General features: G+C 38.1%; 1 long non-coding RNA gene across 2 annotated transcripts; it reads right to left on the bottom strand.

Annotated features, from left to right (window-relative positions):
• Positions 1-24,717: 24,717 nt before the first annotated feature.
• On the bottom strand, positions 24,718-51,191 carry LOC149749282 (uncharacterized). 2 transcript variants are annotated; one of them, XR_016392968.1, is made up of 3 exons: positions 50,631-51,191; positions 32,869-33,058; positions 24,718-30,027 (listed from the first exon to the last, which is right to left on the bottom strand). It is a non-coding gene; the product is annotated as an uncharacterized LOC149749282 (long non-coding RNA). The 2 variants fall into 2 exon arrangements; XR_016392967.1 differs by having other exon boundaries at positions 24,718-24,956.
• Positions 51,192-72,089: the final 20,898 nt, after the last annotated feature.

Below are 72,089 nucleotides of genomic sequence, written 5' to 3'. Positions count from 1 at the left end.
AGAAAAGGGAACCCTCTTGCACTGTTGGTGGGAATGTAAATTGACACAGCCACTATGGAGAACAGTTTGGAAGTTCCTCAAAAAATTAAAAATATAATTACCATATGACCCATCAATCCCACTACTGGACATATACCCTGAGAAAACCATAATTCAAAAAGAGTCATGTACCACAATGTTCATTGCAGCTCTATTTACAATTGCCAGGACCTGCAAGCAACCTAAGTGTCCATCGACAGATGAATGGATAAAGAAGATGTGGCACATATATACAGTGGAATATTACTCAGCCATAAAAAGAAACAAAATTGAGTTATTTGTAGTGAGGTAGAGGGACCTAACGGAACATATTTTTAAGTATACTTGATATTTTATTACTTATACACATTTTTCCAAATATATGAACAAAATGATGGGAACCAAGATTTTTTCCAAATGGTTCCTAAGACAATTTTGACTCTCAGAGTATTTTTTCTAACAGTTTTCAAATTCCAATTTGTAGATTTATTTCAGGCCCCACCTGTAAGTCTGAATTGGCTTATCTTATTAAGTACAGAACACAAGGAAAACCCTATTTGTAATGAGGTTATGTAAAATAAATATGTTTTTATGCTTTATCTCTCCAGGACTATTTAAATGTGACCTTTTGGGAAGGGGGATGTGTGAAGATGGCTCAAAGTTTACAAACTGCCAATTAAAAGATTATTAAGCTCTGGGGATGTAATTACAATATGATATTCATAGTTAACAATATTGTATTGCACGTTAGAAAGTTGCTGAAAAGGAAGTCTTCAAAGTTCTCGTCATAAAAAAATTTTTTGAGGTGATAAATGTGTTAACTAACCTTATTTTGATAATCATTTCAAACTATATGTTTATACATAGTAAATCATTACATTGTACACCTTAAACTAATACAGTGTTACATTTCAATTTCATCTCAATAAAGCTGGAAAAAAATAAGTGAGAAGAAAAGTTATTACATAAACTGTAAAAATATTGATTTGGCCTCAAAACCTGTTCTTTTATGTACAGAAATCTGCCTTATATGAATTAAAACAACTACTGTAGTAAAATCCATCTCTATAGCTTGAGAAAATGTTTAGGGAAAAAATGTTTAATGATATCATGTATAAAAAAAATCTTAATGTGGCCATTTTTTAAACTTAGACCACTGTAATCTGACAAATTTAGGTTTCTTGGTGTGCTTCTGCTTACCACCTGTGTGACCTTGCATTAGTTATTTAACCTTTCTGAGCCTCATTGTTTTCATTTGCAAAATGAGAGTCTTTGGGGGACTGTGAAAATATAGATTTACCAAAATCTGTAGGCCTTATAGGACTGCCTTCTAAGTTACAGTCAAAATTTCTATTAAATTTCCTCTGGTCACCCAAGTTGGAATTAATCACTCCCTGTCCATAAACTTAAGGAAGTTAATGGTTAGTTTGTTTGCACTTATTTTACTCTGCCTCATAGCACTTGTTATATTCCTTTTTCTCCCAGTAAGGTAGGTGTCTGTGTGTGTATCACTCTTTTTACCAATAAGATACAGCTGGTATTTACTGATCACATACTTAAAGCCAGCGTCTGAGCGCCTTGCTTGCATATCAAGACTTCACATCAACCCTGTGAAGTAGATTATCCTCAGTATTATTCTAATTCTACAGATGAGCAAACCGGAATTCACAGAGGTTAAATCATTTGTCCAAGGTCAACAATGGCTAAAGCATGAGCTAAGATTCAAACCCAGGCTCTCTGACTCCACAGCTCTTGCTCTGAACTATTCAAGCCATCTATTACCAAGCTTGATGCTTTTCATGTTAGAGACATTCAACAAATTTGGGTTGTGTGCTAAATTGATTTATTATTATCTTATTCTAATCCTTATAATAGCTATGATTTATTATATGGTGTATTAATAGATATGAAATTAATTGACTGATTTCTTTAAATCTATTCCTTAGTGGTACAGAAATAATGTGAAATTACTATTGCAAATTGCTAGGACACTCACTGGTAGCATGTGACCTACAAAACTGATTTACTACATGCATAACGCTTCTTTCCTTCTGGCATGGATTATTCACCCTTCCTCTCCACAAGCTCCCAATTACGGTTACTAATGGGTGTGTGCAGACCCATCCATTTCTTTATAATTTACTGTAATCCCCAGTAAATGACATTTCCAACTATCCATGAATGCCAGTGGATTTGGATTTTTCTCATTAAAAAAAAAACCTTTATTTGCAGCCTAGCATCTCTTCACCTGCTATATAACAGGTATTCCAGAAATCCAAAATAGAACTTGCTTGGAAACTCTTCTGAGCCCAAATAGATAAACAAATTGTCCAAGTTTTGTTGACTATCACAAGTTTCCTAGAGGTGATTCATCTGCTTGTGGCAATTAGATACTATCTACTTTGGTGTCCTCTGCATGCAGGATATGCACAGGGAGCATTTCAGTCAAAGGATAAGGAAACTGTGATGTTGCGAGACAACTTCCATGCCAGCCCCAGACATAGATGGCAAGAAGGTCAGGACTATTAAATGCAGCGTGTACTCTCTCCCATCCCAATGGACATCTGAGAGTAATACAAGCTTTTCAATAGCTGAAAGTTCACAGATCTCAAAACATCTCTTAGATCGTTGAAAGATGGACTCACGAATTACATGGCAAATAAAATTCTCGCATTGTAAACAGAGACTCTACTTTCTTGAAGTCATACGTAGACAAGGTGAACCAAATGTAAGAAGAACTCTGACTTTGTGTACCATAAAAGCCTATCAAGCTTCTTGTCCACCCATTGCTTAACTCTGTGGAAAACTGCTACCCTCACACCACAGGCTCTGCCTAGGAAGCAACGCTAAGGGGTTCCTTACACATAGATGGCTTTGTTATGTAACATCCATTAACACATGGGTTTTCTGTGAGCCAACACACCTGGTTAAGTCAAAGCATCAGGACTGAGAATCTCAAGGCTTGCCATCACATCCAGTAGGTGACCTGAGATAAACAAAATTACATCCAACCAGAGATGACAATAATCAACTTAGCTGATTGATTTTTTTCTTTTGGGGACAATTCAAACCAGAAATACAAAAGGTAAGTCAGTCAATTGGTAGAAGATGAAGAAGTTGAAAAATATACAAAGAATGAGCAGCATAGACGCCATGATACAAAAAAAAAGCCATGGGTGAGAAAGAAGAAAAAGAGCTAAATGGGGGATGGGGGGAGTCACAGAATTTGGGAGAGAGATGTAATGTGGTAGTAACAAGAGTGGTAGAGAGAGTCTAGCATCTTAGAAGAGCACCAAGCTCCTGTTGCTGAAGACGCCAGAGCCTCTGTCTATTAAAGTCACCACACTAGACACTTCAGCTTCCTAAACTAGGGCTATCACCACAAGGGCTGGTCCTACAGCTCTTCCTCAGATCCCTTAAACCGGGCTGTAAAGCTGATTCCTGCTTTCTCTATCTCCATGTGACTCTTTATTTTAAAAACTTAAAAGCATTAAAAATTCATTGAGATAATCTGAAAGAGTTATCTTTGCCACTAAAAGACACTGTCTGCCTTACTGGTAAATAGAGCTAATTTCTTCTATGATGACACAAATGAGCGTAATTATCTATGTCTACCTTAACTAATTCATGAAGGAAAATTTTTCAATAATTACAATTTTAAATCTTGAAAAAATAAAATGATTATTTTTGGTTTGTTTCTTACTCAAATTTTTATTTTGAGAAACATGAAAACTTTGGAAAAGATAAAAGGCTTATACAATGACCAGTGTATACTCCTTACCTAGATTCACCAAGTGTTAAAATTCTTCCACATTGGAAAGTAAGTTTGAGACAATGTGACATTTCACTGTAAATACTTAAGCAAATATTCATACTCATACATGAGATCATATAGATAAGAGCATCCACTGTACCATTCTTGCACCTAAGAACACAAGTAATATTTTACATATATATGTAATATTATACATATAACACAGAAAATATGCTAAAATATATAATGACTTTCTTTTTCTTTTGTTTTTTTTTTTAATCCAGGTTACAATTGAGTCATGTACTGAATACAGTTGATGTGTATCTTTTTATGTGGGACAGTCACCCAGAGAGTCTTGGCCAGTCATACAATATCCCACATACTGGATGTTTCCTCTTGTTTGAGTTTGGAGTTATTTATTTGCTCCTCTATTTTTTGTGACCAGGAAATTAGGTCTAGACACTTGACTAAATGCAGGTGAACATTTTTTGAAACAATATTTCACAGGTAGGATTGTACATTCCATGTTGCATCACTTCAGAAGACACATAATATCAAGTTATCTCACTAATAATGATATTGAATTTTATCCCTTGATTAAATATCAACTTCATCTACCGTTACAGAGACACATATTTTTCTTTGCAATTGTGGGGTGATAGTTTAACACTGTGCCTCATGAACTTTTTTATATAACCCAATGATTATAATATCCACATTGATACTTACCAAATTAACTATTTCACTATCTAATTTCTCCCTACATTTGTTCTTTAGAATGTTGCCTTGATTTAAAAGTAAGTGTTTTTATTGCCCCCTCCTCCTTTTCTCTTTTATTGTGCCTAATTAGTCATGGATCTTTTAAAACTTTAGTGTATTATAATCAATACACTGTCAGTATTCTTTTCGGTGCTTTTTATTTTCCCAAAATTGGACAATGATATCCTCTCTAAGATGCCCACTTTTGAAGTGATCCCATTAGTCTTCAAGATTTTTCTTGTTTTCTGGCACATGAAGATGACCCAGGATCACCTTGAACTTGGCCCCAGACAAAAAAAAAATCAATACTTCTCCATAGTTATTTTTGTTTAACTTTAAAAACAATATCACTAATTCTATAATATCACTTTGGATTTTTTACTAATCAGTTTGAAGCAGCAATTATAATAACTACCATTTCTGGAGCAATCCATAAATGCTGAGACATTTTCTCATAGTATCTCATGTAATCCTTGCAGATGAGTAACTAATATTTTATTCATTTTACAACTAAAAAGAAAACAGGGGAATAGGGAAATTAAGGAATTTGCTTAAAGTCACAGAATTATGTCCAAATCTTACGCCCATACTCTCTTGTTGACTTTGCCAAGGTGTTTCTCTGAGATTTATAAAGAGGAACTACCCTAGGCGTTGACCTGGTCTGTAAAGCCTATATGTGTGAACATTCAATGTCCAGTTATTGAGTAGGTGAGATGCTGAAACAATTAGACTTAAATTTTAATATCAAATTTCTAAAGTTCCTAAGTCATTGCTCAAAGGGCTAAAGTCTCAACATATTATCCCCTTGTAACGTACACTCCTACTTGAGAATTGTAGTGCTTCATGAGTACAAAAATAAGTTCCTTTCAAAGGTATCTAACTGGCATTCGATATATATTATAGTAAAATTATACTGGTGAGAAAAATGTCTCATGCCTCATCTGAATTGAATAAGTGATACTTTTGAACATAATTAAATAGAAGAGTTTAAAAATTATAGAATAAATTACACTAGGTAGTTTTCTAAAAATGATTTCAAAAGACATAATTAATGACCACACTATTTTGATTGAGGTGTCATTTCTCAGGCATGAAAAACCACCTAATTCATATTCCTATACTTAGAAATATTGGCTTTAACCATCAAAGCCTAATCTTTTGAAAGTCATGACCACAGCAACCACCTCTGGTCAATTTCTGCATGTAGAGACCAATATGACCATTCCAGAAATGCAGAAACAAAAAACTCTCCCATGACCCTCATCACATGACTTGTCACCATATAGTTACTGATATTCTTCCACAAGCCTGTGTCTTTTATGCTATATTTCTACATAAAGCAAGTGCATTGCACTTAATAGGTGCTTTAAGAACATGTATCAAATTATGAAAAAGCAGCAGTTCAAATGCTCATCATTGTAAATAGAACATTCATATTGTATTATTTGATAAAGCCATTAATTAAACAAATATTTATCAAAGCACTTAGGGAGATACAAAACAAATAAGAACCAGTCCATAGCTTTGAAAACATTATGGTCTGCAAATTAAAACAACAACGAGATATCACTACACACCTATCAGAATGGCCATAAACCAGACACTGACAACACCAAATTCTGGCAACAATTCATGGCTGGTGAGAATGCAAAATGGTACAACCACTTTGGAAGACAGCTTAGCCATTTCTTATAAAACTAAACATACTCTTACTATACTATCCAGCAATTACAATCTTTGATCTTTATCTGAATGAGGTGAACAAATGAGATGAACATTTTTGTCCAAAAAATCTGCATACTTATGTTTATAGCAGCTTTATTCATAATTTCCAAAACTTAGAAGCAACCAAGCTGTCCTTCAGTAAGTGAATGGATAAATAAACTGTGGTACATCCAGACAATAGGATATTATTCAGCACTAAAAGGAAATAAGCTCCCAAGCCATAAGAAGACATGGAGGAAGCTTAAAGGCACATTACTAAGTGATAGACACCAAAATGAAAAGACTATATAACATAGGATTCTAACTTTAAAAAATTCTGGAAAAGGCAAAAAATATGGAATAAAAAGATCAGGGGTTGCCGGGGAGCTGGGAGGCAGGTACAGATAAATAGAGCACAGAGGATTTTTAGGGCAGTGAAAATATTCTGTATGATATTATAATGATGGGTATACATCATTTATACATTTGTCCAAACCCCTAGAATATAAGGCCATGTATTTATAGCGGCAGAAAGCACAGTAAAAATAACAAATTAGTGCTATACCTAATGACTTGTAGTGATTTCCAACAAGGAATTTTTGAGTGAGAAGAGCTATTGTAAGATCCCCTGTTGTAAAATAACCAGCAATATTCATATATAGACATATTTCCATGTATATTTCTGTATAGGGTTACACAGTCAGGGGTTATTGAATAGACTAATGTGAGAAGTAAAGAGAAAGAGGATAGGCAGCTAAAGAGAATTTACAAAGGATGAATGCTAGCCACAATTGAGGATATTCAAACATTACAGGATACTGGCTGTGAATAAAACTGCCAATGAGGAATTTAAATAAGTGAAGCCTGTCAAATCAACCACCTTGAAGTATATATACTTTCTAATATGTATGTATATACATTATGTATATATGTATATAATTTTTGTCATGTTTATTTATAGTCTCACATTTTTGGAAGTAGGTATTATATAAACCATAAATATGCAATAGATTTTTAAAACTTTCTATTTCAAACAAGGAAGAGTCCTCTTCTAGCCATAGCATTAAGGAAGGGTTCTTTGGGTAAAATGACATATTATTTGGGTTTAGTGGAATCTGGTTTGAATTTTGAAAGAAAAGATGTCAAAAAGGTGGCGTGAAGAGAGGTAACAGCAATTGGAAAGTAAAAGTCAGTTTTATATATGAAGACATCATAATCCTACTGGAGGACAATGAGGAATACCATATGTAGCAAAATTTCAGGGAACTATTCTAAAAATATAAAGAGCAGACTTTTGTATGTATTAAATAATGGGGTGAATTTGGAGAGGTTTAAAATAAACAGTTAATATCAGTTAACTTCTGACCATTGTGTACTTTCATTCAGGGAAATTATTTCTTAGTCTGATGGGAGACAATGTTTATTGAGCACTTAGTACACACCAAGTTCTATTCATATGGCATTAATCACCACCTTCCAACACCATCTAGAAGATCAATGCTGTCATTATCTCTATTTAAAGATGAAGCTTAGACAAGCTATGTAATTTGGCCAAGGGCACACAGCTAGTAACTATCCAGGGATGCAAAGCCAGACAATCTTGGGGAGTGGCCAAGATGGCCAAGTAGGGAGACCCTGAACTCACCTCCTCCCATGGGCACACCAAAATTACAACTATTTACAGAGCAACTATCAAAGAGAATGACCTGAAGACTAGCAGAAAACATCTTCTACAACTAAAGATATAAAGAACGAACCACAGTGAGTCATGTAGGAGGGGTGGAGATGTGGTAGAATCAAGACCCATACCCTTGGGTGGACGTCCCACAAATGGAAGGATAATCACAATTGCAGAGGTCTTCCGCAGAGAGCAAAGGTTCCAAGCCCCACTGGGCTCCCCAGCATAAGGGTCTTGCACTGGGAGAAGAGCCCCCAGAACATTTGACTTTGCAGGCCACCAGGGCTTGGTTTCAGGAGGGTAGAAGGCTGTAGGAGAAACAGACTCCACCCTTAAACGGTGCATGCTAAGTCACACACTCCAAAACCCAGGGCAAAAGCAGTCATTTGAAAAGAGCCTGGGTCAGACCCACTCATCTTGGAAAGCCTCCCAGAGAGGCAGGAGTCAACTGGAACTCACCATGGGGACAGAGACACTGGAAGCAGCCACTTGGGGAGCTCTTTTTACTACAAGGACACTGGTGCTGGCAAAGGCCATTTTGGAGTCCTCTCTCTAGTTTATTAGTGCTGGGACTGGTCCCACCTACCAGCCGGTTGGCACCAGGCCTGTACTCCCCATGCCAAGCAGCTAGATGGGTGGGAACACAGCCCTACCCAACAGCAGGCCAGCTGCTATAGACCTCTCTGAGTCCCCAGCTGCCCCAGGACCCAGCCCTACCCACCAATGGGCTGACATCAGCTTCCGGGAAACCTGGCCCCCAAAGCCAGAGGCTCCAGGGACCACTTCCTCCCACCAGTGAGCCAGCACTAACCCCAGGACCTGGCCTCACTCACCAGCAGGCTGGCACCAGTTCCAAGAGCCCCAGGCCCCAACCCAGAGACATGATTAATATAATTACCACTGTTGTATGTTATATAAGAAAGTTGTTAAGAGTAGATCCTGAGCTGTCATTACAAGGAAAAAAAAATTCTCTATTTCTTTTATTTTGTATCTGTATGAGATGATGGTTGTTCACTAACCTTACTGTGGTCATCATTTCACGATGTATGTAAATCATTATGCTGTACACCTTGGACTTATACAGTGCTGTATGTCAACCATATCTCAATAAAACTGAAAGGAAAAAAATAAGCAAACAAATAAATAAATAAACAAACCAGTCTTAAAATAACAATGAGATACCACTACAGACCTATTAGAAGGGCTAAAATCCAAAAACTAACAATACCAATTGCTGACAAAGATAAGGAGCAACAGGAACGTGTGTTCATTCCTGGGCGGAATAAAAATGGTACAACCACTCTGGAAGACAGTTTGGAAGTTTCTTACAAAGCTAAACATAGCATTACCATATGACCCAGCCATCATGCTTCTAGATATTTACCTAACAGATGTGAAAAGTACTTCCACACAAAAACCTGCACGCAAATATTTATAACAGTTTTACTTATAATTGCCAAACATTAGAAGCAACCAAGGTGTCTTTAAATAAGTGAACGGATAAGCAAACTGCAGTGTATCCATACAATGGAATAAGTTATCAAGTCATGCAAAAATATCTTAAATAAATATTGCTAAGTGAAAGACACCAGTTTTAAAAGGCTATATACTATATGATTTCATTTATGTGAGCTTCTGGAAAAGGCAAAACTTTAGAGTTGGTAGAGAGATTTTTACCAGTAGCTTCACTGTCATTTTTTAAGACAGTGAAACTACTCTGTATGAGTCTGTAGTGGTGGATATATGACACTCTATATCTGTGAAAACTCAGAATTGTACTAGCAAAAGAGTGGATTTTAATGTACGTAGATTTTTGTAAACAATCTAAGAGGTCAAGGGATACCATGATGTGACAATACAATCTAACTGTATTACAAGTATATAAAACAACAACACTGAAAGGGATGAAGAAGTAAGGTACTGATCTAAATAATTTTGGAAATGAATAAAGACTATAAGACTTTTAGGCAAAGTACTATGCATGGCTTTAGTTAGTAAAGTTGTTTCTCATGGGTATATGGGCTAACAATTCTGAAACCACTATTCATGTTTCAATTTCATGTGAAACTGAACAATTAAGTATTTGATGGTGGATAGTGGGGGCCAGATTTCTCAATGTTGTCATAAAAGTCACAGACAAGCAAGGGGGAAATGCTGGAATGATCCCCGTGTATACTGGTAGAATTGGAGACATCCATATGAACTCATGCTTAGCTTAATATAAAGATGGATACATATAGAAATATTTATAGATATGCATAGATATATGGATTGGTATACAAGTATATTTCCTTCTCTGACAGTTGAGAGAATCTAGAGGCAACAATACCCTAATAGCAGTAGGCATAGTGCTGACCTTAGTTTCTAATACCATTCTCCAATAAAAGGAACCAGGTCTTTTCCGATAGTAGTCCCTGTGATTATTGATAAGGTCAGAAAGAGCCCCAGTGGCAATAAAGATTGAAGGTAGTGGGAGATGGAATGTCAGAGTTTAGCACTTCAGAAATGATGGGTAAAGTTGCAGAGGATAACCAATCTGGTTTGTGTTCCTGGGGGTGGTGCAAGTGAAGGTGAAAGCAAATATAGATGACAGGATTAAGACACCATGAGGGTCACATGGCCCAGGGAATGCAAGTACAGGCAATACAGAGGCCGGCTTCGAAACAAAGAAGTATCAATGGCCTTGATGATGGAGTAGTGTCCTCTGTGTCATTTCTTCTGCTGAGCTTGCCAAATAGGTTATTATTGCCAGAGAACAAGAACAAATCACAAATTGAAGTATCATTTGGGGAAGGGATACCATATTCGTTTTCATGATCCTTATATTCTAGGCTTAGAAAGTGATTTGGTCTTATAACAACGCAATTTCTTCTCCTTAAAAAAAAATGCAAATGGCTAATGTCAAAAAAAGAAATTCAAAATTTCTTGTGTGGTAGAATATGTGGTCTAGGCATCACAACACATCGGATATGATATTCTACCAGCAATATGTGGGAAAGGCTTACAGAGTTACTCAGAAATTTGATATGCTACCCCTACATTTGGGGTTCAGGAGGGTGGATGGAGTCCGACCTCAGTGAGAAATTGTAGAGAGCTAAACTCTCCGCATGTACATCCCCTCTCATGAAATCAAGGACATTGCTCTAACAATTCTTCCTTCTGTCCTGCACCAATAATATATTTCCTTCTCCTGACACATTTCTATTTGCATACAAATATGCTATTATTTCTCCCACATTTAAAAAATAAGTTTTGTTCTATCTTAATCCTACTCTTTTTTCCAGCTACTGTGTGGTTTTCCCGTTCCCCTTTATAGAAAACCTCCCAAGCTTACTCTCCACCAGCTTCTCTTCTCCCATTTGTTGAACCCATTCCAATCAGTTTTTCCTCTTACCACTTCATCATACTCTTGTCAAGGTAATAGACCTCCATGTTGCTAAAACCAAAAGTCAATGTTCTCATCTTAACTTCTTTGCAGTACTTGACATGGTTGAACACTCCCTCCTTAAAATAGTTTTTAATTGGCTTCCAGAAAACTACACTTGATTCTGCCAGTTTCTTTTCCTACCTCATAGGATGTACTCAACTTCCTTTGTAACTTTCTCTTCTTCTTCCCCTTCTAAGTGTTGAAGTGTTCCAGAACTTTGCCCTCTACTCTCTGTACTCTCTCTCTCTCTTGATTCAGTCTCATGGTTTTTAAAGTATCATCTATATGCTTATAACTCCCCAAAGTAAGTTTTTAATATGGCACTTTCACCTGAACACTAGGCTCCAACTGCCTACTTGATTCCTCTACCTGGACACCTAACATGTCTAAAACCAAACTCCTGATCACCACAGACCTCCACTCCCCATAATAATCCAGGTCTGGTGATGGCTACTCCATTCCTCTGGATGCTTAAGCCAAAAGTCTTGGAGTTATTCTTGACAGGTTTTTCTCAAACCACATACCTAATCTTCCAGAATATTCTGTCAGCTCTACTTCAAAATATATTCAAATGCACTGTTTCCCACCACTTTTGTGCTACCAAAGTGATCCAAGACACCAGTGCCACTTGCCTGGTCCCCTTTCTCCACCCCTATGCTGCACCATGGCCTATTCTACCAGATTCTATTCTCAACCCCGTAGCCAGAATGGTCCTGTTAAAACACGAGTCAGGTTGTGTCATCCAAGCACTCAGAGTAAACGCCCAAATCTTCCAGTGGCTTTCAAAGCCCTACACTTCCTGACTCAGTCCTCAAACATGCTCAGGCTTTCTCTACCTGTTGTTCCCTCTTCCTGGACTTGTTCTTTCCCTGGATAGCACATTTCTCAACCTCAGGTTTTTGAGGGTTTTGTTCAGATATCATCTTGCAATTGAGACCTTCTCTATCAACACATTTTTACTGTTTAAAATTGCACCACCCACCTCAGCCCCTGGCAATTTCCAACCCCTTCCCACTTTTTGTTTTCCCCCTTAGCACTTGTCACCTTCTGATATCTCTCTCTTCTTTGAAATCTGTTGATGAATACTCTTCTTTTTTTAGTGTGTAAGCCCAGAGGAGCAGAGAGATTTTCTTTCCACTGCTACTTGCCTAGTCCCAAGAACTGAAGCTGGCTCCGACTAAGTACTCAACAGATACTGAATTCATTGAATTAGTGATTGTTTGAAAATCAAAGAAGAGGGCAGCATGGCTGCTCATTTCATAACTGGCAGGCACACCATTAAACCCAGTCTTCAGACACGTCCTTCCATTACCTTGTCAGGAAGCAAGAAGTGTGAGGATCAAGGGACAAATACTCAACAGAGCACTATGCTCCTAGTGAAGCATGCAATGTTCCAATCTTGCATTGCCATCAAATAATGGCTTGTGCAAGCCCAATATTTTCTCTTTGTGGAGAGAATGTTGGCTTCCCAAAAAAGAAAACATTTTTTTTCTTGATGCTCTTTTAACTACAAAGGGAAAAGAGTATATTTGGACTTTTTTCTTCCTAGAAAACTGGACTTTATTGGTAACTTAAATTTGTGGGCTGTATCTTGTTAAAATTACTTTATTGTTCCATTGTACATATATTTATTGAAATCTTACAATGTATTTATTTATTTAATCATCAAATAGGTATTAGGTGCCTAATAGGTGACAAGGAATGTGCAAAACAACTCAATAAAATTGACAGATTTATTTTATTGGACTTAAAAATTTTCATTACAATAAAAATTATATAAAATAGCAGAAACTTTTTACCCTTTGACCAGCATCTCCCTATTTCTCCCTCCCCTGAGTCCCTCAAAACCAGCATTTTATTCTTTGCTTCTATGAGTTTGACTATTTTAGATTACATGTTGCTATGGACTGAATGTTTCCATCCCCCAAAATTCATATATTGAAACTCTACCCCACAATGTGATGGTGTTAGGAAGAGGGACTCTTGGGTTGTAGTTAGGATTAGATGAGGTCATGGGGCAGCACCCTCATGAATGGGATTATTGCCCTTCCAAAAAAGAGTTCCAAAAAAGCCTGCTTCTCTCTGCTCCCTGACATTTGAAGGTGGAATAAGAAGTAGGCCATGTACAAACTGGAAGAGTTTCCTCACCAGAACCCAACCATGCTGGTTCTCCAATCTTGGACTTTCAGCCTCCAAAACTGTGAGAAACAGATTTCTGTTGTTTACGAGCCACTCAGTCTGTGGTAGTTATTATGGCAGCCTGAACGGACTAGGACACACATTTAAGTGAGATCATGCAGCAAAATTTCAGTTATGTGAGATAAGTTCTGGAGGTCTAATTAATGTACAGCAATGTGACTATGGTTAACAATACTGTATTGTATACAGGAAATTTGCTAAGAGGATACGATCTTAAGTGTTCCTACCACAAAAAAAAAAGAAAAGGAAAGGAAAAGAGAAGAAAGGAGAGAAGAGAAGAGAAGAAAAAAGAAAATGGTGTCTATGTGTGGTGACAGATATGTTTGGCTGTGGTGATTATTTCACAATGTACACGTATATCAAAACATCAAGTTGTACACCTTAAATATAAATAATGTTACGTGTCAATTAAACCACAACAAAGCTGAAAAATTATATAAAATAAAATAACATTTTAGAATTTAAAATCATTGTATTCTACATTTTGTTCATAGGTATTAATCCTGAAAGTGAATAATGGTGCACTGCATGCTATTCTAAGACTGTGCCTCTCGGTATCCGCTAGGCATCTCTTCATGTCCCCATGCTAAACTTTTACTGTGAATGGACAATTTACAACAACTACAGCCTGAAAATGGAATAGAAATCAGGAGCTAGATAGCTCAGGAAGGAAAATCTGGGTCACATCAGAAGGCAAGCTCCCTAAGTCTGAAGAGAATGAGAGGAATCTTGGATGGGTAGTGAAGGAGATAATAGATATCAGTTATAGCCTTGGAACTAATCAGAGGAGAGGAATGACTAGAGTTCATCCCGTTAATCCTCCAGCCACCATACTGAAGTCGTGGCTGGATGCAGTGGGCTTCATGCAGTACATCTGAACCACAGAGGCGTGCCCCTCAGTGACACTTAGGGCTCCTCCCAGATCTCCTTGAGTTCCTTTCTGTTTCTGTTAGCCCCACCCCAACTTTGGTGCCTGTTTTCTCCCAGTGGCCAGCATTTGACACTGTTCTTTGAAGAACTGCCTTCAGGGGTTCCAGGTTTGCCTATAGGCTTCCTAAGTACTGGGAAGCTTTCATCCCTTAGGTGCAGCATTAGCCAATGACTGCCAGGCAAGCGACTAAGAAAGTCCAGCTCCCTGGCCTCCAGCAGAGACAAACTGAGGCTAAGCCACACACCAGACTTCCCCTGCAGAATCAGGGGAATCCTCTGCTCTCCTCCATGATCTACTAGTTTCATCTCTACCTCTGTCTTTCTTCTCCTGCCTTCTAACAGATTTCTCCTAGGAACACTTCCTTAATAAATCATTTACCACTAATACTTGTCTAAAAGTCCACTTTGGGGAAACCCAAACTAAATCACCCTTCTTGGTCTCACTTTCAAGCATACCCCAATAGATCACCTTTTCTTATTCTATAGTAATAGGAAACCCCTTAGTGACACTTAGCCAATGACAATATCGCTTTCCAGAATATAATCCACAGAGCTTCCTCTCTTCCAAAATACTTTTATACTGAGGAAATATACACATGTGTTTGTGCATGTTTTAAATTGCAGGGGGGAAATGAGATAAAACATTTTAAACCTCTGGAATATTAATTTTTTTATTGAGAAGTGATCTCCTTTTCATATTTCCTTCTCTATACTTGCATGACTCTGCAGCCTCAGGGCAGCTTTATTTGTCTCACTCTTGTTCTCTGAACGAGCTCATAATGCCATGATATCACTCTCACTGTGGTGTTTAGTTTCAGCAGCTCAATTGGAGCCTGCACTTGCAAAAAAATGTACTTTGCTTCCTGGTTCAAAGATGGGATGACAGCAATGTTGTCTTCATGGCAGGGCTCAGATTCCACCTGGTTCACTCCAAGATGCGTGTCTGCTCAGAGGACGGAGGTGAGCCCTGCAGGTGGCCTGCCTAAGCTCGTCGATACAGCAAGTTTCATTCACTCATCTGGTCCAGGCAGGCCGACTGCCACAGGGAGCAGTGCCCTTAGAAGTAAAGGATTCTGTGGCTGGAAGTTCATGTAAACCATCTAGTCCAAGCCTTCACTTTCCGATGAGGAAACTGAGGCTGCTCAAGGTCACGTGAGGTGTTGGTGCTGGCTCTTAGTTTAGAACCAGTATGTCCATACTCCTTGGCCGCCCCACTGCTGGAAAGGACTATGTTTTTGTCCCTTTCCCTTGAAAAAGGCCCCTTCAAGTTCCTGCCTGTGACAGTAGTAATTTTTACCACTCCCTCTATGAGAAAGACAGATGGAGCTCTTCCAGATGAATCACAGCTTTGGCTTTTCATTCAACAAATGTCTACTGTGAGTGAAGTTAGACACGTCTATTTTATACCATGCTGACCAGCGAGTGACCTGGTGTACAATAATGCTCAGCAAGGAGGAGGAGATTGGTAGGCATTGCTACCCAAAGTTATAAAATGGAAAGTCTTTGACTCTAAGGCATTATGGTTACATAGCCAATTATACTCCTGTGCCCTGTACTAATGGCAATGTTATAATTTTTCTTTTACTATTGAAAGTGTCATTAAAAAAACTTTCATTAAAAAAACACAGTTATAAACAGTAGACCACATTGATGATTTTCCTTATTCCAAGTTCTAGTGCTCTCGACTTTAAGTAGCCATTTTTATTAGTAATAAATAGTTATTATTAATATTTATAAAATAAATAATAAGTATTGATTATTTAAATGGATCAAGTTCAAAGCAAAATATGAGGTTTCAATATCAGCAGGATGTTAAACAGAAGTAGGGCTAAGAAAAGGGAATAAACTGCATTTCTGGTCATTACAATTAATAGAATTTGTCATTTATAAAGCACTCTGATGATTAATTTTATGTGTCAACTTGGCTGGGCCAGAGGGTGCTCAGATATTTGGTCAGATATTATTCTATGTGTTTTTCTGAGGGTGTTTCTGGATGAGATTAACAACTGAATTGGTAGACTAAGTAAATTTTCCTCTCTAATGTGGTGGGTCTTACCCAATCAGTTGAAAGCCTGAACAGAACAAAAAGGCTGACCTTTCCCCCCAAAAAGGGAACTCCTCCTGCCTGACTGCCTTGAACTGAGACATCATTTTTTCCTGTCTTCAGACCCAGACTGAAACATTGGCTCTTTCAGGGTCTTCAGCTTGCAGATGACAGGTCTTGGGACTTGTCAACTTCCATAATCACATAAGCCAATTCCATATATATAATATATAAATATCTATGTATATAGGATTGGCTCATGGGACATACAGATATAGATAGATATAGATAAATTTACTATTGTTCTCTTTCTCTGGAGAGTCCTAATACAGGCACCTACTATGTGCCAGGAATTATTGTTAATTTCACAACAAAACAATAAGATACATATTATTCTCCCTGTTTTGCATACAGGAAAACAGAAGCTATATAACTTTTAATGACTTATCTCAAGACTTCAAAGTAAAGAATATTTCCAGGTTTCAAACCCAGGTCTGTCTGCTGTCAAAGCCTGGACTCTATATACCAGTCCACCTCCCCAAAGCCTCACATCGTTTCCTTTCCAGCTCTGCACAGATCTTCCTGAAATGTCTTTGTCCTCTTTCCTGCTTTTGTGGTACAGTGGAGTGATCAGAGTTGAAGGTTTCTTTGATGTGTTGGGACCACGACATGCCTCAGGACTGTTGTTCCTGAGCATGAATTTGTCTTGTACAGGTCTGTGCATGTAACTGCTTAAAGAGGAGAGGACTGTCCTAAATCTGTCCATACTGACCATAGGATATGTCCTGGAATACACCCTTCCCCTTGATTTTTAGGCATAGATCATGCAGGATTGATCCACATGTTGATGCGCTTATGTTAACGAAACACCCATAATTTTAAACATACAGACCTTGGTCTGCTCTTACTCATAGCCTCATCATCTCCACAGAGTGAAAGCAGGATTTCCATTTGGGAACCAGGAGCTTTGCAAAGGAGCTTTATTGGCATGTGGTAAAGTGCTGGATGTTTTGTCAGACACAAGACTTCACTGAGCTCAGTTGTACAGATATTAATGCTGAGTTTCAAAAACAATGGAAGTTGAAGATGGACAGATTGTTTCACTGTGTAGTGGTTTTATGGGAAGGAGGACTCTCTTTGAAGTCAAGGAGATGGATGCCTGCAACAGATATAGAGTGCAAAGTGCAGTCAAGAATGGTGCTCACGTGTCACTCTTACATACTTTCAACTTGGCTATTTTTAAGTCAAGTGTCTTCAAATATGTCAAAGACACTTGTTCTAATTAAGAATAAAGGACATGGCGAGATGGGATTTTCTTTTTAACTAAGCTAATTTTTAAACACAGTTGAGTGCATCTGGAAGCTTTTCTTCAATTATAAAAACCACATTTTTCCCTCCTTATGAATGGCTAATCCAAATTTCCCCGTGTTTAAATGTCCTAATGCATATATACATATATAAATATGTAATCTGTATATGTGTATATATGTTAACAGTGTGAGTAAATGTATACATAATGTGTATGTTTATGTATGTATATATGCATATCAAAAACAAGTACGGGAAGTGTTAATCCTAAGGTCAGTTTTACATGAAAAGTTCCAAATACTTCATTAGTAAGTACCATAACTAGAATATTTCTATCTCAATGCCAAAATAGAAAAGCAATAAAATTATGATAATTATGTTCTATTAAAGGTATTTACAATATTTTGGACAAAGAAAATTGTCATCTTGACTTGTTAGTGACTTGTCAAGTATGATGAGTTCTCTTTGGCCAACTTGTTAAAGCAAAATCTCCATGAAAACACACACATATGTACACTCAAGTAACTTGTTTCAAGATTAAAAAAAAAAAGAAATTGCTTATCACCTTAGAAAGCAGTGTTGGAGATGCCAACTGGAATATCCAAAAATGTACAAATCTAGAAGGTAAACTTGGAGTTGTAAGAGATACACAAGAGATAGTATTGCAAAGTGGTTAGCCATTCAAATCCAAAACATGAGGAATTCATTCTGACCAGGGCTTTTAACTGGGTAAAACTGTGTGTGGATCAAGGACAAAGGTGGTGATGTCTGAAAAGGAGACATAGAGACTGGGGAAAGTATGATATATTCATGGAACAGTGAGAAAACCTTCTTGACTAGAAGCAAGTGTCCTGAGAAACATATGTCAGTGAGTAGGAACCGGCCAGATTATGGAGGCTTTTAAACATATTCAGATTGGACTAGGGATCAAGGTTTAGTCAGTTTTTTAGTGTGAATGATATGGTATAAATGGTGTTTGAGGAAAACTGATGTCATCATTGCAGACCAGAAAGAGATCAGCTAGAAGGTTTTTTGACAGTTGAGACTGGATTCACCAGTGTATGCAAACATAGGACTCTGCTCCTCTTCATTATATTTACCATGCTTCAACCCACTTCTCTGTCTACGTTTACCATTAGACTGTAAAGTTCATGGAGGCAGGAACTACTTCTCTCTTAACACTGTAACCACTGAACCACCTGCCATATTGCCTGGCAGAATAGTTGGGCAATACATAGCTCTGAATCAGAGAATAAATAAATGAACGGAGCTATTACTGAATACAGGCCCATGAGATAATGAAGATTTGAATGGCAACAATAGTTCAAACAGAAGATTTAATAGAGAAAGATACTGAAACATGGAAAGTTAGACTAGCATTATTTTCTATAGAAAATGCAAACGGGGGCTGAGACAAAAATATTAATAGTCTGCATTTGGACAGAATTTAAGAATTCACGTAAGTGCTTTCACAAACAACAATTTTGAGCTACTCCGCCCCATATTTCCAATCCCAAATAGCCAAAATATGTCGATGTCATTGACAAAAGCTAAAACTTGAGTTGCAGCACGGGTTTCAAAGATTTGATAAATCAGTTGCGGTCAAGTTGAGTTTGAAAAAAGACAGAATACTGAAATGTAAATGTCTAGTATTCAATCAAACACATGGAACACTCAAGTGAAAGGGTGGGTCTAGAAATATAAACTTACAGTCTTTAAGAATCCTGAGGGCTCCTCTGGTTGCCAGGGGTTGAGGGTCCGCCTGCTGATGCAGGGGACACGTGTTCGTGCCCCGGTCTGGGAAGATCCCACATGCCGCGCAGCGGCTGGGCCCGTGAGCCATGGCCGCTGAGCCTGCGCATCCGGAGCCTGTGCTCCGTGGCAGGAGATGCCACAACAGTGAGAGGACCGCGTACCACAAAAAAAAAAAAAAAAAAAAAATCATGAGAAGCTTTCAAGTGAAAACTAGGCCAGTTTAATAACATGTGTTCATTCTCTGATTATTAAAAATTCACTTTAAGGTAGGTATCAATTGCATTTTGTCAATTTGTATATCCAATAAACTAAAAACTATTAGTTTCAAGGCTAATACTATTTTTAACTAAAAGAAATGGAGTTAGTAATATAGGCAATGTCCTCAAATCCATGTTGTAGCGTTCCTATGCTAGCTAAACTTTCTTACTAGTATTTGCACTTCCATTGTAAAGCATCATTATAAAATTGCACTTTCTTCAGAAAGGAAGATATCCCTGACTTTCCTCCTGTGGACAAGTATTGACAATACAATGCAGTGTTTTCTTCACAGTGAAACATTTTCATGAAAAGCCAGCAAATTAATGCTTATTTTATACACACATTAAGAGACCCTTTTGACAAAACGTGTATGGATGAAAGTAAAATTTGCAATCTCTCTCTCTCTCTCTCTCTCTCTCTCTCTATATATATATATATATATATATATATATATATATCTTTCTCTCTCCAGGAATTGAATCCAAAATCATGATGCTATGTCCACAATTTTTTAAACAAGTCACATAACTGACTCAGAAAAGAGGAATCATGAACAGTTTATAAAATCAAAACTACTTAAGATGTCAATTCCTATCTGTGAAATATGAACATATATATCCTTTAGACTATATTCAGATTCTCACAATCTTACTTTTTACAATTTCTATTATAGTGTTTTTACTTTTTTTTCAACTATTAGTGAAGGAGCTTATTTTTGGTCAAGATTGTTGCTTATAATTCACTTTTCTGGTTTTCACACACAGGAAAAATATTGAAACCTGCCAATCAAACATTTTGCAATTTAACAAAAACCTTGAAATGAAAAGTTTTCCAGAAGTTTTAGAGTGAAAAATATGATCAAATGACTTAAGACAAAGCCATGATTTCAACTTGAGTTTTCACCATTTTCTTGGATTCTGAGGCTATTAAGAAAAACATGATAGGCAATTTGTTAAACTAAATGACATATTTTTTGGAAGAAAATGCCCTTAGATAAATTAGATTAGAGTAACATTTCACTGAAACATGAGCCACTGGAATATGAAATTTAATAGGTGACATCTGACTTAAATCTCATCCAAGAAGTTGTTATCGGAAGTAGCATAAGCGTCTCCGCAGGGCACATGGCACAGCCTTATCTAGCGAGTTAGCTAATACAGAAGCCTCTAAAGACAGCATAAAAGTGATTCTCTTTTTGAGTTTTGAAAACACTTTTGGACAGTGAGTGATATTTTTCAATCTTGTAAGCATTGCTTTTTCAGTGAGGTCTTTCCATCCTATACAGAATTCCATTTTAGAGCACAAAGTAACCAGCCTTTGCTAACTCCTTCCTAACCTTTGAGTGTTTCTCTAGAATATACAGTTTTGGAAGGCCTCTTTTTGTCTACAGGGACAGATCTTAAATGTGGAGTAGGCATGCCCTAGTATGGGGAGATGTAAGGGTGATAAAAGAGTCTTCTCCCTTTTCTCATTCAAAACTGGCTCTCCTATTGGCCATCTTAAATTCCCACCCAGAGTGATTGCATTCAGGTGACTCTTAGAAAAACCTGTAGGTAATGACCCAGAATGGAGCAGGAAGATGCTGGGATGGAGGAAGGGCTACAAAATATACTCCTCAGGATTTTACTAGAGTCATAGCTCCCTCTCCCTTCTTTTTCTCTCTCCCTCCTCTTCTTCCTTCATCTTTTCCTCTCCTCCTTCCTCTTCTTCCTCTTCATCTCCTTCCCTCTCCTTCTCTTCTTCTCCCTCTCTCTTCCTCTCTCTCCCTCAAACATTGAGATTAGAATGCAGGACAATTAAAAGGAAATGTGGAGTCATAGTGCTGGAGACCATGGGCACTCCAGCATCAGCACCAAAGAGTCAGCAGGAGAACAGGACTGGACTGAGCTCTAAAACTCTGCTCATTACAGTAAATATTTACCTCAAAAATGACGTAGAACTCAAAACATCCTTCAGGATGGTATCTGCCCAGTGTGGCAGCGAGTAAATAATTGTCTTCCTTTCTCATTTATTTCACAAATATTAAATAAGAAACTACTATGTGCCAAGCACTTTTCAAAGCATTGGAGGTACAGTGATAACAAGGTAGATAAACTCCTGCTCTCATAGAGGTTAGAGTCCAGTCAGATGGCCATAGACAACTGGCTATTAAAATAAATAAATAAACAAGAAAAATATGACATGGACATAAGAGCCAGGGAGAGAAGTACAGCAAGGAGATAACATGGAGAGTGACTTAGTGGCTAATTTTAATTGGGTCCAGAATAGCCAGACCAAAACGTCAATGAACGCTGAGTGAGAGTCCTCACCATTTGTTTTTAAGTGGAGCTGGGAAGTCTTGTGCAAAGGCCATGAGGTAAGGAGTAGCTTAGCACTGAGGAATTGAAGAAAGGCTTAGAGGAAGAAGGGAGGACAACACAAAATGAGGCTGGAGAAGCAAACAGAAACCAAATAATGAAGGCCTTTGTATGCCATGCTAAGAATATGTAATTTTATGCTGATTTTATACTCAGGATCCTTAAGGGTGTCAAATAATTAACAAATCTCTCACTGCCTCCATTTCACATTCTATAACTATTAACTCCTGGGCTCTCAATCAGCCAATTATTGACCTAAGTTCTAGGAAGTGCCACTTCTAGTTATAATATTTCTCTCTGCACTACAAAGCATTTGATCATTGCCATATGGAGGCAGACAAAAGCCATTCCTCGTGATCCAGAGAATCTGTTGATTCATATCACCCTCGCTGCCTATCAATGCCTAGACAAAATAGTATTTCTAAAGGTCTTCAATTAAAATTGTAGGTTATTCCTGGAAATGGCAAAATAGAAAAGCCTAACCAATATCTAATATTCTATTATTTGAAATTCTTGAGTATCTTAAATACAAAAAGAATAAGAGGAAGAATAAAACCAAGTGGCATCAGAACAGGAATTTAAATTTTATAGTATCAGTGGTACAATAAACATATTAAAATTAGTTTTGCTTGAAACATCACTCAAGACTTTTAATCTCTGATAAGTCTTTGTCTCTGCCACCTCTCTTTTAAAAATAAAATGTTCAGGTTTTCCTGACTTGCAACCCTATATCCACAAAAACAAAAATGTTTTTTGTTTGAACTTCTTACAAGAGGAATTTGATGGCCTATTTTCTTATAATGACTGTGCACTCGTCCCTTGATTAATGGCTTATATGTTGATCCATAATTCATAGTTTGTTTTATACTTCTAAATCATTCTCCACTATAAATAAAAGATTTGTGCCAAAACACAACCTGGAATCTTATTTTGAATTGACTATTAGAAAAGCTAGGTTCTCTGGATAAACACTGGTGACTCACAAGTGAACCTCCTCTAAATGTATGTTTTGGATTGATCTACTTTTTCCCTTAAATTACTGTGTAAAGTGATATGGTTGGAAAGACTAGTTTTAAACCTTTCATTGATCTTATAAACACTGTCCCATAACTCATCTTTGCACTTGCGTGAGAACACTCCCCTTCAAGTGAGTACTTTTACTTTTTAACCATATATTGGCACACATCTCACTCAAGACTAGTGACCATTTTTAACACGAGTATAACAGTGGAAAATTAGACTTCAGTGCTTAAAATTTCTGGGCTTAGGTTTACATATAATAATCATAAACTAACTTTCTGGTAGGGCATTTCATGTATACTGGTTATATTTCATGTATACTGGTTATTATAAGCTGTGTCTCCCAAAAAATATTTATGTAAAGTCCTAGCCCCCAGCACCTCAGAATATGACTGTATTTAAACATAGTGACTTTACAGAGGGAATTACATTAAAATGAAGCCATTATGGTGGGCCTAATCCAGTATGACTGATATCTTGATAAGAAGAGGAAATTTGGACGTATACACATACAGAGGAAAGACCATGTGAAGACAGCCATCTCTCAGCCAAGAAAGAGAAGCCTGGAACAGATCTTTTTCTCACAGCCCTCACAAGGAACGAACCTTGATTTCAGACTCCTAGCCTCCAGTCCTGTGAGAAAATACATTTCTGTTATTTAAGATACCCAGTCGGTTGTACCTTTTTATGGCAACCAATACACTGGTTTCAGATAAGCGTTTGTGAAGAAGACTAGAGATAGCTCATAGAATTTTATGTCTTATGGTAAGTCATTTTCTGGCTACATATATTTAAAAGCACATAAAGTAAATACCATAGGCAGCATAGAGAAATTGAGATAAATCAAAGCCAAAGTAAATTTACTACCATTCTGTGAATTGACTTCACTTTCACCAAATCACATGATACAGTAAGAGATGACTTTTGTGAAACATTCATCTTACTACCCATTAGCATTCCTCCCAGCGATACTAACATAAACTAATAAAGGAGCTCTTACTCTTTCCTACCTATTGGCTACCCTTAAACTCTTCATTTTATCCCTACCCTTTTTTATTATACTTTGTCTCGGGGTCCTTTAAAACACTGTGTGGACAGAACATCTTATTACAAAAGGGCTGAAGAGAAGTGTTGATTCAGTGCGCTCCTTTCTTCTGCATCACCAACGATAATTAATGTTCCTGAAGATGGCAGAGGAGTAAGACGTGGAGATCACCTTCCTCCCCACATATACATCAGAAATACATCTACATGTGGAACAACTCCTACAGAACAACTACTGAACGCTGGCAGAAGACCTCAGACCTCCCAAAAGGCAAGAAACTCCCCACATACCTGGGTAGGGCAAAAGAAAAAACAGAGACAAAAGAATAGGGACAGGAGCTGAACCTCTGGGAGGGAGCTCTGAAGGAGGAAAAGTTTCCACACACTAGGAAGCCCCTTCGCGGGCAGAGACTGCGGACGGCGGAGGGGGGAAGCTTCAGAGCCACGGAGGAGAGCGCAGCAACAGGGGTGCGGAGGGCAAAGCGGAGAGATTCCCACACAGAGGATCAGTGCCGACCAGCACTCACCAGCCCAAGAGGCTTGTCTACTCACCTGCTGGGATGGGCAGGGACTGGGAGCTGAGGCTCGGGCTTCGGAGCTTAGATCCCAGGAAGAGGACGGGGGTTGGCGATGTGAACACAGCCTGAAGGGGGATAGTGCACCAGAGCTGGCCAGGAGGGAGTCTGGGAAAAAGTCTGGAGCTGCCAAAGAGACAAGAGACCATTGTTTCAGGGTGCGTGAGGGCAAGGGATTCAGAGCACCACCTAAACAAGCTCCAGAGATGGGCGCGAGCTGCGGCTATCAGCTCCAACACCAGAGACGGACATGAAATGCTAAGGCTGCTACTGCAGCCACGAAGAAGCCTGTGTGCAAGCACAGGTCACTATCCACACCTCTCCTCCCAAGGGCCTAGGCAGCCCGCCACTGCCAGGGTCCCATGATCCAGGGACAACTTCCCTGGGAGAACACAGGGTGTGCCTCAGGCTGTTGCAACGTCATGCCAGCCTCTGCTGCCGCAGGCTCGCCCTGCATCCATACTCCTCCCTCCACCAGGCCTGAGTGAGCCAGAGCCCCCGAATCAGCTGCTCCTTTAACCCCATCCTTTCTGGGTGGGAACAGATGCCCTCAGGCCCGCGGGGCAGGCCAATCCAAAGCTGAACCCCGAGAGCTGTGTGAACAAAGAAGAGAAAGGGAAATCTCTCCTAGCAGCCTCAGGAGCAGCAGGTTAAATCTCCAAGATCAACTTGATGTACCTGCATCTGTGAAATACCTGAATAGACAACAGATCTTCCCAAAATTGAGGTGGTGGACTTAGGGAGCAAATGTAGACTTGGGGTTTGTTTTCTGTATCTAATTTGTTTCTGGTTTTATGTTTATCTTAGTTTAGTATTTAGAGTTTATTATCATTTGGTAGATTTGTTTCTTGATTTGGTTGCTCCCTTCATTTTTTTTTTTTAATATATAGATTTTTTTTTCCTTTTTCTCTTTCTGTGAGTGTGTATGCTTCTTCATGTGATTTTGTCTGTAGAGCTTTGCTTTACCATTTGTTCTGTCTGTCCGTTTTTGTATTTGTTTTTTTTTTTAGTATAGCTTTTAGCACTTGTTATCATTGGTGGATTTGTTTTTCAGTTTGTCTACTCTCTTCTACCTTTCTTTTTTTTCTTTTTTTCTTATTACTTCTCAATTTTTTTATTTTTAATATTTTTTTATTTTTATAACTTTATTTTATTTTATTTTATTTCTTTTTTTTCTCCCTTTTTCTCTGAGACGTGTGGCTGACAGTGTATTGGTGCTCAGGCCGGGTGTCAGGCTTGTGCCTCTGAGGTGGGAAAGCCGACTTCAGGACACTGGTCCACAAGAGACTTCCCAGCTCCACTTAAAAACAAATGGTGAGGACTCTCACTCAGCATTCATTGACTTTTTGGTCTGGCTCACTTTTTGTTTTGAGCCAGGTGCACATCAGATAATACAAAACCTTGCAAGAGCCTGGAAATTACAGAGCTGAAGACGGGGAAACCACTTCTCTCTGAAGATGAAATCTCCACATCTGATCTTGACTGAATAAAATTGTAAAAGGACTCCATTCCACCACACTACTGGTCTTCATTAAAAATACAAATACAGAGACCTTGGAGAAGATGGTAGAAGAGTAAGACACAGAGATCACCTTCCTCCCCACAGATACATCAGAAATACATCTACACATGGAACAACTTCTACAGAACACCTACTGAACGCTGGAAGAAGAACTCAGACCTCCCCAAAGGCAAGAAACTCCCCACGTACCTGGGTAGGGCAAAAGAAAAAAGAAAAAACAGAGACAAAAGAATAGAGATGGGACCTGCACCAGTGGGAGAGAGCTGTGAAGGAGGAAAGGTTTCCACACACTAGGAACCTCCTTCGCGGACAGAGACTGTGGGTGGTGGAGGGGGGAGATTCGGAGCCACGGAGGAGAGCACATCAACAGGGGTGTGGAGGGCAAAGCAGAGAGATTCCCGCACAGAGGATCAGTGCCAACCAGCACTCACCAGCCCGAGAGGCTTGTCTGCTCTCCCGCTGGGGCGGGCGGGGGCTGGGAGCTGAGGCTTAGGCTTTGGGTGGATCACAGGGAAAGGAATGGTGGCGTGAACACAGCCGGAAGGGGTTAGTGCACCACGGCTAGCCGGGAGGGAGTCCGGGGAAAAGTCTGGACCTGCCGAAGAGGCAAGAGACGTTTTCTTCCCTCTTTCTTTCCTGGTGCACGAGGAGAGGGGATTAAGAGTGCTGCTTAAAGGAGCTCCAGAGATGGGCACGAGCAGCGGCTATCAGCGCAGACCCCAGAGATGGGCATGAGACGCTAAGGCTGCTGCTGCCACCACCAAGAAGCCTGTGTGCGAGCACAGGTCACTATCCACTCCTCTCCTCCCGAGAGCCTGTGCAGCCAGCCACTGCCAGGTTCCCGGGATCCAGGGACAACATGCCCGGAAGAATGCACAGCGTGCCTCAGACTGGTGCAATATCCTGCCGGCCTCTGCCACCGCAGGCTCACCCTGCATCCGTACCCCTCCCTCCACCCGGCCTGAGTGAGCCAGAGCCCCCGACGCAGCTGCTCCTTTAACCCCGTGCTGTCTGAGCGAAGAACAGACGCCCTCCGGCGACCTACAAGCAGAGGCAGGGCCAAATCCAAAGCTAAGCCCCGGGAGCTGTGCGAACGAAGAAGAGAAATGGAAATCTCTCCCAGCAGCTTCAGAAGCAGTGGATTAAAGCTCCACAATCGACTTGATGTACCCTGCATCTGTGGAATACCTGAATAGACAACAAGTCATCCCAAATTCAGGAGGTGGGCTTTGAGAGTAAGATTTATTACTTTTTCCCCTTTTCCTCTTTTTGTGAGTGTGTACGTGTATGCTTCTGTGTGAGATTTTGTCTGTATAGCTTTGCTTTCACCATTTGTCCTAGGGTTCTGTCCGTCCGTTTTTGTTTTTTTTTTTAACTTTAAAAATATTTTTTAATAAGTATTTTTTATTCTTTATTTTAATAACTTTATTTTATCTTACTTTATTTTACTTTATCCTCTTTCTTTCTTTCTTTCTTTCTTTCTTTCTGCTTTTTCTCCCTTTTATTCTGAGCCATGTGGATGAAAGGCTCTTGGTGCTGCAGCCAGGAGTCAGTGCTGTGCCTCTGAGGTGAGAGAGCCAACTTCAGGACACTGGTCCACAAGAGACCTCCCAGTTCCACGTAATATCAAATGGCAAAAATCTCCCAGAGATCTCCATCTCAACACCAACACCCAGCTTCACTCAACGACCAGCAAGCTACAGTGCTGGATACCCTATGCCAAACAACTAGCAAGACAGGAACACAAACCCACCCATTAGCAGAGAGGCTGCCTAAAATCATAATAAGGCCACAGACACCCCAAAACACACCATCAGATTTGGACTTGCCCACCAGAAAGACAAGATCCAGACTCATCCACCAGAATACAGGCACTAGTCCCCTCCACCAGGAAGCCTACACAAACTACTGAACCAACTTTAGGCACTGAGGACAGACACCAAAAACAACGGGAACTACGAACCTGCAGCCTGCAAAAAGGAGACCCCAAACACACTAAGATAAGCCAAATGAGAAGACAGAAAAACACACAGCAGATGAAGGAGCAAGATAAAAACCCACCAGACCTAACAAATGAAGAAGAAATAGGCAGTCTACCTGAAAAAGAATTAAGAATAATGATAGTAAAGATGATCCAAAATCTTGGAAATAGAATAGAGAAGATGCAAGAAACATTTAACTAGGATCTAGAAGAACTAAGAGGAAACAAGCAACGATGAACAACACAATAAGTGAAACTAAAAATACTCTAGAAGGGATCAATAGCAGAATAACTGAGGCAGAAGAACGGATAAGTGACCTGGAAGATAAAATAGAGGAAATAACTACTGCAGAGCAGAAAAAAGAAAAAAGAATGTAAAGAACTGAGAACAGTCTCAGAGACCTCTGGGACAACATTAAATGCACCAACATTCAAATTATAGGGGTCCCAGAAGAAAAGGAGAAAAAGAAAGGGACTGAGAAAACATTTGAAGAGATTATAGTTGAAAACTTCCATAATATGGGAAAGGAAATAGTTAATCAAGTCCAGGAAACACAGAGAGCCCCATACAGGATAAATCCAAAGAGAAACACGCCAAGACACATATTAATCAAACTATCAAAAATTAAATACAAAGAAAACATATTAAAAGCAGCAAGGGAAAAACAACAAATAACACACAAGGGAATCCCCATAAGGTTAACAGCTGAACTTTCAGCAGAAACTCTGCAAGCCAGAAGGGACTGGCAGGACATATTTAAAGTGATGAAGGAGAAAAACCTACAACCAATATTACACTACCCAGCAAGGATCTCATTCAGATTTGATGGAAAAATTAAAACCTTTACAGGCAAGCAAAAGCTGAGAGAGTTCAGCACCAAACCAGCTTTAAAACAAATGCTAAAGGAACTTCTCTAGGCAAGAAACACAAAAGAAGGAAAAGATTTACAATAACAAACCCAAAACAACTAAGAAAATGGGAATAGGAACATACATATCGATAATTACCTTAAATGTAAATGGATTAAATACTCCAACTTAAAGACATAGATTGGCTGAATGGACACAAAAACAAGACCCATATATATGCTGTCTATAGCAGACCCACTTCAGACCTAGGGACACATACAGACTGAAAGTGAGGGAGTGGAGAAAGATATTCCATGCAAATGGAAATCAAAAGAAAACTGGAGTCACTATTCTCATATCAAAAAAAGTAGTCTTTAAAATAAAGACTATTACAAGATACTAAGGACACTACATAATGATCAAGGGATCAATCCAAGAAGAAGATACAACAGTTGTAAATATTTATGCACCCAACATAGGAGCACCTCAGTACATAAGGTAAATGCTAACAGCCATAAAAGGGGAAATCGACAGTAATAAATCATGTAAGGGACTTTAACACGCCACTTTCACCAATGGACAGATCATCCAAAATGAAAGTAAATAAGGAAACACAAGCTTTAAATGATATATTAAAAAAGATGAACTTTATTGATATTTATAGGACCTTCCATCCAAAAACAACAGAATACACTTTCTTCTCAAGTGCTCAAGGAATATTCTCCAGGATAGATCATATTTGGTTCACAAATCAAGCTTTCGTAAATTTAAGAAAATTGAAATCGTATCAAGTATCTTTTCTGACCACAATGCTATTAGACGAGATATCAGTTACAGGAAAAAATCTGTAAAAAATACAAACACATGGAGGTTAAACAATACACTACTTAATAACCAAGAGATCAGTGAAGAAATCAAAAAATACCTAGAAACAAATGGCAATGAAAACACGACGACCCAAAACCTATGGGATTCAGCAAAAGCAGTTCTAAGAGGGAAGTTTATAACAATACAATCCTACCCCAAGAAAGAAGAAACATCATCTCAAATTACTAACCTTACAGCCAAAGTAATTATAGAAAGAAGCAAAAAACAACCCCAAAGTTAGCAGAAGTAAAGAAATCATAAAGATCAGATTAGAAATAAATAAAAAGGAAATGAAGGAAACGATAGCAAAGATCAATAAAACTATAAGTTTGTTCTTTGAGAAGGTAAACAAAATTGATAAACCATTAGCCAGACTCATCAAGGAAAAAAGGGAGAAGACTCAAATCAATAGAATTAGAAATGAAAAAGGAGAAGTAACAACTGACACTGCAGAAATACAAAGGATCACGAGAGATTACTACAAGCAACTTTATGCCAATAAAAAGGACAACCTGGAAGAAATGGACAAATTCTTAAAAAAGCACAACCTTTTGAGACTGAACCAAGTAGAAATAGAAAATATAAACAGACCAATCACAAGCACTGAAATTGAAACTGATTAAAAATCTTCTAACAAACAAAAGTCCAGGACCAGATGGCTTCACAGGCAACTTCTATCAAACATTTAGAGAAGAGCTAACACCTATCCTTCTCAAACTCTTCCAAAATATAGCAAAGGGAGGAATACTCATAAAACTCATTCTATGTGGCCACCATCACCCTGAAACCAAAACCAGACAAAGATGCCACAAAGAAAGAAAACTACAGGGCAATCTCACTAATGAACATAGATGCAAAAATCCTCACAAAATACTAGCAAACAGAATCCAACAGCACATTAAAAAAGATCATACACCATGATCAAGTGAGATTTTTCCCAAGAATGCAAGATTTCTTCAATATATGCAAATCAATCAATATGATACACCATTTTAAAAAAAAAATTGAAGGAGAAAATCTATATAATCATCTCTATAGATGCAAAAAAAATAAAACCTTTTGACAAAATTCAACACCGATTTATAGTAAAAACCCTCCAGAAAGTAGGCATAGGGGGAACTTACCTCAACATAATAAAGGTCATATATGACAAACTCACAGCCAACATCGTTCTCAATGGTGAAAAACTGAAACCATTTCCACTAAGACCAGGAACAAGACAAGGTTGTCCACTCTCACCACTCTTACTCAACTTAGTTTTGGAAGTTTTACCCACAGCAATCAGAAAAGAAAAAGAAATAAAAGGCATCCAAATCATAAAAGAGAAATAAAGCAGGCACTGTTTACGGATGACATGGTACTTTACATAGAGAAACCTAAAGAGGCTACCAGAAAACTACTAGAGCTAATCAATGAATTGGTAAAGTTGCAGGATACAAAATTAATGCACAGAAATCTCTTGCATTCCTATACACTAATGATGAAACATCTGAAAGAGAAATTAAGGAAACCCTCCCATTTACCATTGCAGCAAAAAGAATACTATACCTAGGAATAAACCTACCTAAGGAGACAAAAGACCTGTATGCAGAAAATTATAAGACACTGATGAAAGAAAATAAAGATGATACAAACAGATGGAGAGATATACCATGTTCTTGGATTGGAAGAATCAACATTGTGAAAATGACTATCACACCCAGAGCAATCTACAGATTCAGTGCAATCCCTATCAAACTACCACTGGCATTTTTCACAGAACTAGAACAAAAAATTTCACAATTTGCATGGAAACAGAAAAAAACCCGGATAGCCAAAGCAATCTTGGGAAAGAAAAATGGAGCTGGAGGAATCAGGCTCCCAGACTTCAGACGCTACACCAAAGCTACAGTAATCAAGACCATATTGTACTGGCACAAAAACAGAAGTATAGATCAATGGAACAGAATAGAAAGCGCAGAGATAAACCCACACCCATGTGGTCACCTTATTTTTGATAAAGTAGGAAAGAATATACAATGCAGAAAAGACAGCCTCTTCAATATGTGGTGCTGGAAAAACTGGACGCCTACATGTAAAAGAATGAAATTAGAACACTCCCTAACACCATACACAAAAATAAACTCAAAATGGATTAAAGATCTAAATGTAAGACCAGACAGTGTAAAATTCTTAGAGGAAAACTTAGGCAGAACACTCTATGACATAAATCACAGCAAGATCCTTTTTGACCCACCCCTTAGAGAAATGGAAATAAAAACAAAAATAAACACATGGGACCTAATGAAACTTAAAAGCTTTTGCACAACAAAGGAAACCATAAACAAGATGAAAAGACAACCCTCAGAATGGGAGAAAATATTTGCAAATGAAGCAACTGACAACGGATTAATCTCCAAAATTTACAAGCAGCTCATGTAGCTCAATATCAAAAAACAAACCACCCAGTCCAAAAATGGGCAGAAGACCTAAATAGACATTTCTCCATAGAGGATATACAGATTGCCAACAAACACATGAAAGGATGCTCAACATCACTAAATCATTAGAGAAATGCAAATGAAAACTACAGTGAGATATCATCTCACACTGGTCAGAATGGCTATCATCAAAAATTCTAGAAATAATAAATGCTGGAGAGGGTGTGGAGAAAAGGGAACCCTCTTGCACTGTTGGTGGGAATGTAAATTGATACAGCCACTATGAAGAACAGCATGGAGTTCCCTCAAAAAACAAAAAATATAACTACCATACCACCCAGCAATCCCACTACTGGGCATATACCCTGAAAAAACCATAATTCAAAAGGAGTCATGTACCGGGGCTTCCCTGGTGGCGCAGATGTTGAGAGTCCGCCTCCCGATGCAGGGGACATGGGGTCGTGTCCCGGTCCGGGAAGATCCCACATGCCACAGAGCAGCTGGGCCCATGAGCCATGGCCGCTGACCTTGCACGTCTGGAGCCTGTGCTCTGCAACGGGAGAGGCCACAACAGTGAGAGTCCTGCGTACTGCAAAAAAAAAAAAAAAAAAGTCATGTACCACAATGTTCATTGCAGCTCTATTTACAATAGCCAGGACATGGAAGCAACCTAAGTTTCCATCAACAGATGAATGGATAAAGAAGATGTGGCATCTATATACAATGGAATATTACCCAGCCATAAAAAAGAAACGAAATTGAGCTATTTGTAGTGAGGTGATTGGACCTAGATTCTGTCATACAGAGTGAAGTAAGTCAGAAAGAGAAAAGCAAATACCATATGCTAACACATATATATGGAATCTAAAAAAAAAAAAAAGGTTCTGAAGAACTTAGGGGCAGGAGAGGAATAAAGATGCAGACGTAGAAAATGGACTTGAGGACACAGGGAGGGGGAAGGGTAAGCTGGGATGAAGTGAGAGAGTGGCAGAGACTTATATATACTACCTAATGTAAAATAGATAGCTAGTGGGAAGCAGCCACATAACACAGGGAGATCATCTCGGTGCGTTGTGACCACCTGGAGGGGTGGGATAGGGAGTGTGGAGGGAGACACAAGAGGGAGAATATATGGTGATATATTGTATATGTATAGCTTATTCACTTTGTTATAAAGCAGAAAATAACACACCATTGTAAAGCAGTAATACTCCAATAAAGATGTATAGGAAAATATAAAGAAGAAAATGTCTTTTCTTATTTGAAAAAAATAATAAGATAAATAATTAATGATCCTATTAAAGTAATATGGTTTTAATTCTGGTTTGAGTTGCTAAGAACTAAGGATAACATAAAAATCAATAGAACTTTAAAGAACTATGATTCCCACAAACCATAATCTGAAATAAACACTGTATGTCTCAGGAAATCTAAGGAAATGTCCCTTAAAATTCTAATGACAACTTGCAGTGCCAAGCAAATGCCAGCAGTTTCAGACACATGAGAAGGGAAAAACTAGAAGTCTGTAAAACTCAGAAAAATTTATTGTCTTATCAGCAAACTATTTTAATTTGTGTTTGTTATCTGTATGAACTAAAATGTATGATCCTTCTTCCAAAAGGAAGCAAACAATGACAACAAATTGTTCAGTTTTAGTCTTTGTAAAACCAAAAGTACATAGGAAAAGTTACAGTAGGATTTTATCCAGGATTTTAAAGAAAGTATGTTAAAGTAAACTACAGGAATTCTCAATGCCACGATGAAGTAGCCTCTCCTGTCCATTGAAATGTCCCATCCTCTTACTCACAAATTTTGGTATTTGACGCAGTTCTAAATCATTTCTCTCTATAAGACGTAAGAAATCACATTCTTTCATTCCTGTCTAACATAATGGATAAGAAAGCACAGATACAAAACAAAGTTATGGGGTGTGTTTGTTGCTGACATCCAAGGGGACAAATCTAATTAAGGAAAGGTGGCCACAGTGGTTTCTAGGCAGTGACCAAACTCACCATCATGTATCTGGTGACATCACCATTCCAAGACAATGGTCTATTTTATATCAAGCTCCTCACAAGTGGCTATGATTATTCGGAATCTAGAGACTCCAAAGAAGAGCTCTGGAAAGAGCTGTGGATACTATCAATTTCCTAACTCAATGAGCTAGAGTCTGGAACAGGGCCCTATAAGGACTAGGAACACTAACCAGGAGCCCAAGGCAGAAAGTCAGGTATACCAACAGAAGCAACAAGAGGGTGTATGGGCTTTCTGCACCTGGGGCACTCACACTGGCCCATGATTCAGTGTGACTACACCAAGTACTGAAGCGACCAGCTATAGACCACACAGTGTGGAAAGTATGGGCTTCTCCTGTACTAAACAGAATAAACCTGCAGATGCCAGGGGTCAGCTGAACTGGAGAGGAAAGGCAGGATCTAGATTTTTTGTCTAATAGGTAAATTGATTTGTATTTATCATATTTTAGTTCATTATTAAAATGGGCCTTAGCCTTTTAGAAAGCCACTTGCTAAGCCATTCACCCAACTTACTAAAATCAAATGAAGAAGAGTGATATCACCACTGAGTTCTGGCCATACAACCATTAAAAAATAATAAGAAACATTAGACTGAAAAACAAAAAGGTAAGGTTTTGTTTTTTTTGCAAAGCTGTCTTGTTTCCAGAATAAGGTTTATTTCAGGAAAAGGATTATTCCAGAGTCTTCAATGAATAAAAAGTTTGGCTATTCCAAAAGAGAATAGTTCTTAACAGATACTTGTGGAACTCATATTAAAACAAGCCCAGCAATAAAAACTTACTTTTGAAAGTTTTTTTTAAATATTACAACATGTAGGAACCCTAAATATATTCCAGTTCAATCATTCATTTTGCTTATGAGAAAACTCAAGTTCAAAGAGTGTCTTTCTATTATTTTATTTGTCAAATAAATATAATTATACCATGATTATTAAATTTTTTAGAAGACTGAAAATATTACAAAAACTTTAAAGCACTATACAAATATAAGGTATATTATTATTACTATCTATAATTAGAAATAAACATATAAATAGCTTGAGGGTGGTTAAATTGAAAAAGCACATGAAAAAGTATTTAAGAGATTTCCACTTCCAGCAAAGATAGAATTGTAGGGGCCAATTTATCCTCCGACCTGAAACAACCAAAAACAGAAAAATATGTGAAACAACAGTTTTTTAAGACCTGGCTATCAGACAATGAGAGATGAGAAATGAAAGACAGCTGTCCCAGCTTACTACCTTGAAAGATTGTTCTAGATCACATCACAGTGAGCTGGAACATAGCAGAAACCAGCAGACTTCCTGAGTTGAGGACACAGAGATGAGAGTCTGAGAAGAGCAAAGCAGCTATTCCACACAGCAAAGTATGGGATGAAACTAACAGCAAATTAGATGTTACCGATGCAAAAATTAGTAAGGTTAAAGCCATACCGATAGAAATGACCAACATGAAACACAGAGCAAAGAATCCAACAAAAATTTAAAATGAACAGAGCATCAGTGAGCTGAGGGAAATCTTCAAGGGGCCTCATACTTGTGAAATTGGAGACCCAGAAGTAAAAGAGCGTGAGAGGAGGATAGAAAAAAATATTTAAAGAGTGAATGACCAAGTTTTTTCCAAATTTGATAAAATCAATAAGCCAGCAGATCCAAAGAAAAAATAAAACTAAACAAACCTCAAGCACAAGAAAATAAATAAATAAATAACTACACCAAGACATATCATAATCACATTGCTCAAAACCAGTGATATTCAAAAAATTTTTGAAAAGCAACCAGAGAAAAAAAATACTGCATTCGGAGGAACCAAAATAAAATTAGTATCAGATTTCTCTTCAGAGGGGAGAAAAGTGAGGAGAAACATCTTCACAGTACTGAACAAAAAAAATGTCAACCTACACTTTCGTACCCATCAAAAATATCTTTCAAAGACGATGACTAAATAAAGATGTGTTCAGAGATACAAAAGTGAAGTAATTCATCACCAGCAGACCCACACTAAAAGAAATGCTCTTGAGGTAGGTCGAAAATGATACCAAATGGACATATGGATTTACACAGAGGAATGAAGAGCACAAGAAGTATAACTATAAGGATAAGTATATCCTTTGAAAATATCTTCTAAAAGCAAAAATCAAAAAAGGCATTTTAAGATAAACAAAAGCTGAAAGAATTTGTTAACACTAAATCTGCACTAAAAGAAATGTCAAAGGCTGTTCTTCAATCTGCAGGGGGAAATATGATATAAGACAGATATTTAAATTTGCAAGAATTGAAGGCCACTGGGTATGGTAAAAAAAAAAAAAAAGGGAGTAAATATGAAAGACTTTATCATTGTTGTTCTTGTAACTTCCTTAAAAGACCACTGGCTATTTAAAGCAAAAATAATAGCATTAAAAGGGGAATTTTTTACTTTAAAAGTAAAAGGTACCACAAAATAGCACAAAGGATAGCACAATTATACTACTTCAAGGTTATTGCTAGGAGAAGTGGTAAGTGTTAACTAGGAACTGTGACATGTGAAGTAGTACAACATTGATTCTAAATAGACTTAGATAAGTTTTAGGCCTAGAGCAACTACTAAAAATTACTAAAAACAAGCACTGCTAAGAAGCCAAGAGAGGACATAAAATAGATACTTTAAAATATTTGGTTAATTCACTATTAAGAAAATAGTAAGAGAAGCCATGGACTGGAAGCACATGTTTCTAATACATATGTATTTTTTTAAAAGGGTATAAATATTAATATAAAGAACTCTTACAACTTAGTGATAATCAGACAAACAATTCAAAAAAGAAATGGGTAAAGTATTTGAACAGGCAAAAGAAGCAATACAAATGACCAACAAGCACATGAAAAGGTGCTCAAGATCACGAGTTATCAGGAAAAAAAAAAAGGCAGTGGCTAACTATCTAAGATGATGGATAGGTTAAGTAGCTTGAACGTGGTGATTATTTTATAATATATATGTTTATCAAATTGTACACTTTAAACATACATGTCTTAATCGTCAACTATACCTCATTTTTTTTTTTTTTTCTTTTTTTGCTGTACGCGGGCCTGTCACTGTTGTGGCCTCTCCCGTTGCGGAGCACAGGCTCCAGGCGCGCAGGCTCAGCGGTCATGGCTCACGGGCCCAGCCGCTCTGCGGCATGTGGGATCCTCCCGGACCGGGGCACAACCCCGTTCCCCTGCATCGGCAGGCAGACTCTCAACCACTACGTCACCAGGGAAGCCCAATATATCTCAGTTTTTTTAAATCACAATGATATACCACTTCAAACCATTCATATACCTAATATGTGACCCCAAAATTCTGCTCCTAGGTACTTAAAAGAAAAGAAAATATATATTCACAGGAACACTTGCATGTGAATGATGATAGCTTTATTCATAATAATTAAAAACTGCAAATAACCCACATATACATTAATGAGAGAATGGATAAGCCAATTGTGGTATATTCATTTAATAAAATACTGTTCAGCAATAAAAAAAAGAAAAACTGAAATGTGCAGCAACAAGAATCAATCTCAGCAACATAATGAATAAAAGAAGCACAAAAGAGCACATATTTTGTGATATCATTTATGTGAGATTCTAAAACAGGCAAAATTAATTACAATGATAGACATTTGAGCAGCAGTTGTTTGGAGCTGAGGGTGCTGGTTACTGACTGCAAATAAGCACAAAGGAAATTACTGGGGTTGTGGAAATATTACACAGCTTGATGAAGACGGCAGTTACACAAATGGTTAGATTTGTCAAACCTCATTGAACTGTACACTTAAAACATATGCATTTTATAGCATGTAAATTATACTTTGATAAAGTTGATTTTAAAGTAAAAATGTGCCCTGAACCAGATATTTATAGTAACAATTCTTATCCATGCTCCAACAATAACTGCATCATTTTAGCCTCCTCAAGTTTCAGTGTCCTGATGTATAAAATGAAGCATCAGTGATTTGTCCCTTCCATCTGGACAGTTTTGAACAGTTTCAAATGCTAAAATCAATCTAAGTATAGTCCATAAACTTCCTGTACCTAGAAGTTATCTGTGTACCCAGACATACATACACACACACACACGCACATACACACAGAGTATAAGAAGCTGCCTTTTTATCTGACATGCTAACTTAATGGTATTTACATTTTAAAATACAAAAAAAAGTTTTTATTTCGTAGTTTCGAGGCTGCCATAATGTTAAGTGATCTTCACAACTACTGTGAGTTAAGAATTGCTTATTGTTACTGTGTTATTATTAATAAGACCAATTTGGGGTCCTCTAGTATCCTTATGAGTCCAAATGAGATCATACTTTCTGCAGAACAGTCTTCTTTTTTGAATTTATTTTATTGAAGTATAGTTGATTTACAATGTTGTGTTAATCTCTGCTGTACAGCAAGGTGATTCAGTTATACATATACATTCTTTTTCATATTCTTTTCCACTATGGTTTACCACAGGATATTGAATATTGTTCCCCTGTGCTCTACAGTAGGACCTTGTTGTTTATCCATTCTCTATATAACAGTTTGCATATACCAAACCCAAACTCCCAATCCATCCCTCTCCCACTCCCTTCTCCCTTGGCAACCACAAATCTGTTCTTTATGTCTGTGAGTCTGTTGCTGTTTCATAGATAAGTTCATTTGTGTCATATTTTAGATTCCACAAATAAGTGATATCTTGTGGCATCCGTCTTTCTTTTCCTGACTTACTTCACTAATCTCTAGGTGCATCCATGTTGCTGCAAATGGCATTATTTCATTATTTTTTATGGCTGAGTACGATTCCATTGTATATACGTACCACATCTTCTTTATCCATTCATCTGTCAATGGACATTTAGGTTGTTTCCATGTCTTGGCTAGAACAATCTTCTTGAACAGTCCTGCTGCTTAGAATAAGCGAGCACCACATGCTGCCATTGACTTTTCAGAATCACAGGAAATATTTAGCACACTTCACCCTGGTACTTTGGTGTTACATGTGTTCACCACCATCACTAGTCTACTGAGGACACAATTCATAAGACACCAGAGTGAAATGAATCCTAGAACATTAAAGCGGTGATGCCCGAACTTACTTGTTTATAAGAATCACTTGCCCCGTCCCACAACAGACCTAGTGAATGGAAATCACTGGAAATAAGGACTGGGATCTATATATTTAAGCAAAACCCTCCGTCACCCAACCACCCACACAGGAACTGTAAAGATCAGGCAAGTGCAGGAAACAGTGGCTTATCGTGAGAAGACACAGAATTTACTTGAGTCTCAGCGGTTCACTTCCCAGAATATTTGACAAATTTAGTGGGCTCAAATTTGGATTGTCTATTTCTCTCAAGCCTCACTGGTAATTAGAGAGGAGGAGATGGGTGGTAAATTATAACTAGATAGCCAGATTCTGAGGTCAAGGGTGAAGTTACCATGGTGTTGTTTTGTGTTACACATAAGTGTACCTGGGGCCATTTTTATCAAGCTATCACCTCCACATCGAGCAGATATTCCAACCTGGACCCTGAAAATCAAAATCAATCATGGTGAGACAGGCCTGGGACCTGGAACCCTTTGCTGCAGTGCTGCAATGCTTGTACCTGGACACACCTCTCCTCAAGCAACAAAATACAAAGAAACTATATAGGACTAAAAATAACTGTGTGCATGTGTAGTTGGGGCAAATTCTGGACCAAAAGATACAAAAAACTTAAAAAAAAAGCAACTAAAAAAAACCCTGTCACTTCTGAAGAGCCAGGAGCAAAAAAAATGGTGTTGGGAGCAAAAGCAGTGTACTGAGCATGGCCCCTGCACTCAACACCACCTAAGGGGTCGGCAAAACATGTAAGCCACCCCTCTGGCCTGACCCCTGGACACACCCCTACCCTCACCCCGTATAAGGAACAAGCTTGCCCCTCCTCAGCCAGCCAGCGAGCAAGGGAACCTGTTACTTGTTTTCACTCCCTCCTGCAGCCAGTGCAGGAGCCCCTGTAAAGCCTTATCTGAATTTCTTGTCTGGCCTCTAGTCAATTTCTATTGATTTGGGAAGGCCAAGAACCCTGGTTGGTATCAATGGCATTTCGCACTCAAAATATCCAGAATGTGAGTTTCCAAAGCAAGGGTCCTAATGTGCTGGCAGATGTTGGATGTGTATCTGATAGCCAAATGCTAGAGCTCTGCAGAGCAGCTACTGCAGGCTGAGTGACAGGTCCAGAAGATGGCTCATTTAAAACATGCTTAAAGGCTTAAAGGCAAGACTCAAATGTAATAACGGTAGCTGTCATCTCTAATTTAAGAGGCAGGCAGTAACCTCATTTTACAGCCCTCCTGTCATTTGATGGTTGTTTATCTTTTCATAAATCGATGACCTAGCAGCGTCCACGTTTCCTCAGAGGTCTGGAAGGCATATTAGTGAGCAGGTAAACCAAATCAGGGAGGGTCAAACTTATTCCACTAGTCCAGTGAGAATCAATACAGCTTAGTCTCCCCCAAATCACCTGTAATCAGTTTCCTATGTCAGTTTACCAGTGAATAAGGAAACAGGAAGTCACTAGAAAGTATTAAGTCTCTCCAAAGAAAATATATGTGCCATTCTGACCAGTGTCAGTGGGGTTGGAGTGCAGAAGGAAATTTGAATACTCTGAAACTGACATAGGAAAAATTTGACCACAATCCAAGCTCTCCCTTTTCCTGGTTTACAGATGGACTGTTTCAGAGGGGCCAGCTGGTCCAGTCCTGGGAAAACTTCAAAAACATCATACCAGGAAATGTAGACAATATCCAAAATATTATCTGTGGAATCAGCTGAGGCATTTTTATTATAAAAGTTCTGGAAATTCTTCAGTAAATGTGTTAGTGACATTTTTTAAAATATCTAAACCTGTTGAATTTTTCCTACTTCTGTAATTGTTGGTTAGTCAGAATTCTCTAATTCAATAATTTCCAAGCCTAACAGATTGCCAGATCTTTTTAAAAATATATATTCCAAGTCCCACCTTAATTCCATGGTCTGGGATGAGATCCAGGAATATGTGTAATAAAAATCTTCTAACCTGACAAAATTATAACTGGCATTCGATTTGTTCAGTGCAAAAGTTGCAGAAATCAAGGAATCAGAAAAGATATGGCAGGTGGACAGCTTTAAGGTACAACAGTTTAAAATGAAACTAAAATATATAAACATATCCATTTGCTACACCTGTGGAGTAAAGAATTTTTTTCTCCTATAGGCCTCCTGAATGTAGAGTAAAACCATCTTTCTTGCACATTTCACACCCACAAGACAGGGTGTACACTTTCTCGTTTTAGTTTCTTTAAAATAGAACAAGGACTTAAAGACATTTGGAAAGAAATCTGAACATATGCCTTTAGATAGTTACAATATTTTCCATCACAATTTCCTTGTCCACATACAATAATAAACATTGTCACTCTCTCCTCAGTCATATTTTATCAGTTTACATTATTGACACTATCATTAGTAGGATTAGGAACTAACAGCACAGCTCTGGAAAGCACATACATCAAATGGCATGTGCGGAAAAGCTTTGGAATATTCGAGAATGGGCTACAAGCTGAGAGCAGTCAGCTTGCTGTGGTCACTAGCCAGGATGTTTTACTGAAGTAAATGAGAAAGATTTTTAAACCAGAGAGTGAGGTGAGTAAAAACTCATTAACTGAATCTCTACAGTATTTCTTATGAGCTCTACACACAGGTGATTAGGACGATTATCTGAGATTGGGAAATCTCACCCTGAACCAGAGCTTCTCAAACTTGAATGTGCATCCAAATCCCCTGAGAGTCTTGCTAAAATGCAGATTCTGGTTCTGTATGTCTGGGCTGGAGCCCAAGAATCTGAATTTCTAACAAGCTCCTAGCTTGTTGGCAATCTGAGGGAGATGCTTTAAATGAGATTTTTATTATGTCACATGAAGTTTTTGATGAATAGCAAAAAAAAAGAGAGAGAGAGAGAGTCAGTATGGCAGCAAAATTGTAGTTGAAAGTGGATATTCTTACACTCTAATTTTTTTAAATCTTGTTAATAATATTAAATAACTTATCTTAAACAGAAGAGCTTATGAACCAATCATTCTCAATATCATGATTTTTTCCCCAACTATTGTGGGGACTAAAGTTTCTGTTTAACAGAAAGAACTTTTAGGGAGCAGTAGCAAAATGCGTTTTCATTTTCTGTTGATGTCCACATTAACAATTCTCTTCTTTTGTCCTCGCAGTGAAATAGAAATTCAACTCTGCTCTTGTAAGTTTTGGCTTACAGGCAAGGAAATTCTATTTATATAAAACTTCACCAGGATACCTTCTTCTAACTGTCTTCCAATACTTGCTGTACAGTTTGGGTTTAGCCAGTGAGAGTAGCTAACACAAAGCCAAAATCAGTGATTTCTTGGCAGTAAATATCTCCTTGATGAATCACCTTAGGAAAGAAAGCAGTGGAATTTAACAGTAGGATGAGGAAAGAAAGTAGAAGCAGGTTTGCTCTTACTGCAAGTGGTTTATTTCAACTGTCAATACCTCACAAAAGAAATTTTTAATCAGAGTCCCATTTCCTCCCTCTGTATGGCTCCTATCATGATTGACACTTGATTGGACATATTTTTGGCAATCCATGGCGTGACTCTAACACCAGCAAGCATGCTCTAATCACAATATGTTCACACATTGGACAGGATATGGGGACTGGTATCTCTACAGAAGGAGCATTTGCTCCATGTGGCCTGAAGGGAAGCAAGTCTGAACCCACATGCAGGGAGGGAGAGGCTGGTCTCTATAGAGTTTAGGAACGCAGCTCTTCATCATCAGTAAGCCTTCTGGCAGCCCGTGTGGTAACCATGCAGAGCAGGTGAGCATAGCTGGGCTCTCATTACGAGCCAGAACGCTCAATGCCTCATCTGTAAAGGACATCATTTACTACTGACAATTCACATCCAAGACTTTAAACTCCTACTTAGATGAAAAGTGTTACTCTAGTGTACACAGAGCAATTCCCTTCAAAATCATGGCAAGCATTTTAGGGAATAAAAGAGATGTAATAATAAGTCTACAAGGACTGTTATTGGTTAAGTGCAGCATGACAGTCATGTCCACATTCTCATGCATTCTAAAAATATCCATACATGAGAACTTTGAGGTTTTTTATGTTGAGAGATGAAGATGCTACTTACAATGGACACTGCTACTTCAGCAGCGGCCCAGCTTTTAAAATTCTACTTCACTATAATTTGTAATAAAGGTTTCTCTGTGATCTCTTAACTGTGCAATTATCAAAACACAGTTCTAATCTCTTAGAGGCCAGAGATCCCCTTGAAAATATAATGGCATCTGTGGGCCATTTTTCCCAGGACACAAAAATAACCTGCATACAACTTTCAGGTGTTCATAAGACGCCCTCAAGATTTTTTTCCTGTACATGGCTACCAGGTTACTAATTCCTATTCTAATATAATATAGATATTCTCTGAGCCTTTTCAAAGAAAGCGATGCATATACTAAACCCTGTAAGCTCTGGGTAAGAAGTCCAGCAACTTATATTTCACTCAAAAAACTGTCGGCTGTCAGCCCCCCACTCCAGGAAAACATTGGGGAGGTAACAGGAATCACCTACTGTGAAGTTCTGATAGCCACTGGCTTCCTGTGCTGGGTCCAATGGCCCAGGCTTCAGTTATCCAAGACAGTTCATTTGGTGCCAACAACAGTACCCGTTTAATTGTTCAATGTCTCCAAGTTCGGGAACTCCTTCTCAATCACTACCTGTGGCGTCATTGCCATTCTGAATCATGCAAATGAGGATGTCATATCCTCTGACTCAGAAGGCTTTATTTCATTGAAAATTATTTTAAGAACTGCAAGCAGAGAATTGGTCTTTGCTTAGATGTGATTTCCAAAAGACATCACTTTGTCTTTTGTCACAGGCATCCACCTGATGTGGAGAGAGACTGGGAAGTGTGCAGGGGGAGATCCTGTGGATCAGAGCTTGGAACCACAGACAATTGCCAGCAGAAGAATGCACCTCTCTGAGAGGCTGTGATCCACAGTCCTTGCCAAATTTGGTGCAGCAGCTAATAGTACGTTTCCGTGTGTGTACTTTTCTCCCTATTTTCCCCAAGGAAAGGGCGAGTCAGGATATGCACACATAGCACGCAAGACTGAAATAGCCTTGATTAAAGTAGTTCAGTGGCTATTCAGTGAGGTTACTTGGCTTTGTCCATTTCGAGCACCAAAATCTATTCTGCACTGGACAGGCAGTGTCTCCCTAGGCCAACAATCTTTGTACTCTTGTACTGTGTACTGAAACCCTAGGCAGTAAACATAGTGATTATGAAAAAAAAGACATTCAAAATAAGATTTGAGTCCCAATGGGCTAGCTGTGTGAATTTAGGCAATATACTGAGACTCTCTGAACCTCAATTTGCCCAGTGACAAAATGGGGTGGTAACAGCACTTATCACAAAATTGTTGTGAGGATTAAATGAATTAACATAGTACAAGTAAAGTTCCTAGGTCAGTGTGTCACATGTATTAAGTACTATGTGATGCTTAGCTGTTATTATTACATGTTATCTGTGAATCATCTCTTTAACTCAGATTTAAGCCAGAAGAAACATGCGATGGTTTTAGTTTACAGAACAAAAGACAATATAGCATAGACTTTGCAGTCTGGTAGCTCATCATACTGGAAAATACTGTAGCAGTTCCAAGTCAGTCAAGTTCAAAAATTGTCTCTTAGCTGAGTGACCTTGAGCTCAGTGTCCTCAACTATTAAGTAATACTAACAGATGCTTCCTACTGGGATTTTATTGGCACTTAAGTCAAGCAAAGCAGATAAAGCACTTAGCCCACAAGGAGTAAGTGTGCATTTAATGTTGACCATCATTATTACTAAAAAGTAACATAAGCATAAATGTATACAAACTATAGAATATAGGCAGTAGACACCTATGCATTTTAAAACTATTGATATTACACTTACTCTGTGCCAGGTATGGTTCTTCACACTTTATTTTAAAAGAAATCTCTTGTTTAGTCCTCCTAACAACTCCAGGAAGCAAGTACTATTATTTCACCTTATTTTAAATATGAGGAAACAGAAGCCATGCCATTGCCAAGTTGCAGACTCAAAATTCAATACTAGGTTCCCAAGACAATGCTCTTCCAGAGCCATCCAGTAGAACTCTCCACAATAAAGGAGCTGGTCTGTCTGTGCTGTCCAGTACTGGTATCACTGAGCCCATGTGGCAATTGAGGCCTTGATGTGGTGAACGTGCCTGAGGAAAAGAAGTTTTATTTTATGTAATTTAAATTAATTTAAATTAATGTTAAATAGCCACCTGTGACTAGTGGCTACCATATTGGAGAGCACAGCCTAGACCACCATGTTGCATTACTTTACTAAAGGGTTAATTCCACTAAAGAAGCTAGTGGAGACCCTTATCCACACTGTTTTCTTTCTACACTTGTGTACACTGGTTTCAGTTCCTTGACTCAGAAGCTTTATTAAATATCTTCTTTTTAAAAAACTGGACTTTTCTGATAACACTAATTATCCTCAGTAAATGGAGACACTGCCTCCAAAACACCCACTAATAATGGCTCATTGTTTACCTTTTCACCACTTGCTCTGAGAATGACTTCTTGTTGTGCTTGCTCAATGCCAGACACTAATCTTCAGCTACTCTGAGGACAGTTTTCTGCATGTGCCCATCGCCTGTTCTCTAGGTAGGGTAGGAGTTCTATTTTGCTCTCTTTTGCAAAACTAGCAACTTCCTGATTGGTGTCTGAACTGAAAATGGAGAGCTGATGGACAGAAACAGACATCATGACTTTCTGTGTAACACCACAAAATGTGGCTTTCCTTTGATCCTCCAAATTATGCTCTTGCTTTTGCTTCTATATCATAAAATCGGCTTCCCGGAACATGCCTGTCTGATTGCAAATGACCAGTCCTCACCTCCTCAACCTACACCTCTTTATCCCCACTGCTGTGATTTAGCCAAGTGTGACCTGTCCAAGTTCAGAGAGACTCAGAAAAAAATCAAAAGGAGGAGCACATTTTCCCCCTGAGTTAAATTTATATTGCAATGGAGAAAAAAATTCATTTGAATGATAATCTATGCATCTTGCTGCCCAGTCTTATTTTGGCTTCATCATTTTATTCAATTATCTGTGCTCTATCCAAACAAGCACTGTTCCATTTATAAGTTGGACTAAGAGTATGAATCTGTCACTTTTACCGAAATCCCTAGTATAGCACCACTCATAATTAGCATTTTCAAAACTGCATTTCCAAAAATCACTACTGGGATCACACATGACACAAACTTGAAATCCTAAACAAACTTTTCAAATATGGTATTAATGGTTATCCGGTGATTTCTCAAACAGAAGTCAGTGGCATCTCCAGGTAGTTCAGCCTGCGTTGCTGTGCTCAGAATCAACAGAGAAGTTCATGAGCAAATCTCCTGCTAAGTCATTTCCTCTCTTTGTTTTCAGATTGGATATCCAAGCAGAATATTCATATCTTGTTCTTAACACACTGACTCAGCCTTGCCACAGTTCTGTGGGCAAAGTGGGTATGTGTATTGTGGGTTTATCTTACTTAATTTTTAATGATATCAGGGTGGTGATTTTGAGAGCTTTTCATTACTCTTGTTTTCTCTGGATTCTCTCTTCTCTCCCACCTACATTCCTATTGATGTGTTCATAGGTTATCATTTGCGTGATTTTTGAGATACAATGAATCAGAGGGATTAACAGATCATTGTGATACACAAATTGTTTTCATAGATATAATAGAGGGCACTTGGGCTAGCACTTATCAGAAAGAAAAATAAATAAAATTAAATGAAAATTTTAAAAAACAAAAAATGAAGCTCACTGTGGAGCTCTCAAGATACCCGAGAATCCCATCATCAGTGTAATACTTGTCATCTGGCTGCCACCAAGCTCCTTTCATGCACACAAATGCCTCTCTCCTCTGCTTGAGGTTAGCAAAGACTTTCAGTCAAAACTTGCATTTGTAACTCATAAATGTCTAAAGCTGATGAACGTTCCTGCTCGGTTGGTTTGTATGGGTAGGTAGAGGTGAACTTTAAAACACTGTAGAATTTGTCTGGGAAGCTAAACTAGGTGAACTCATCTAATGTGAGTTCAAAATTATGAAAAAGAAAGATACCAGTGTTACCCTCAAGTGTTTTAGTTTGAAGCATTTTAATGTAAGCATTATTGTTTATAATTACTGTTAGTGGAAAAAAAATCCTCTGTGCTCTTGATCTAATTTGGTTTGTATCAGTACCCTCCATATCAATCAGAAAGCAACTCCTTGGTAGGAGAGAAATAGAATTCAGAGACAGAAATTAATTGATTAAAAAACATGGGTTTTTGTTATTGATCTCTAAGAAACAGTAAAAAGTAGCCACAAGTTTTGAGTGCTATTTTCTGCCATGTTTTATTTATTTTGATATTCCTGAAATCTAGAACATGTGTTCATTCAACAGGCAGGCAACCTGATAGGTAATGGGAATACAAGAAAAAAATAGCTATAAACCTTGCCCTCAAGAAGCTCACAGTCTACTTATGAGGTGTAAACATACTTTTTTAAAGTCTTAAGTGCAATGATAGGGATAGAATCAGAGAACACAGAGAGACATCTGACCCATCGGGCTTCTTGGAGGAAGTGGAATCTGATCTGTGATTGGAAGGCTACATAGAAAGTAACAGTGTGGAAAAGAGGTGCAGGGAGAGCACAGGGAAGTGAAGGAGGAGCATGGTGCACAAGGAGAATGAAAGCATTTCCACGTTTCTGTAGAGGAAACTATAAAGTAGAAATACGCCTGAGAGGTCAGAAGAGGGGGCCAGATCTTGAGGGCCCTGTTTACAGTAGGTGATAGAAAACATTTTAGGATTCTAAGGGAAGGAAAAGAAATGTCAAATTTGTTTAATTTTATTTTTTGTCAAATTCTTTTTCTGCATCTATTAAGGTGATCAGGTGGCTATTCGCCTTTATCCTGTTAATGTGGTGCATTGCATTTATTAATTTGCATATGTTGAGCCATCCTTGCATCCCAGGGATAAATCCCACTTGTTCATGGTGTAAGATCTTCTACAGGCAATTCTGGCTTCATAAAATGAGTGTGGGAAGTGTTTCCTTCTCTTCAATTTTTTGGAAGCGCCTGATAAGAATTGGTGTTAAGTCTTTTAAAATATTTGTTAGAATTTACCAGTGAAGCCACACAGTCCTGAGCTTTTCTTTGTTGGGATGTAATTGATTACTGATTCAACCTCCTTACTATTTACAGATCTGTACAGAGTTTCAATTTCTTCGTGATTTTAATAAAGTATCAGTTAGCTTGTGATGCACAACAACCCCAAAACCTAGTTATTTAAAAGAATGACTATTTGGTTCATGATCCTGAGGGCAGTTCTTCTGGCCAAGCCAGCTCATCTGATTCTACTTGGCTCTCCCATGTCTGTGAGTTAGCTGGCAAGTTGACTGGAAGCTAGATGATCCAGGATGGTATCACTCACATGATGGATGGGAACTATCTGCACATTCCTTGGTTTTCCTCCATGTGGATTCACATCCACCAGCCTACTAGCTTGGGCTCATTCACAAAGTGGTCTTAGGTTTCCCAGGTCAGCAAGAACAAAAGCTACCAGGCCATTTGAGTCTGAAGCACACAGTGTGGAAAATGACATGACTATTTCTAAGTCTTTCAGGTATCTAGGAAAGGAATTGTTCATGAAATGATTCATAGATTTGAGAAAGGGTTGAATCAGCATGTAGACCCTGGAAACCATCGGAATCAAGCTAAAGTGGAATCAAGGGCTGTCACCATCCAATGGAAACATATACACTCTAAATTTAGTTCATGTATCTCAGGATCCATGATTTTGTAGAAATCTAGCTGCCTGGAATGTCTTCTCCCATCACCACAACTACCAAGCACTTCTGGGAGTCCCTAGCAGGTGTCTCATGAGGGCTCAAAAACAAATCCAATCAGCTAGAACTCACTTGGTATTCATTGGATATTTCTATTTTACCTGTCCCAGCTGCCTCTGGTTTAAGTAACATGCTAGCCTCTAACACCCCTGCCTTTTATTCTGGGTACATCCATTTATGATTAACATTTCAGCTTCTACCTGGTATCTCCACTGAAGTTTATAGCTTCTACCAAGGCCAATCACAATGCCAAATATATATGGTGTTCTGACATAGAGTTGGGGAGGATATATCTCCATTTCTTTGATATGCTCAGGCGGATACTAAAGGATTTATACTCTACCTCCAAATATTGTACATTTTATTGAAAATATTTGTAACACAATGTACTATTAAGAAAAACTGACTTGTTTGCACTATAAAGAAGAAAAACTGGGGGTGGAGTCAAGATGGCAAACTAGGAGGACGGGAAATTCACGTCTCCGCACAACTAGGGCACCTACTGGCACTGGTGGGGGACCACAGACACCTAAGGGGACAGGAGGAACCCCCAGCACCTGGGTAGTATGTGGGGCATGGGGAGAGTGAAAGGGGAGGAGAAGGGATCCCACACCCGAAGGGGGAAATTAGGGGACCATTGGGAGGGCAGAGGATCAAAAGGGAGCATGGCCAGGTTTCCCCTGCCCACTTGAGCCCGCAGGAGCCTGCTGAGATCCTGGGCTTGATCCTCTGCCCACCGAGGCCCCCTCCAGCCAAGTGGGTCCTGAGGGAGGGGGAGGGGATCAAAAGTAAAGGCCAGATCTCTGGGACCGGCAACCCTGAGGGATGGCTGGGAGAGGGGAGGGGTTCCTACACCCAGCGGGACCCACCCATGGTTAGGGGTACAGCGGGGGGATAGGGAAGACACTGGGGGAGACCCTGGAGGGGGGCCCAGAGGAATGGAAGGGAATGTGGCCAGCACATTCCCTGTCTAATTAGGCACCAGGGAGCCTGTTGGGCTCCTGGGCCTAATCCTCTGCTCTCAGAGCCACCCTTCTGCCATGCAGAGCCCAAGCACCGACCCTACACCCACACCCAGGGCACTACCTCTACACTCGGAGACCCCCTCCAAAGTTCTGGGCCTAAATCCCACCCACACACCCTCACCCAGGGCCTTACCTCCAAACTCTGGAACTCCACACTCCAGAGGCTGCCCTTTGAATGTGCTGCCTCTCTGCTTCTGCACAGGTCCTAAGCAGAGGCCCAGACCTATGCTTGAACGTCACGCCACCTAGGCCTCACCCCCAAGGCATTTTCTGGTTGTGTGGGTTCTGAGCCTAGGCCCCACCCCACCCTAAACCCTGCCCCTGCCTAAGTTCCACCCCCGCCTAAATTCTGCCTCACATAGCCAAGGCTTTTTTTTTTTTCCTGTTTTAGATTGTGGTTCTGTTTTACTTTGTTGTTGATTCGTTTATATTTTTATTTTTTCTATTAAATCATTTAGTTTCCTAATTTTATTTTATTTTTCATACTTTGTTATTGTTCTGCTCCTTTTCTCTTGTTGCCCTATTTTTTTTTTCTGTTGTAGTTTTGTTTTACCTTCTTGCAGTTGTTTCAATTATATTTTTATTTTTCCTAATATATTTTTCATCTTTCTAATTTTATATTGTTTTTTATTCTTTGTTATTATACTGCTCCTTTTTTTTTTTCTTTTTTCCTTTTTACCACACAATGCAGCTTGCAGGATCATGGTTCCCAAGCCAGAGGTCAGGCCCAAGCTTCTGTGGTGGGAGCTCAAAGTTCAAACCAGTGGATTAATAGAGAACCTCAGAACCCAGGGAATATTAATCAGAGTGAGGGCACCCAGAGGTCCTCGTCTTGGCACCAAGACCCAGCTCTATACAAATGCCTGCAAACTTCAGTGCTGGATGCCTCAAGCCAAAGAACCAGTAAGACAGGAATACAGCCCCACACATCAAAAAAAAAAAAAAAAAGAAAGAAAGAAATGATAAAAAAATATGTTACAGATGAAGGAGGAAGGTAAAAACCCAAAAGAGAAAATAAATGAAGATGAAGTAGGCAACCTTCCTGAAAAAGAATTCAGAGTAATGAGAGTAAAGATAATGCAAAATCTCAGGAATGGAATGGAGAAAATAAAAGAAACATTTAACAAAGATCTAGAAGAATTAAAGAGCAAACAAACAGTAATGAACAACACAATAACTGATATTAAAGGTATTCTAGAAGAAATCAATAACAGAATAACTGAGGCAGAATAATGGATAAATGAGCTGGAAGATAAAATGCTGGAAATAACTGCCAGGGAGCAGAATAAAGAAAAAATAATGAAAAGAATTGAGGACAGTCTCAGAGACCTCTGGGACAACATTAAATGCACCAACATTCAAATTATAGGGGTCTCAGAAGAAGAAGAGAAAAAAGGGTCTGAGAAAATATTTGAAGAGATTATAGTCGAAAACTTCCCTGACATGGGAAAGGAAATAGTCAATCAAGTCCAGGAAACACAGAGAGTACCATTCAGGATAAATCCAAAGAAAAACATGCCAAGACACATATTAATCAAAATATCAAAAATTAAAATACAAAGAAAAAATATTAAAAGCAACAAGGGAAAAGCAACAAATAACATAAAAGGGAATCCTCATAACATTAACAGCTGATCTTTCAGGAGAAACTCTGAAAGCCAGAAGGGAGTGGCAGGACATATTTAAAGTGATGAAAGGGAAAAACCTACAACCAAGATTACTCTACCCAGCAAGGATCTCATTCAGATTCAACAGAGAAATTAAAACCTTTACAGACCAGCAAAAGCTACGAGAATTCAGCATTACCAAACCAGCTTTACAACAAATGCTATAGGAACTTCTCTAAGCAGGATACACAAGAGAATAAAAAGACCCACAAAAACAAACCCAAATCAATTAAGAAAATGGTAATAGGCAAATACATATTGATAATCACCAAGAATGTAAATGGATTAAATGCTCCAACCAAAAGACATAGACTGGTTGAAGGGATACAAAAACAAGACCCTTATATATGCTGTCTACAAGAAACCCACGTCAGACCTAGGGACACATGGAGACCAAAAGTGAGGGGATCAAAAGAGATATTCCATGGAAATGGAAATCACAAGTAAGCTGGAGTAGCAATTCTCATCTCAGGTAAAATAGACTTTATAAGAAAGACTGTTAAAAGAGTTAAAGAAGAACACTACATAATGATCAAGGGATCAATCCAAGAAGAAGACATAACAATTATAAACATTTATGCACCCCACATAGGACCACCTCAACACATAGGCAAATGCTAATAGCCATAAAAGGAGAAATCGACAGTAGCACAATAATAGTGGGGGACTTTAACACCCCACCTACACCAACAGACAGATCATCCAGACAGGAAATAAATAAGGAAACACAAGCTTTAAATGACACAATACACCAGATAGACTTAATTGATATTTTTAGGACACTCCACCCAAAAGCGGAAGAATACACTTACTTCTCTAGTGCACACAGAACGTTCTCCAGAAGAGATCACATCTTGGGTCACAAATCAAACCTTGGAAAATTTAAGAAAATTGAAATCTTACCAAGCATCTTTTCCAACCACAATGCTATGAGATTAGAAATCAATACATGAAAAACACAGTAAAAAACAGAAATACATGGAGGCTAAACAGTGCACTGCTAAATAACCAAGACATCACTGAAGAAATCAAAGGAGAAATAAAAAAAAATACCTAGAAACAAATGACAATGAAAACATGATGATCCAAAACCCATGGACACAACAAAAGCAGTTCTAAGAGGGAAAGTCATAGCAATTCAAGCTCACCTCAAGAAACAAGAAAATCTCAAATACACTATCTAAGTTTACACCTAAATCAACTAGACAAAGAAGAACAAAGGAAATCCAAAGCTAGGAGAAGGAAAGAAATCATAAAGATCAGAGTAGAAATAAATGAAATAGAAGCAAAGAAAACAATAGCAAAAATCAATAAAACTAAAAGCTGGTTCTTTGAGAAGATAAACAAAATTGATAAACCTTTAACCAGATTCATCAAGAAAAAAAGGGAGAGATCTCAAATCAATATAATTAGAAATGAAAAAGGAGAGACTACAGCTGACACTGCAGAAATCCAAAAGATCATAAAAGACTACTACAAGCAACTATATGCGAATAAAATGGACAAACTGGAAGAAATGGAGAAATTCTTAGAAAAGTGTTGAACCAGGATTGAACCAGGAAGAATTAGAAAATATAAACAGACCAATCACAGGTAATGAAATTGAAACTGTAATTAAAAATCTTTCAGCAAACAAAAGTCCAGGACCAGAAGTCTTCACAGGAGAATTCTATCAAACATTTAGAGAAGAGTTAATACCTATCCTTCTCAAACTCTTCCAAAAAATTGTAGAGGGAGGCATGCTCCCAAACTCATTCTATGAGGCCACCATAACCCTGATAACAAAACCAGACAAAGATACCACAAAAAAAGAAAATTAGAGACCAATATCACTGATGAAGAGAGACGCAAAAATCCTCAACAAAATACTAGCAAACAGAATCCAACAACACATTAAAAGGATCGTACACCATGATCAAGTGGGATTTATCCCAGGGATGCAAGGATTCTTCAGTATACACAAAACAATCAATGTGATACACCATATCAACAAATTAAAAATAAAAACCATATGATCATCTCAATAGATGCAGGAAAGGCTTTTGACAAAATTCAACACCGATTTATGATAAAAAAAAAACTCTCCAGAAGGTTGGCATAGAGGGAACCTACCTCAACATAATGACAGTCATGTACGAAAAACCCTCAGCAAACATCATTCTCAATGATTCAAAACTGAAAGCATTTCCTCTAAGATCAGGATCAAGACAAGGACGTCCACTCTCACCACTATTATTCAATATAGTATTGGAAATCCTAGCCACAGCAATCAGAGAAGAAAAAGAAATAACATAATACAAATTGGAAAAGAAGAAGCAAAACTGTCAGTTTGCCAATGAAATGATGCTATACATAGAAAATCCTAAAGATGCCACCAGAAAACTACTAGAGGTAATCAGTGAATATGGTAAGGTTGCAGGACACAAAATTAATGCACAGAAATCCCTTGCATCCCTATACACTAACAATGAAAAATAAGAAAGAGAAATTAAGGAAACAATCCCATTTACCATCACAACAAAAAGAATAAAATACCTAGGAATAAACCTACCTAAAGAAGAAAAAGACCTGTACTCAGAAAATTATAAAACACCGATAAAAGAAATCAAAGATAACATAAACAGATGGAAAGATATACCACAATCCTGGACTGGAAGAATCAATATTGTGAAAATGACTATACTAACCAAAGCAATCTACAGAGTCAATGCAATACCTATCAAATGGCATGTTTCACAGAACTAGAACAAGAAATTTTACAATTAGTATGGAAACACAAAAGACCCCGAATAGCAAAAGCAATCTTAAGAAAGAAAAATGGAGCTAGAGGAATCAGGTTCCCTGACTTCAGACTATACTACAAAGCTACAGTAATCAAGACAGTATGGTACTGGCACAAAAAACAGAAATATAGATCAATGGAACAGGATAGAAATCTCAAAGATAAACCCATGCACATATGGTCACCTTATCTTTGACAAAGGAGGCAACAATATACAGTGGAGAAAAGACAGCCTCTTCAATACGTGGTGCTGGGAAAACTGGACAGCTACATGTAAAAGAATGAAATTACAACACTCCCTAACACCATACACAAAAATAAACTCAAAATGGATTAAAGACCTAAATGTAAGTTCAGACACTACCAAACTCGTAGAGGAAAACATAGACAGAACACTCTATGACATATATCACAGCAAGATCCTTTTTGACCCACCTCCTAGAGAAATGGAAATAAAAACAAAAATAAACAAATTGAACTTAATGAAACTTAAAAGCTTTTGCACATCAAAGGAAACCATAAACAAGATGAAAAGACAACACTCAGAATGGGAGAAAGTATTTGCAAATGAAGCAACTGACAAAGGATTAACCTCCAAAATATACATGCAGCTCAATATCAAAAAAACAAACAACCCAGTCCATAAATGGGCAGAAGACCTAAATAGACATTTCTCCAAAGAAGACATACAGATGGCCAACAAATACATGAAAAGATGTTCAACATCACTAATTATTAGAGAAATACAAATCAAAACTACAATGAGGTATCACCTCACACAGGTCAGAATGGCCATCCTCAAAAAAATCTACAAACAATAAATACTGGAGAGGGTGTGGAGAAAAGGGAACCCTCTTGCACTGTTGTTGGAAATGTAAATTGATACAGCCACTATGGAGAACAGTATGGAAGTTCCCTAAAAATCTAAAAATAGAACTACCATATGACCCAGCAATCCCACTACTGGGCATATACCCTGAGGAAACCATAATTCAAAAAGATACATGTACTACAATGTTCATTGCAGCACTATTTACAATAGCCAGGACATGGACCCAACCTAAATGTCCATCAACAGATAAATGGATAAAGAAGATGTGGCACATATATACTATGGAATATTTCTAAGCCATAAAAAGGAATGAAATTGAGTTATTTTTAATTTAACTCACTATTTTTAATGAAGTGGATGGACCTAGAATCTGTCATACAGAGTGAAGTAAGTCAGAAAGAGAAAAATAAATACCATATGCTAATGCATATATATGGAATTTTAAAAAGTGTTGCTGATGAACCAAGTAGCAGGGCAGGAATAAAGACGCAGATATAGAGATGGAATTGAGGGCATGTGAGGGAAGGGGAAGCTGGGATGAAGTGGGAGAGTAGCATTGACATATATGCACTACCAAATGTAAAGGGGATGGCTAGTGGGAAGCTGCTGCATAGCACAGGGAAATCACCTCAGTTCTTTGTGATGACCTAAAGGAATGGGAATGGGAGGGTGGGAGGGAGGCTCAAGAAGGAGAGGATATGGGGATATATGTATACATATACCTGATTAACTTTGGTACAGCAGAAACTAACACAACATTGTAAAACATTTATACTCCAATAAAGATGTGAAAAAAGAAAAACTTGTTCTTATTTATTTTTTTATTTATTGCTTTTTTTTGCTTTCTTTTTGTTTATTCTTGCTTTTACCTTTCTTGTTTATTTTGTTTTTGCTGATGTAAACTTACAAATGAATAAAAACCTCCACCTGCACCAACCTAGAGGAAGACGCCAGCAATTGTGTTTTTAAAAGTATAACCTCTCCTTCTCCCACAACTTGGGGGAGAGTACACAGCTTTTATATTTCAGGTCCACAAAGATAGAATAAGTCAGGAAGAGGGATAAAAGGGATGTTTGAACTAAAGAGAAAGAATTACCCAATCTCTAGTGGCTTCCCTGAGTTAGAAGGAATTCAGTGATTACTTTCCTTGAGGAATGTAATTGTGCCCCCCCCCACCTTCCACCCATACTCAAGGGAAGCAGGACCTCTGGGAAAAGGTTGGATAAAGGCTTGAGGACTGATCATTTAGAAGTCTTCCTAACCAGATCACAGAGCCACCTACTTTTTAATGGAACAGGGAGCCTTAAACATGAGCATCTCAGAAAAGACAGTGATGGACTGAAGGGTTTCCATCCTTTCTAAGATGAGAAAGCCTCTTGGTTGCTGTAAAGACCCTAGCACAGAGTGAACAATCACCAAACCATGACCGAGTTTGAAAATCCTGCAAACCCGGATGGATAGAAACTGAGATTGATTTACTTCACTCAGCAAAACAAATGTAGTGGTTTTCACATACAAGTGAAGCAAATACAGATTACACAACTTCTTCAGTTTTTATCACCAAATTTCTCTTTCTCTCCCTAGGATTCAGGCAGCTGACACTGGGCCAGGGAAGAATTCAAAACCAAATATTAAGCCGTATTCACAGCAACCATTTCCCTCACACAACCACCTCTTTGTTATCACACCAAGCTATCTTCCTGGATCTCTGTGCCTGAGGATAAATTCTCTCCCAGAACATTGAACAATGTCTAGTGCAAATAGATCTCTAATGTATCTGCCATATCTTACCCAAATGTGGCCAGTGAGTTCTGAATTCCAGAGGTGGGTACACATGGGACTCAAACCCTCATGCTGGTGCTCAAAGGAAATATGAAGCTGAAAAAGTCAGGTCCCCCAACATATTAGTAAACAGGTCATATTTATAACCTGGACTAGAATTTGCCAAATGTTAAAATGAAGCCCATAATCAGAGTGAATAAACACATTAAGAGTTTATTACTTGCTCACGTCACAATCAGATGGAATCAGCAAGGGTTTCTGCTCCATACAGTCATTCTGGGATGCAGTCTTCTGACATCTTGTAGTAGCACCATCCTCCCAGGCTTCATCCTCCTCTGCATGAAGCCAGTGATAGGGTGAAAGCCAATGATGTGACAAGAGCATGTGAGAATGTTCCATGGACCAAGGCTTGAAGTTGTATGTAGCACTTATCTCCAAATTCCACTATGACAAATTCAAGCTTATGGTCCCCACACATTTTTGTTCACTGCAAAGAAAGCTGGGAAATGCATGCCCAGGAATCACTGGAAATTAATTTAGTAAACATCTAGCCAGTCTCAAGTCTAAGCCACAAGAATCATAGCTCTTTTTCCCTCCTTATGTTTCTCCATTTTCCTGGGTTGGATGTGCTACTGACTGAGGAAATCACAGAAGAAAGTTTTAAATTATGACTATTTTCCAATGGCCTCAACAATTTACAAAAATCTTAATTTTTTGTGTGAGAGTTAAATTCTAGAAATATGTAGATGGATCAACTCCTTATTTTAATAATTATTTCATGGTGATTCTCTAATTTATTCTAGTGGATATGGTGACCAGGCAATGTAAAATACAGGAAATCTAATTTTTAGTTCCTCAGAAAGGTACAAACATTGCCTTGCTCCATAATTTTACTAATGCAATGGGAGATTGGCATTTGCACTCAAAAGCCTCTCCAGGCTGAGGTCACTGCTATGGCCCTGGAGACTTGGCTTCAGGAGGCCAAACCGCAGATCTGAATGCTCCCTAGTGAGTTATGGGAATGGAATTGAATATGCAGATGCTTGGGGTGGGAGTGTCCTCCTCAAGGAGGCTACTGAGTCCCTGCCTTCTGTGGAAGACTGAGAAGTAAGTCTATGAGGCTAGACAGGTAATCTACTTGTTCTCCCCTTGGAAGTGCTGGAGACAGGGCACACTTTCCTGCCAGACTCCCTTTCCAATATTCCACACTGCATTGCCCTTTTACTGACTACATTCACCCACAAGGCTACACCAGGAAATTAGTTTAGGGAGGGTCTCACATAAAACTACTCTTTCTTAATATTCTATGAATTCTGTCTATCTTCAGTCAGCCTCCAATTTCTAATGAATTCCTTCTTCTCTAAATATATTTCAATTCTTTCCATTCATCTCACTGTCAATTTTTGTCCAAGATCCTGTTCTGTTAAAGGCTGTCTTACATGAGGTAAAAATAACTTTAAAAGTTTCAGAGACATTTTAAAAGGTTTAGGGATTCAGAAAAGTTGACACAAATTTCAAAAGAGAAAGGATCAAAAAGAATTTTTCATGATGTGGTCCCCTGAATGTCTACAAAAAATCACCTGGGCTACTTTTATTTTACAATGCAGATCTCTGGGCCCCACTAGAGACCTACAAATTCAGACCTTCCAAGGGATAGAGTCAGGATTCAGAATTTTTAAACGAATTTCCTAGGTGATTCTAATTCACATTAAAACTAAGATTTACTAAACTAAAGGATAATTAGGTTCCTTGATAAAGTACATTTATCTTATCTCAAGAAAAAAGTTCAGTATATATTTATGGAGATTTGCAACCTGTCTATATCATTATTATATGAGTAGCATAATGATGACTATGAAGGAAAATTAAGTGCTCTCCATTTCACACTTACCCTTTACTCCAGCAAAAGCCTGATGTCCAAATAGATACAACATAATCATTGAGCTGGGTGATTCATTCAAGAATATCCTGAAGGCACCATGACCTCTCCACCTCACTTTCTTCGTAGAAGACTAGAGAGGGAGAGGAAGACAGGAGGAAGCTATTGCCTCTTTCCTAATCCCTCCCTGGGTTGTGGGGGTGGGGGAGGAAAAGGAACATTGAACTTGTCCTTCCTCCTTCAAAGGTTTGACCAAATAGACTCTCTCATAAGGTGTTTTAGTTATCTACAACTGCATAACAAACTAGCTCAAAACTTAGTGGCTTAACAATATGTTATCTCCGTGGTTCTATTGGTTGAGTAATTTCAGCTGGAGAGTCTTGCTTGGTATTTCTCATGCAGTATCCATCAGGTAGCAACTGGATCTGGAGATTTCTGAAGGTTCATAGGACAGGTGTGCAAAATCACTCATATTGCTAGAAATTGATGCTGGGTGTCAGCTTGGGGCTCAGTGTGACCTCTCTCTGTGACTTGTGGCTTCTCACAGCATTGAGATGGTGTGGGAGGTCTGAGAAGGACTGGTCATCCCAGAGCAAGCATTCCAAGCAGAAGCTGCAAGACTTCTCATGTACTAGCCTCAGAAGTTCCAGAACATCCCTTCTAATTCATTCTATTGTTTGAGCAAGTCACTTATGGAAATAGTCTTCTTGTTATGATGGGGGTGGTGATAAGGTCTCATTAAAGAAGAACATGAGGAGTGAGAGATAATCTAACAGCCGTCTTTGGAAAATACAATCTTCCATAGAGGGTGGCTTGGAAATATGGTACAGAGCTTGCTTTTATTTTCTACCAAGGGAACTTGGAAGGGAATGAAGAAGGTATCCAGGATTGTGGGGATGGGATAAGATAGGCCCAGTAGGTGATACAGAAGGTAGCATTGGGAAAATTCTGAGAGGCCAGCCAAGCCCAGATCCCTGTGGTTCAGCATGCCTTGGTGTTACAGAAGAGGGAACAAAGGAAGAGGGTATTCATTACCTATAAAAATATGCCAGGGGTGAGGATTGGGGGGGGTGCAGAAGCCCACACTGCACCGCTTCCACATGGAGTGAATAGACAGCACAACTATATGTACACACACCCCATGCTGATGACAAAAAACAACACAAATGTTCTCAAACAATCCTTCCTCCTCAGGCATGGGATGGGATGCACTGGGCAGTGCCCAGAATGCACACAGGCATGAGGGACAAGAATAAGAGGGAGTTACTGAAAGAGAAAGATGGCCTTTCCTTCTTCTTTACTAAGTTCCTTGAAGTTGGACAGAAGATAGTTACAGAAGACAGTGATTCTTGAATATGAATGAATATGTGCTTGCATGACACTGAGAGCTTAATAATGAGATTAGAATACAAAGCACTATTCAAGGCTGAATTTATCAGCATGGATACCTTAATGGTATTTTATACTTTTCTTCTATGTACCTCCTCCCCACCTACCCCCAAAGGCAGGAACAAGGGGTTGTGAACTTGAAAAATTATAATAACTGCTTAAAAAACCCACTCCATGTTTGAGTATTATAAAACTGCTCAAGCAAACTTTCTATATGCAAACGCTTCTTTGAAATAAAAAGTTTGACTTACCCTCCAATAAGAAGATCCTGAAAATTAGACCTAATTTTTATGTCAGAGCAGGTTCTCTGGCAAAAAGGATGTGAAATGTAGGGTGTTTTTGGTTCCAAAGAGATACCTGTTTCAATCTGGGAATAGTGCCATGTGGTCATTTACAAATGTCTGCACCTGCCATTAGTCTTTAAGCTCCCTGAGGGCAGGAGACCATCGACTGTATTTCTATCATCCAACATAGTACCTTGCACAGGAAGGTATTCAGTATTTGTTGAGTGAATGATTGAGTTGAATTGAAGAGTCAAAGAGGCACAGAACTCTAAAGGTAAAAGAGACTTTTGAGACCATTTAATTCAACCTTCATCTCCCAAATTATGATTCTGATTCCATAGAGCTTGAAGAACCTACTCACCATAATGATGAATGTTGGTGTCAGAGCAATGACAGGAATACATGTCTCTTGTCTCTGCATCCTGGGGTTTCCCAACCAAGTACATTTCCTTCTCCACACTGTGGTGACCCAGGAGAACTGGGTATTAATCACATGGGTTCAGTCTGGTTGTGTCTCCAAGTTAATATCAACAATATTTCCTTGCTTTTCCCCTCTCACTTCAAAGGCATATAATTTAATTAAAAGAAAAGGTTCATAAGTAGAGAAAAATGTCCACGAAAACTAAACCCATCTAGAAGGAAGAAATAAGGGCAGAAAGGGGGTTCCTGTCTGACCTGATTTTGCAATAAGTACATGGTATATCAAAGAAACAAATCTTATCACCTCACTGAAAAAAATCTAAATTCATTTATTCATTCAACAATATCTATTGATCACCTACTATGTGCCAAACACTGTTTTAGGAGTTGAGGAGCAGCAGCAAATAAGACAAAGTCCTTTCTTCAAGTACATTACACTCTAGTTGGGGAGGCAGAAGTAAATACACAAACAGGAGAATTTCTGAGAGTTATGAGTAATCTGAAGTATAGCAATATCATGCTGGGTTATGGGACAACTGCTGGATGAGAGTTTCCTTTGGTGTGGATGGCCAGGAACGACCTATGAAGAGGTGATATTTCATCTGGGATTTAAGCAATAAGAAGGAACTTGCCATGCTAAGTGCTGAGGAAATATTGTTTCGAGCCAAAGGAACAGCAAGTACAAAGAAGTAGAGGCAGTATGATTTTGAGGAAAGTGAAGAGGGAAATGGAGGCAGGGGAAACAGCTTGAGAAAAAGCAATATAATAACAATAATAAAATTTTTAGTATGAAAATACATGACATGTTTGGAAACAAGCAATTCTGATGTGACTGAAATAGGATATGGATGGGAATGAGACTGAAAACAAGGCTGAGAAACAGTGAAAGGCATTTGAGAGTCTAGACTTTATTCTTCAAATAATAGGAAATAAAGGGATTTGTTGGAATGGATGAAAACTGAGACTGGGTGGAAGCATGAAGAGACTAGAGGCAAGGAGTACAGATAAAAGATATTGATTAACATGGTCCAGTTAATACTGGGAAGCAGAAGTAGTAGAGTGGCACTGGTCTAGAAAAGGAGGAGAGAGAATTAAGGGACATTTCAGGGATGGGATTATAATATGTGTAGGTACCAATTAGATATAAGCATTGAGGGAGGGAAGGGATCAGAAAACTTTATGGTTTCTGGGTAGTGGTGGAGGGGGAACCAGTAGTTAACATACATAGGAGCAATTATTTGAGATGAGTTCAGTGTAGGTCATATCTAGAGGGTCAGACATCTGTGGAATAGCCAAGGAGAGCTGTCTGGCCAGCTATTGGGAGATGAGGTCTGGTTTTGAGAAGGAAGGGGTAAAGATGCAGTTGTGGATGTCATAGGCATATAAATGAGAGTTAAATCCGTGGGAATGGATGAGGTTACTTAGAAGAGGAAGGGGGTTGAAGAAACAGAACGTTGAGGAGAAGAGGGCAGGAAAGACAAGTAGAAGAGAACCTTAGGAGACGATTTCATTTAAGGTGTAACCGAGCAAAAAAGAGCCAGTGAAGTGTACTAAAAAGGGATGTAGAGTGGTAGGAGGGAAATCAGAAGAAAGTATTGTGTCAGAAGTAATTGGATGAAAAAAGAAGGGAATCAAAAGTGTCAAAAATACTGTCAAGAAGAGAGTAGACCATAGCTGGAGTTTTATAATTATTATTTCTGTAGATTGACCAAATTCGATCCAGAAGGATAGTTAAGGATACATTGCTATTCTGAAAATAAATATAAATTGTGCTAAAGTGCATAGTTTTCTGCTCCAATGAAAGCTTTGCCCACTTTCAAATATGAGCACTTTTAAATTAAAATAAGGACCAAGTTCACAGTTAGAAGTATTCCTTCCTCCCTCCCTTCCCCAATTTCATGTAAATGATGAATAAATAATGTAGCAATTTAATAAGTAACTGTACTTTTGAACTTACCTTTAATAGGAATCCACCAGAAGGGTGATTTTAAAGAAACACTATAAAAATATTCTGCTTATGTTTAGTCAAATTAAGTCTTTTAGGGAGATAAATGAAGGAGATAAATAAGAGGAGTTTACTAAAAATAGGGTACTTTGAACAAAATAGAAAGCGGCATGCATGTCTTATGTATAAAATTGATACAAAGTAGTGTTATTTAGCTTCTAACCATTGTTACCTGAATGGATGATCATCTATGAATTTTTAATTGCAAGTTGCAATCTGAGCTCAATCAAAAGTAATACCTATCAAAACAATAGATTTCATTTTTGTCTGCACAGTATAATTACCACATTGACGTAGTACCTTGCATGGCACGTTATCATGAAGGTCAGACCATGGTCTTTCAAACACATCATTTTCCTTGGACTCTATCTTAACATCAATCACTTCAGAGGACCTCTGCTAATGTCATTACAGAGACATAGAAAATGAGGTCTGCCACGTTATTAATGTGCCATTATTTTGCAAAAGAGAAAAATCTAACAGGAATTTAAAGAAAAGAGGTAGGTGGGAATGGGAAGAAAAACATATCAAAATGTGAAAATCAAGGAAGACAACTTGTTCAGATTCCAACAGTCCACAACACAGTACATTATACCTGTCTCATAAATTTTCCTTTAGCTTGGGGTAGAAAATTAAGTTACCACATTTCTGTGATTTAAAATCTTTGAATTTGATTTGAATAACTGTGTCTCTGAGGTTGTTTCACTACATTTTTTCCTAATAAGGTAAAGCTTTTTTATTATTTCAAGAATTATTCACACCACATTTTTGATCCTCTAAGATCTTAAAATGGAAATAGTGTTTACTGATTTTATTAAAGCATTAAAATGAATGCTAGGTAATTGTCATAGATACTGTTGATTACCTACCCAACAAGTCTTCCTTCTTTCCTATAAGAACCATGATTTTATTCAGCCATTCACCCTCCCCTCTTCCCTGGAGAAATCCTAATTAGCCTAGCCTAATGGTGAGCCTATCATTGCCCAGGAAAATGATATTGGTCCCAGGATGAGCCTATGACCTAAGATGGCCCAATCAAACTGGAGAGAAGGCTTATACTCTCCATCTTTCCCCTAATAGACACCAGCAAGGAAAATAATCTCCCAAATGTCACAGAGAGCCATCTTGGTTCCCCTGAGAACCATTCTTCGGACCAAGAATGGCAGAGCAGAGTTACAGAAAAAAAACCTGAATTTTCAATGACTCCATTGAACTACGGTTTATTATACCTGGACCCCACTTAACCCTTTTGATTACCAAAAATGGAAGAAAATAAATGTCCTTTCTGTTTAAATATATTTGGCTTGATATTTTCTGCTATATACAGCCAAAAGCATCTCAAGTAATTTTGTAATTTACCTAAACTCTTAAATTAAAACAACACTGTGTATTCACTTTATTCTTTCCTCACATATTTAGGTGACGTATTTCTAATGTATTTGAGGATATAGAGGCATGCTAAAGCCAAATTATGTACCAAATATAATCTAACTAAGTTATGACTAAAATTCCCAGGGCCTAACATGCCAACAACACATATTCCTTTAAGATATGTCATTTCCTTATGGCACCAGTCACAATTTTAGTCTTACAATCAATAAGATTTAACATTCAAAAGCATCCCAAATTCCTCTAATTTGCAGTTTCCTCTAGTATCACCTTAATCCAAGTTACCATAATAATCCCTCAGCTGAATCCCTATAATTATCTTCTAGCTGCTTCTACTGCTGCTGTCTCTAAAATTTGTATTATACTTCCCACAGCAGCCAGAGTGACCTTCTTAAAACATAAACAAGATCATATCACTTATTCAATACCTTCTAATGTTTTCCATCACACTCAGAATAAAACCCAATCCCCTTACCCTGGTTTACAAACCCCTAAGTGGTCTGTTCCCTTCCTACCCCTTGGACCATGTCCGAACACTCTTTCCAAACTCACTAGGCTCCAGCTACACTAGACTTCTTTTCTGTGCCTCAAATGCTCTCCCCTTGTATCCAAGTTAAGGACCTTTGCCCTAGATATTCATCGCTCCTGGAAATTTCAACACATAATCTTTTCATAGCTAATGTCTTCTTTTAATTCTGATCTTTTTTTTTAATTTATTTATTTTTTTATATGGCAAGTTCTAATTAGGCATCCATTTTATACACATCAGTGTATACATGTCAATCCCAATCTCCCAATTCACCACACCATCACCCCCACCCCCGCCACTTTCCCTCCCTTGGTGTCCATAGGTTTGTTCTCTACATCTGTGTCTCAACTACTGCCCTGCAAACCAGTTCATCTGTACCACTTTTCTAGGTTCCACATACATATGTTACTATACGATATTTGTTTATCTCTTTCTGACTTACTTCACTCTGTGTGACAATCCCTAGATCCATCCACGTGGCTACAAATGACCCAATTTCATTCCTTTTTATGGCTGAATAATATTCCACTGTATATATGTACCACATCTCCTTTATCCATTTGTCTCTCGATGGGCATTTAGGTTGCTTCCACGATCTGGCTATTGTAAATAGTGCTGCAATGAACATTGGGGTGTTTTTGTCTTTTTGAATTATGGTTTTCTCTGGGTATATGCCCAGTAGTGGGATTGCTGGATCATATGGTAATTCTATTTTTAATTTTTAAGTAACCTCCATACTATTCTCCATAGTGGCTGTATCAATTTACACATATATCAACAGTGCAAGAGGGTTCCATTTACTCCACACCCTCTCCAGAATTTGTTGTTAGTAGATTTTCTGATGATGCCCATTCTAACTGGTATGAGGTGATAACTCATTGTAGTTTTGATTTGCATTTCTCTAATAATTAGTGATGTTGAGCAGCTTTTCATGTGCTTCTTGGCCATCTGTATGTCTTCTTTGGAGAAATGTCCCTTTAGGTCTTCTGCTCACTTTTGGATGGGGTTGTTTGTTTGTTTTTAATATTGAGCTGCATGAGCTGTTTATATATTTTGGATATTTATCCTTTGTCCGTTGATTTCTCAGCAAATATTTTCTCGCATTCTGAAGGTTGTCTTTTCATCTTGTTTATGGTTTCCTTTGCTGTGCAAAACTTTTAAGTTTCATTAGGTCTCATTTGTTTATTTTTATTTTTATTTCCATTACTCTAGGAGTTGGATAAAAAAGATCTTGCTGTGATTTGTCAGAGTGTTCTTCCTATGTTTTCCTCTAAGAGTGTTATAGTGTCTGATCTTACATAAGGTCTCTAATCCATTTTGAGTTTATTTTCATGTATGGTGTTAGGGAGTGTTCTAATTTCTTCTTTTACATGTACCTGTCCAGTTTTCCCAGCACCACTTATTGAAGAGGCTGTCTTTTCTTCATTGTATATACTTGTCTCCTTTGTCATAGATCAGTTGACCACATGTGCGTGGGTTTATCTCTAGGCTTTCTATCTTGTTCCATTGATCTATATTTCTGTTTTTGTGCCAGTACCATATTGTCTTGATTACTGTAGCTTTGTAGTATAGTCTGAAGTCAGGAAGCCTGATTCCTCCAGCTCTGTTTTCTTTCCTCAAGACTGCTTTTGCTATTCAGGGTCTTTTGTGTCTCCATACAAATAATAAGAGTTTTTGTTCTAGTTCTGTAAAAATATCATAGTTCTAAAAAATGATAGGGATTGCATTGAATTTGTAGATTGCTTTGGGTAGTATAGTCATTTTCACAATATTGATTCTTCCAATCCAGGAACATGGTTTATCTCTTCAACTGTTGGTATCATCTTTAATTTCTTTCATCAGTGTCTTAGAGTTTTCTGCATACATTTCTTTTTTCTCCCTAGGTAGGTTTATTCCTAGGTATTTTATTCTTTTTGTTGCAATGGTAAATGGGAGGGTTTCATTAATTTCTCTTTCAGATTTTTCATGATTGGTGTATGGGAATGCAAGTGATTTTTGTGCATTAATTTTGTATCCTGAAATTTTACCAAATTCACTGATTAGATCTAATAGTTTTCTGGTGGCATCTTTAGGATTCTCGATGTATAGTATCATGTCATCTGCAAACAGTGACAATTTTACTTCTTCTCTTCCAAATTGTATTCCTTATATTTCTTTTTCTTCTCTGATTACCGTGGTCAGGACTGCCAAAACTATGTTGAATAATAGTGGTGAGAGTGGACATCCTTGTCTTGTTCCTGATCTTAGAGGAAATGCTTTCAGTTATTCACCATTGAGAATGATGTTTGCTGTGGGTTTTTCATGTATAGCCTTTATTATGTTCAGGTAGGTTCCCTCTATGCCCACTTTCTGGAGAGTTTTTAATCATAAATCGGTGTTGAATTTTGTCAAAGCCTTCTCTGCATCTATTGGGATGATCATATGGTTTTTATTCTTCAATTTGTTAATATGGTGTATCACATTGATTGATTTGCATATATTGAAGAATCCTTGCATCCCTGGGATAAATCCCACTTGATCATGTTGTATGATCCTTTTAATGTGTGGTTGGATTCTGTTTGCTAGTATTTTGTTGAGGATTTTTGCATCTATATTCATCAGTGATATTGGTCTGTAATTTTCTTTTTTTGTAGTGTCTTTGTCTGCTTTTGGTGTCTGGGTGATGGTGGCCTCATAGATTGAGTTTGGAAGTGTTCATTCCTCTGCAATTTTTTGGAAGAGTTTGAGAAGGATGGGTGTTAGCTCTTCTCTAAATGTTTAATAGAATTCACCTGTGAAGCCATCTCGTCCTGGGCTTTTGTTTGTTGGAAGATTTTAAATCACAGTTTCAATTTCATTACTGGTGATTGGTCTGTCCGTATTTTCTATTTCTTCCTGGTTCAGTCTTGGAAGGTTATATCTTTCTCAGAATTTGTCCATTTCTTCCAGGTTTTCCATTTTATTGGCATAGAGTTGCTTGTAGTAGACTCTTAGGATGCTTTGTATTTCTGCAGTGTCTGTTGTAACTTCTCCTTTTTCATTTCTAATTTTATTGATCTGAGTCCTCTCCCTCGTTTTCTTGATGGGTCTGGCTAATGGTTTATCAATTTTGTTTATCTTCTCAAAGAACCAGCTTTTAGTTTTATTGATCTTTGCTATTGTTTTCTTTGCTTCTATTTCATTTATTTCTGCTCTGGTCTTTATGATTTCTTTCCTTCTGCTAACTTTTGGTTTTGTTTCTTCTTCTTTCTCTAGTTCCTTTACATGTAAGGTTAGATTGTTTATTTGAGATGTTTCTTGTTTCTTGAGTTAGGCTTGTAGAGCTATAAACTTCCTCCTTAGAACTGTTTTTGCTGTATCCTATAGGTTTTGGATCATCGTGTTTTCATTGTCATTTGTCTCTAGGTATTTTTTTAGTTCCTCTTTGATTTCTTCAGTGATCTCTTGGTTATTTAGTAACGTATTGTTTAGCCCCCATATGTTTTTGATTTTTACGTTTTTTTCCCCTCTAATTGATTTCTAATCTCATTGCCTTGTGGTCAAAAAAATGCTTGATATGATTTCAGTTTTCTTAAATTTACTGAGGCTTGCTTTGTGTCCCAAGCTATGATCTATCCTGAAGAACGTTCTGTGTGCACATGAGAAGAAAGTGATATCTGCTGATTTGGGATGGAATGTCCTATAAATAACAATTAAATCTAGCTGGTCTATTGTGTCATTTAAAGCTTGTGTTCCCTTATTAATTTTCTCTTTGGCTGATCTGTCCATTGTTGTAAGTGAGGTGTTAAAGTCCCCACTATTATTGTATTGCTGTCAATTTCCTCTTTTATAGCTGTTAGCAGTTGCCTTATATATTGAGGTGCTCCTATGTTGGGTGCATATATATTTATAATTGTTATATCTTCTTCTTGGATTGATCTCTTTATCATTATGTAGTGTCCTTCCTTGTCTCTTGTAACATTCTTTATTTTAAAGTCTATTTTATCTGATATGAGAATTGCTACTCCAGCTTTCTTTTGATTTCCATTTGCATGGAATATCTTTTGCCATCCACTCACTTTCAGTCTGTATGTGTCCCTAGGTCTAAAGTGGGTCTCTTGTAGACAGCATATATATGGGTCTTGTTTTTGTATCCATTTAACAAGCCTGTGTCTTTTGGTTGGAACATTAACCCATTCACGTTTAAGGAAACTATCTATATGTATGTACATATTACCATTTTCTTAACTGTTTTGGGTTTGTTTTTGTAGGTCCTTTTCTTCTCTTGTGTTTCCCACTTAGAGAAGTTCCTTTAGCATTTGTTGTAGAGCTGGTTTGGTGGTGCTGAATTCTCTTAGCATTTGCTTGTCTGTAAAGTTTTTGATTTCTCCATCAAATCTGAATTAGGTCCTTGCCAGGTAGAGTAATCTTGATTGTAGTTCCTTCCCTTTCATCACTTTAAGTATATCATGCCACTGCCTTCTGGCTTGTAGAGCTTCTGCTGAGAAATCAGCTGTTAACCTTATGGGAGTTCCCTTGTATGTTATTTGTCATTTTCCCTTGCTACTTTCAATAATTTTTCTTTGTCTTTAATTTTTGCCAATTTGATTACTATGTGTCTTGGCATGTTTCTCCTTGTATTTATCCTGGATGGGACTCTCTGTGCTTCTTGGACTGATGTGGCTATTTCCTTTCCCATGTTAGGGAAGTTTTCAACTATAATCTCTCAAATATTTTCTCAGGTCCTTTCTCTCTCTCTTCTCCTTCTGGGACCCCTATAATGCAAATGTTGTTGTGTGTAATGTTGTCCCAGAGGTCTTTTAGGCTCTCTTCATTTCTTTTCATTTCTTTTTCTTTATTATATTCCACAACAGTGAATTCCACCATTCTGCCTTCCAGGTCACTTATCCGTTCTTCTGCCTCAGTTATTAGGCTATTCATTCCTTCTAGTGTATTTTTCATTTCAGTTATTGTGTTGTTCGTCTCTGTTTGCTTGTTCTTTAATTCTTCTAGGTCTTTGTTAAACATTTCTTGCATATTCTCGATCTTTGCGTCCATTCTTTTTCCGAGGTCTTGGATCGTCTTCACTATCATTATTCTGAATTCTTTTTCTGGAAGGTTGCCTATCTCCACTTCATTTAGTTGTTTTTCTGGGGTTTTATCTTGTTCCTTCGTCTGGTACATAGCCCTCTCCCTTTTCACCTTGTCTATCTTTCTGTGAATGTGGTGTTTGTTCCACAGGCTGCAGGATTGTAGTTCTTCTTGCTTATGTTCTTCTTGCTTCTGCTGTCTTCCCTCTGGTGGATGAAGGCTATCTAAGATGCTTGTGCAAGTTTCCTGTTGGGAGGGACTGGTGGTCCCAATCATTTTTTAAAATAAAACATCCTCACTGGGGCCTCCATCAATCACCCAAGCCAAAATAATTTCTCAGCCAACTCTTTATCACTTTTGTATAAACCTTCATACCACTTGACAATTTTCTTGTTTGTTTAGTATTTTATTTGACTAAATGAATAAATAAATGAAAGCATCCCTGCTTCAGTAGATATCTTAGGCCCAGGTAGATGTACTCTTTTGTGCTTAGATCAGGCATATGATAATGAGTTTGGAAATCCCAAATGTCATTGGACTCAGTCTAATGTATGTACCAGCAATAGAATCAGATATCATGGGAAAAAATGCCTAAGCCCAAATGATCATTAGAAAATATGTTACCATGATTAACAAAAAAAGAAAAATTAAAAGAAAAAAAATGTCCAAACTAGCTTATCCCTTGGAGTCATTAGCTTTAAGTCAGAAAGACCAATGACATAGGACAGCCCCAGACATTGACTTGCATTGGAACTGTGTTCACCAGTTGGAGTTGTTGACCAATGAATGGTATTTAAAAGCCATTAACAAAAATCATGTCATAATTATGGAGTGAGCAGAACTTAGAGCAACCATGAAGAGGAAGATCAGATGAAACTCTGTGAAAATATGTGGGTTTACTTCATAGAAGATTGCAGTGATCTCACTGTCTTACTCTAAGGCAATCAAAACAGTTCCTCATAGTGAAAGAGGATCAAGTTAGCTATCTGTCATGATCATTATCTTTATAAGCCATCAATTTAGTAATTTTAAAAAGAGCCAGACATTTTGTGCAAGTAGGAATCATCTCTGCCTGTACACACTCTGAAAAGCAGATATGTCCAGTAACTGTTTCCATGGTTATCTGCAGCAATTTCTTTCTCTGCTTCACTACTCACTTTGGAAGGGAAGGAGACAGAATGTTAGCCTCAGACAAATGAGGATATTTTTAATAATGGAATATGCACAAAAAATAGAGATCCCTTAAACTATTTTTTTCACCCTCACATCAAGGAAATCCTGAAGATTTTTCCTGAACAGATGTTCTCTCAAGTAGAACTTGTCAGGACCACCTTCCATCCATTTAGAAGAAATAGCTGATTCACTTTTTTATACAACAGCAACTAACAAACACAACAATGTAAATCAATTATACTCCAATAAAGATTTTTTTTTAAAAAAGGAAAAATATAATATACACTTTTTAACCTACTCCACTTAACCTTCCATTTTTCTAGAAACCCAGGTTTGCCCAAACCAAAACCTTACCACAGGTTCAGACATATTAGAACAAGTAAATAAAATCTGCTTGCAATTCATAGTTTTA

The sequence above is a fragment of the Delphinapterus leucas genome, chromosome 4 (assembly GCF_059928025.1).
Source record: "Delphinapterus leucas isolate spDelLeu-1000000601 "Yukka" chromosome 4, BTC_Dleu_Yukka2, whole genome shotgun sequence".
NCBI classification, from domain to species: domain Eukaryota; kingdom Metazoa; phylum Chordata; class Mammalia; order Artiodactyla; family Monodontidae; genus Delphinapterus; species Delphinapterus leucas.
Note: the sequence above shows the minus strand (reverse complement) of the source record. Positions and strands in the feature narration are given on the sequence as shown.